The following is a 70,189-nucleotide window of genomic DNA, read 5'->3' as shown; positions in this document are numbered from 1 at the left end:
CTCCTTAGCCACCACCTTTGGTGAAATCATCATACAACCTTTTTTTGTGGACATGCATTTTAGAAGATCCCACATAGATGTGAAATCAGCCCACTTGTTCAGCTTTTATAACACCATGAACTGGTCCACCGTACCCACTGATAGCTTCTTGAATTTGTAATGTTTTGCTGAAAATGCTTTAAACCATGCCTCACCTCATCTTTAGCCTTCTTCCTCTCATCTTTAGCTAAACGCAGTCATTTAAGAAACCAAAGAAAAGAAAAGTGAAAAACACTGAAAGATCTTCGAAAGGAAGTCGTTTGAAAAACCAAAGAAAAACACTAAAAGATCTTCGAAAGAAATATAAAGTTCAGAAACAAGATAGGAAGAAGGATAAAGATGAGATGGAGCCATGGTTTAGAGCATTTTCAGCAAAACACAATAAATTCATGAAGCTCCCGATGGTTACAGTGGACCAGTTCATAGTTTTAAAAAAACTATTTTTGTTTTCTTTGCTCAGGGAGAAGAAGTAGCCGTTTCTTTTTTCCTTACTCAGGGAAAAGTAGAAGGAATGTTAGAGAGGAAATGATAAAAGAATTTTTGGTTTAGTGAATATGGGAGGTTTTCGCTTTCTCTTCCTCTTCTCTTTTCTCTCTATCACTCGACACTCCTTTAATTTAAAAGTAGTACTTTTGTCTTTTTCCCTTTATTTTTTAAGCAGATAGTATTAATTGTATTCACCAAAAAGGAAAAAGATGTGTGATAAAGAATCTTTCCCTTTTTGGCTTATGAAAAACATTTTCAAAGAATATATATATTTACATACATATAAATAAATAAATTATTTAATACATTTTAAGAATGCTATATTATTTTTTATTTATTTTTAAGAACATTTTTATTATAAAAGTGATTTCTTATGATACAACTAAGCACACTTTAAATAAAAAGTGGACCCATAAACTATTTGTAGGAATGCTTTTATCTTCTCTTTTTTTTTTTCTTTTTTTTTGGGGATAAAACATTGATATCTTATCAAGCAAACAAGAAACTTAAAAAATATATATATAAGATTTCTTAAACTAGTTTTAACAATGCTTTATCATCTTTAAAAATATTTCTATAATATAAACACAAACATCTTTAGGAAAAAGCGACATTTTTAAGATAAAAAATTGAAAAAGTGATGTTGTTTCTCCATTAAAAAGACCTTTAAAAAAAATTGTTATTGTTTATTGTTAACTAGAATGATTTTATAAAGTCATTGCATTTAACAATATAAATCATACAAATCATGATGAAAATCAACATGTCGTGGCTTCACTCAATATCTCATATATACTCATCAACAGATTAATAGCGGTGTGATTGCTAGAATCAAGCCATTAGCCCTCTTTTTTTATATATAACTTTTTTTTTTTTTAAAAGCCATTAGCCATCTACAGTAATCTCATTTTCATCGTTACGTACATGACCAAAATTTATATGTATAGTTTCCATATGTGTTCTTGAGCTGCAAATATTATAGTATAACCATTGTCATAATAAACGAAAATGCCAGGAATTTTCAAAATGAAATTCACCATGTGCCATTCACCCACAAAAACGAAAAAAAAAATGAAAAAAAAAAAAGCAGGTTCACCATTCTCATTCAACCAATCATTAAAAAAAATATTACAGCTTCCTTTTCCTTCTTTGAACAAACTAAGATAGGACAATTTTTTTATTCAAGGAAAAATCAACTATTATAAATCCATAATTTTAGGTGGAATAAGCTGGCATCACACAAGAAAATATACCCATCAACCAATATAAATCCATTGGATTAATAAGAACACATTTAAGGGGGGAAAAAAAAGAAAAAAACAACAACAACAACAAAACCGGACCACCTAAACAACTTTAGCAACAAGAAAACAATCTAAATTAACAAACAAAAACAACCACAATTCCATCCCAAAATCACTTTTGAAAACAAAACCACCTTTACCCGAGAAGAAGGAGAAGGATAAGACTTTGAGCTACAGCTAAGGATGCCGATGGCGATGCCAAACCCGATTCGGATCCAGCCTTTGATTGCAATGCTTTCACCATCACATCGGTCACCTTTGCTGCCTCCTTGGCCACCACCTTTGGTGAAGTCATCATACAACCTTTTTTTGTGGATATGCATTTCGGAAGATCCCGCATAGGTGTGAAATCAGTTCACTTTGTCAGCTTTTATAACACCATGAACTGGTCCACTATACACACCGAGAGCTTCCTGAATTTGTTGTGTTTACCCCAAAACGCTTTAAACCATGGCTCACCTCATCTTTAGCCTTTTTCCAGTCATTTTTAGCTAAACGCAGTCATTTAAGAAGCCAAAGAAAAGAAAAGAGAAAAGCATTGAATGATCTTCGAAAAGAATATCAAGTTCAGAAACAAGATAGGAAAAAGGCTAAAGATGAGATGGAGCCATGGTTTAGAGCATTTTCGATAAAACACAATGAATTCAGGAAGCTCCCGATGGTTACAGTGGACCAGTTCATGGCCTTAAAAAAGTTGTTTTTTTTTTCCTTGCTCAGGGAGAAGAAGTAGCCATTTCTTTTTTCTTTGCTCGGGGAGAAAAAGTAGGAGTGTTGGCCATTGAGAGAGGAAACTGAAAAAAGAATTTTTGGTATAGTGAATATGGGAGGTTTTCGCTTTGTCTCTCTCTTCTGTTTTCTCTCTATCACTCGGCCCTTCTTTAATTTAAAAGCAATATTTTTTTTCTTTTTAAGCAGATAGTATTAATTATATTCACCAAAAAGAAAAAAGATATGTGATAAAGAATCTTTCTCTTTTTGACTTATGAAGAACATTTTCAAAAAATATATATATTTGCATACAGACAAATAAATAAATTATTTAATACATTTTTTTCTCACTTGTCATTTTTAAAAAAAACCTCTCTTTCAATTTTTTTTTTTAAAAGTCATGATAAATTTTATTATAGTATCTATCTATCAGCTTAATTATTGATAATTTTAATCAATTGATTGAAAATAAACTTATGGTCAAATTGTACTTTCATTTTACTTTCACATATAAAATGGGCTTCTCTAGCTTGATGGTTAATTAAGAGATTAACTACTTAAACAATTATCAAGGAGGATGGAACACTAGATTTGACATTTTCAAGGTCATAATACAGATTTTGTTTTTAATCTGGATTATTCACCCAAAAAAAAAAAATGAGAAGTTTAACGGGATTGGGATGCATATGGGTTTATAAAAGCTCATAACAATTAATTTGAACAAAATATGAATGCACTACCTCAATCATGATTTATATAATTTTTCAAGAAATATAATACTTATTCTGTTAGTATTTTAATTTATATTTAAAATTTTAATTAGTTAATAACAAAATAGATACATAATTAACACAAAAACATTTTTACCATAATTCTTATTATCTGCTATATTGTTTTAGTAACATGGAAGCTGAGTTGCCAATTCTTTGAATTTAATACACACCTCTTCACTTTAATTAGTTTCTTTTTTAATAGAAAAAAATAATAGTTCACTTTAGTTGATAAGTTCCTGACATACGTATTTGCTTGAATCAAGTTCTTTGCTTTAAATTTGTATTTTGGAACCTAAGGAAACTGTAAGTGATTTCTTTGGCTTGGCTAAGGTATCAGTAGCAGTAGAAAAAGCAATCGTATAATACAATGATGCAGATAGGAAAGTAAAAATAAAAAATAAAAATAGAAACCCCAGACCAGCTGAAGTTATTCACATTAATGCCATTGGTGGGAAAAAAAAAAAAAACTTTTATACAAATTTATATTTCGTCGTTTTGAAAATAAGTTTCTATATATACAGTTTATATGTAATTTAAAAAAAAAAAAACCATTAGCCATCTACAGCAATCTCATTTTCATCGTTATGTATATGACCAAAATTTACATGTGTAGTTTCCACATGTGTGCTTGAGCTACAAATATTCTAGTAAACTATTGTGATAATAAACAAAAATGCTAGAAATTTTCAGAATGAAATTCACCATGTGCCATTCACCCACAAAAATGGAAAAAAAAAAAAAAAAACCAAGTTCACCATGTGTCTCTCATTCAACCAATCATTAAGAAAATATTACAGCTTCCTTTTCCTTCTTTGAACAAACTAAGATAGGACAATTGTTTTACTCAAGGAAAAATCAACTATTATAAATCCATCTTTTTAGGTGGAATAAGCTTGCATCACACGAGAAAATAAATTCATCAACCAATATAAATCCATCGGATTAATAAGAACACATTTAAGGGGGGAAAAAAAAGAAAAAAAAAAACAACAACAACAACAAAACCAGACCACCTAAACAACAAAAATAAACCACCTGAACAACAAAAACAACCATAATTCCACCCTAAACAACTTTAGCAACACGAAAAAGAACATAAATTAACAAACAAAAATAGCCACAATTCCATCCCAAAACCGCTTTTGAAAACAAAACCACCTTTACCAGAGAAGAAGGAGAAGGGTCAAACTTTGAGCTGCAGCTGAGGATGCCGATGACGATGCCGACCCTGATTCGGATCCAGCCTTTAATTGTAATGCTACTACCATCACATCGATCACCTTTGCCGCCTCCTTGGCCACCACTTTTGGTGAAGTCATCATACAACCTTTTTTTGTGGGTATGCATTTCATAAAATACTACATAGGTGTGAAATCAGCCCATTTGTTTAGCTTTTGTAACACCATGAACTGGTACACCGTACCCACCAATAGCTTCCTGAATTTGTAATGTTTTGCCCAAAATGCTTTAAACCATAGCTCATCTCATCTTTAGCCTTCTTCCTATCATCTTTAACTAAACGCAGTCATTAAAGAAACCAAAGAAAAGAAAAGAGAAAAACACTGAAAGATTTTGGAAAGGAAGTCGTTTAAGAAACCAACGAAAAGAAATGACAAAAACACTGAAAGATCTTTGAAAGAAATATAAAGTTCAGAAACAAGATAGGAAGAAGGCTAAAGATGAGGTGGAGCCATGGTTTAGAGCATTTTCGCAAAATACAATAAATTCAAGAAGCTCCCAATGGTTACAGTGGACCAATTCATAACCTTAAAAAAGTGGTTTTTGTTTTCTTTGCTCAGGAAGAAGAAGTAGCCATTTCTTTTTTCTTTACTCAGGGAGAAGTAGAAAGAGTGTTAGAGAAGAACCTGATAAAAGAATTTTTGGCTTAGTGAATATGGGAAGTTTTCGCTTTCTCTCTCTCTTCTCTTTTCTCTCTATCACTCGACACTCCTTTAATTTAAAAGCAGTACTTTTTTTCTTTTTCCCTTTGTTTTTTAAGGAGATAGTATTAATTGTATTCACCAAAAAGGAAAAAGATATGTGATAAAGAATCTTTCCCTTTTTGGCTTATGAAAAACATTTTCAAAAAATATATATATTTACATACATATAAATAAATAAATTATTTAATACATTTTAAGACTGCTATATTAATTTTTATTTATTTTTAAGAATATTTTTATTATAAAAGTGATTTCTTATGATACAACTAAGCACACTTTAAATAAAAAGTGGCCCCATAAACTATTTGTAGGAATGCTTTTATCTTCTCTTTTTTTTTTTTTTTTTTGGGATTAAAAATTGGTATCTTATCAAGCAAACAAGAAACTTAAAAATATATATATAAGATTTCTTAAACAAGTTTAAACAATGCTTTATCATCTTTAAAAATATTTCTATAATGTAAACACGAACATCTTAAGGAAAAAGTGACATTTTTAAGACAAAAATTTGAAAAAGTGATGTTGTTTATCTATTAACAAGACCTTTTAAAAAAAAAAAAGTGTTATTGTTTATTGTTAATTAGAATGCTTTCTAACAATATATATTCAAATATAAATTCATTTCATTTAACGGTATAAAAGAGAACAATTTTCAAGCGATTTTATAAAATCATTTCATTTAACAATATAAATCATGCAGATCATGATGAAAATCAACATGTTGTGGCTCACTCAACATCTCATATATACTCATCAATAGATTGATAGCGGTGTGATTGCTAGAATCAAGCCATTAGCCATCTTTTTTTATATGTAATTTTTTTTTTTAAAAAAGCCATTAGCCATCTACAGTAATCTCATTTTCATCGTTACGTATATGACCAAGATTTACATGTATAGTTTCCATATGTGTGCTTGAGCTGCAAATATTCTAGTATAACCATTGTGATAATAAAAGAAAATGCTAGAAATTTTCAGAATGAAATTCACCATGTGCTATTCTCCCACAAAAATGAAAAAAAAAAAAAAGTAGGTTCACCATGTGTCTCTCATTCAACCAATCATTAAGAAAATATTACAGCTTCCTTTTCCTTTTTTGAACAAACTAAGATAGGACAATTTTTTTACTCAAGTAAAAATCAACTATTATAAATCCATCTTTTTAGGTGGAATAAGCTTGCATCACATGAGAAAATAAATGCATCAGCCAATATAAATCCATCGGATTAATAAGAACACATTTAAGGGGGAAAAAAAAAAAAGAACAACAACAACAAAACCAAACCACCTAAACAACTTTAGCAACAAGAAAACAACCTAAATTAATAAACAAAAACAACCACAATTCCATCCCAAAATCGCTTTTGAAAACAAAACCACCTTTACCCAAGAAGAAGGAGAAGGGTTAGACTTTGAGCTGCAGCTGAGGATGCCAATGGAGATGTCGACCCTGTTTTGGATCCAGCCTTTGATTGCAATGCTTTCACCATCACATCGGTCACCTCCGCCGCCTCCTTGGCCACCACCTTTGGTGAAGTCATCATACACCCTTTTTTTGTGGATATGCATTTTAGAAGATCCCGCATAGGTGTGAAATCCGTCCACTTTGTCAGCTTTTATAACACCATGAACTGGTCCACTGTACACACCGAGAGCTTCCTGAATTTGTTGTGTTTTGCTCAAAACGCTTTAAACCATGGCTCACCTCATCTTTAGCCTTTTTCCTGTCATCTTTAGCTAAACACAGTCATTTAAGAAACCAAAGAAAAGAAAAGAGAAAAACATTGAATGATCTTCGAAAGTAATATAAAGTTCAAAAACAAGATGGGAAAAAGGCTAAAGATGAGATGGAGCCATGGTTTAGAGCATTTTCAGTAAAACACAATGAATTCAAGAAGCTCCCGATGGTTACAGTGGACCAGTTCATGGCCTTAAAAAAGCAGTTTGTTTTTTCATTGCTCAGGGAGAAGAAGTAGCCATTTCTTTTTTCTTTGCTCCGGGAGAAAAAGTAGAAGGAGTGTTGGCCATTGAAAGAGGAAACTGAAAAAAGAATTTTTGGTGTAGTGAATATGGGAGGTTTTCGCTTTCTCTCTCTCTCTTCTGTTTTCTCTTTATCACTCGGCCCTCCTCTAATTTAAAAACAATACTTTTTTTCTTTTTAAGCATATAGTATTAATTATATTTACCAAAAAGGAAAAAGATATGTAATAAAGAATCTTTCCCTTTTTGGCTTATGAAAAACATTTTCAAAAAATATATATATTTGCATACATATAAATAAATAAATTATTTAATACATTTTTTTCTCACTTGTCATTTTTGAAAAAAACCTCTCTTTCAATTTTTTTTTAAAGTCATGATAAATTTTATTATACTATCTATCTATGAGCTTAATTATTGATAATTTTAATCAATTGATTGAAAATAAACTTATGGTCAAATTGTATTTTCTTTTTACTTTCACATATAAAATGGGCTTCTCTAGCTTGATGGTTAATTAAGAGATTAACTACTCGAAACAATTATCAATGAGGATGGAACACCAGATTTGACATTTTCAAGGTCATAATACAGATTTTTTTTTTATCTGGATTATTCACCTAAAAAAAAAAAAAAAGTTTAACGGGATTGGGATGCATATGGGTCTCTAAAAGCTCATAACAATTAATTTAAACGAAATATGAATGTACTACCTCAATCATGAGTTATATAATTTTTCACGAGTTTATATTTAAAATTTTAATTAGTTAATAAAAAAATAGATACGTAATTAACATAAAAACATTTTTACCATAATACTTATTATCTACTATATTGTTTTAGTAACATAGAGGTTGAGTTGCCAATTCTTTGAATTTAATACACATCTCTTCTCTTTAATTAGTTTCTTTTTTAATAGGAAAAAAATAATAGTTCACTTTAGTTAATAAGTTCCTAACATACTTATTTGCTTGAATCAAGTTCTTTGCTTTAAATTTGTATTTTTGGAACCTAAGGAGACTGTAAGTGATTTCTTTGGCTGGGCTAAGATATCAGTAGCAGTAGAAAAAGTAATATATAATACAATGATACAGATAAAAAAGCAAAAATTAAAAATTAAAATTAAAATAGAAACCTCAGACCAGCTGAAGTTATTCACATTAATGCAATTAGTGGAAAAAAAAAATTTTATACAAATTTATATTTCGTCGTTTTGAAAATAAGTTTTTATTTATAATGATTATCAATACTGCTTATTGATTAAAAAAAAGGAAAAATTAACAGTATAAGTTTATTAATCGTAAAAAAAAAAAATGTGTTAGTGTTTCGGTTCAAGACACATAAAACCAATATCCAAACAAACACATAATAAAGGACAAACAAAGAAAAAGAAATTTAAATTATGCTTGCCAACTCCAATGGACTTCATAACCTACTTTCTAATCTTAAAAAAAAAAAAAAATCCAAACAATATATCATAATAAACAAAAAGAAACACAACAAAAAAAAAATATATTAATAATGGCAACAGCCAATAATAATAATACGAAAAACATATGTTGAATGGTTGAAATTTTTGATGGGTCAGTTAGTCGACAGCAAACTGATTTTGATCCTCTGAAAATCAAGCCAATGGTTTGCTTAACCATTGGTTTTCAAAACCAAAACTAATACTGTTTGACTACGCATTGATCAGTTTGATTAATTAACTGGTGATGGTCAATTTTTTAATTTTTCAGTCAGTTTTTTCAATTTTCTGATTATATTGAGCAGCCCAAATGTTGCTAAAGGCCTAAACCTAAGCGAGACATGGCAGAATTAATTTTTGGTGGTAGCGTTTGTTATGAAATGTACCACCTTTTCCATTGCTAACATATAGACTGAAGGCTAATAATAATAGACTAGTGGTGGAAAGAAGCATGTTTGTCCATGTTCAGGCATGTTACAGCATATCTGTCATATCTTCACGCATATCACAGCATGTCAGTCACATCTTTTACAGTGTTTTTGCAGTACATTAATTTGATTTTGAGTAAGAATCAGGACAAGGACAAGCCCTTCCTTACTCTTTCTTTCGTGGAGTCTGAATATTTTAAGATAAGGACAGAAATTTATGTAAATGCCAATTACATGTTTTTTTTTTTTTTTTGGCTGAATAAAGCTAATTGCACTTTTGTGTTCCATTCGTTCTGGGTTTTTGAAATTAATGTCTATAGGGAGACATTTAAGATTAAATGTTGTAGAATTCTTGAACTCACTTCAATAAAGAAAATACTAAACAAGAACACACAAAATTACCGAGGTTCGGTCAAAATTGACCTACGTCCTCGTTGCTCTCAAGTGTTGAGCTTCTGCACTATAGAAAAATGGTGTTTACAAGCTTAATAACAGACCATCAATGGTGGATTCACACAAGAATACCCAAACCAGTACCTAAGATCCCAATACACTCATTCACTCTTCAATCTCCACAAAGATCTCTCTCAAACCCACGTTAAGAACACAAAGAAAACAAGAAAAAATGGCTATCAAAACTCATGGGACTCTCTTCGCACAAAGCTACACATGGTCTGCAATTTTTTCCCTTTTTTTGCTCTCTGTTTTTTCCTATCTGCACCAGCAAGAAGAAGACCAAATATACATATATATCCAAAACAAGGATTGGTGCGTTCAACTAACTCCAGCAGCTCCAACGTGGCAAGTAACTTGTGAAATATCCTTTCTGCCCTTCATTATTGCTGCAGTAAAATGATGCCATTTTGGACCTGCAAAATTCCCTTCTTTCTTCTCTTTTTAACAGCTTATAAACACATATATATAGCTGACCAGATTTGAGGATTATTTTTTCTCACATATCTCCACCTAATCCTCAAATCATTCACCAAATGCAGAAACTAACAACACCATCCCAGCAATCATCAACTCTCACCAAATTCAGCCTGCTCCTACTCTGAGCAAGCTTTTGCAGGCATTGAACTTGCTCAAGGGCAGGACCTTAGTTCCCATATCAGAGGGATTAAATTCAGTTGGTATCTTCTCCAACTTAAAAACTTGTTGAGTTACCATATCACGAATGAAGTGATACTTGACTTGAATATGTTTAAACCTCTCATGGAAGACAGAATTCTTGCATAAGTGAATTTACTCTGGCTGTCAGAGTATAAAACAACCTCCCCATCAAGTACCTTCAACTCCATTAGCAATCCTTTAAGCCAAATTGCTTCCTTGGCAACTTCAGTAGCTGCTATATACTCAGCCTCTGTTGTGGACAAAGCCACAACTGGTTGTAATTGTGATTTCCAACTTATGCAATTTCCACACAAAGTAAATGCATAAGCTGAAATGGACCTTCTCTTGTCCCTATCTCCTGCATAATCTGAATCTAAATAACCATTGAGCTCAACACTCTCTTGATTACCTTTGTAAATCAATCCCTCATTCAAAGTTTGCTTCACATATCTAAGCAACCATTTCATAGCCTCTTAATGAGCTTTATCCGGATTTGTCATATATCGGCTAAGGACACTAATAGCATATGCTAGATCTGGTCTTGTACAAATCATTGTGTACATAACTGAACCAACAGCATTGGAGTATGGAATTCTTACCATATCTTCTTTCTCTTGCTCTGTAGTAGGACATTGATCAGCTGAAAGTTTGAAGTGTCCTCCAAGTGGAACATTTACCACCTTGGCATTATCCATAGCAAATCTTGAAACCACTTTCTGCAAGTAAGAAGTTTGCAGCAGCTTCATCTCTGATTTTCTCCTATCTCTTGCAATCGAAATTCCCAAAATCTTCCTTGCTTCTCCTAGATCCTTCATATCAAATTCAGATTTAAGCAACTCCTTGACTGATTATATCACCTTCAAATTTGGACCAGCCACCAACATATCATCCATATAAAGGAGAAGATAGACAGCTCTATCACTCATAGTATCTTTAAAATATAGGCAACTATCAAAACCACTTCTTCTAAATCCAGCTTCTACCACAAAAGAATCAAATCTCTTGTAGAACTGCCTTGGTGATTGTTTGAGACCATATAATGACTTCTTAAGTAAGCACACAAGCTCTCCACCTTTTTTCTTAACTTTGAAGCCTTCAAGTTGTCTCATATAGATAGTTTCTTCCAAACTTCCATGTAAAAAGGTTGTCTTTACATCAAGCTGCTCCAATTCCCAATTGAATTGAGTTACCAGAGCCAAAATGGTTCTTATTGTGGTATACTTCACAACTGGAGAAAAAATTCCATTATAATCTATCCCCTCCACTTGTGTAAAACCCTTAGCCACAAGTCTGGCTTTAAACCTCACTGGTTCAGCACTTGTAATCCCTTCTTTAACCTTATAAATCCACTATTTTCTGATCTCTAGGAGCTGGTACTAAGTCCCATGTTTTATTCTCATGAAGTGACTTCATTTCTTCTTTCATAGCTTCAATCCACTGAGTTGCTTGCTTGGACCTCACAGCCTCCAAATAAGACCTTGGTTCATTGTCTACCAAATCTTGATATGCAACCAAAGCATAGGCTATATAATCTGCATAGTTGTACCTCCTGTTGGGTTTAATTTGCCTCTTTGCTCTATCTCTTGTTAACCAATAACCAGGTGATGCTCCTAATCTTTGATTCGACTTTGGAGACTGCTATACCATTTGCTCTTCAATTGTGTCTTCATCAGAAAGTGATGTGGTTGGTGTCTTTGATCCAATTAATTCACTTTCTTCATCAGCTGGCTGCCTCTCTAATTCATCAGCACCTTGATCATTATCATCACCACCTTGGTTCTCCACCTCATTGGATAATTCAAGCTGTTTCTTATCCAATTCATTCTCAGATTGTGTACCTGCAGGGTTAGTAACTTTGCAAGCATAGTATTTTCATCAAATATCACATCCCTACTTATTATGACTTTAAAACCTGAATTTTCTCTAACCCACAGCCTAAATCCCTTGACACCTTGAGCATAACCTAGGAAAACACACTTCACACTTCTAGGTTCAAGCTTTCCTTCAGATTGGTGTGCATAAGCAGCACATCCAAACACTCTAATATTATTATAATCTGGTTGCTTTCCAGACCAAACATGTTCAGGTGATTTAAACTTTAAAACAGTAGATGGAGACAAATTAATCAAATGCATGGCAGTCATAACAGCTTCACCCCAAAATAAATTTGGCAATCCAGAAGACACAAGCATACATCTCACTTTATTAAGCAGTGTCCTATTCATCCTTTTAGCTACACCATTTTATTGTGGTGTGTGCTTTACTGTCCTATGCCTTAAAATACCATGGTTTTTACAAAAAATATCAAACTCATTATTACAAAACTCCAAACCATTATCAGTCCTTAAAGCTTTTACAAGTTTATTAGTTTGATTTTCAATAAATAACTTCCATTCCTTAAACTTTGTAAAAGCTTCATCCTTAGATTTCAACAAATAAATCCATACTTTCCTAGAATGATCATCAATAATGGATAAAAAATATCTATTTCCACTTTGAGTTTGTACTTTGGCAGGGCCCTATAAATCAGCATGCACATAATCTAACACAGATTTAGTTTTACTTATGCTTAAGTTAAAGCTCAACCTGTGTTGTTTTCCTAAAACACAATTTTCACAAAAATCAAGCTTGCTGATCATATCCTTGCCAAATACACCCTGCTTATTCAAATAATACAAACCCTTTTCACTAATATGACCCAACCTATTATGCCATAGGTTTGTTTTATCCACAAAAGACCCAACAGATGCATTACTAGAATTATTAACAGTTTTACCAAGTAAAATATACAAACCGTTTTTCTTAACACCTTTCATGGCAACATATGCACCTTTAGTAATGTTCATTACACAATTTTCAGTTTTGAATGAATAACCAAAATCATCAAGCATTCCAAGAGAAATCAGATTTCTTTTTAAACTAGGAACGTGTCTCACAGAAGAAAGTGTTTTCACAGTGCCATCATACATTTGTAACTGAATATCACCAATACCAATAACTTGGCATGACAGATTATTACCTAGAAGCACCTGACCACCATCACACTTAGTGTAGGATTGAAAACAACCTAAACTTGGGCACATATGGAATGAGCAACCAGAGTCTAGCACCCATTCAGAGCCATTTTGTTCAGAGGTGGCAGTAAGAACCTCTGCTGGGTCTGATTCAGTGGAGGCCATGGCCAAGTCTCCACTTTCTTGGCTCTTTTGTTTTTCATCTCTCTTTTTCTTAAAGCAACTCTTAATGAAGTGGCCTTCTTTCTTACAATAGAAACACCTTTTACCTCTAGGCCTAGACTTAGACCTGTAACTGTCTCTAGATTTGCTTCTATGGTCATTTTGACCCCAACTTCTATTGACAGTTCTGCCTCTTACACTGAGACCTTCACCTTTGTTTTCATATTTTAACTCTAGGTCTCTAGATTTCAGGGCACTCACCACTATGTCTAAAGACAACTCATCCCTACCATACTTGATAGCATTCTTGACCTCTCTATATGTTTCTGGCAATGAATTAAGCAATATCACAACATTATGTTCATCACTAAAGACAACCTTACAATTGGCAAGATCTAATATCACTCTGTTAAAAGCATCAAGATTGGTATCCAAGTCTTTAGCTACATCCATTTTGAAACCAAAAAATTATTCCAGTAATAAGATTCGGTTAGGGAGAGATTTTACCAAACAGAGTTGTTCCAACGTGGTCCACATTTCAGCAGTGGTTTTGACGTCATCCACCTTCCTCAAGACGTTGTCTGAAAGATGCAAAATGATGGTGCTCATCGCAATTTCATCCATCGCCATCTTCTTTTCTTCAGTAACAGACTCAAAGAAGGAATTGTCAATTACTTTGGCCACCTTCATCTGTACCAAGATTGCTCTCATTTTCTTACGTCATAAGAGGAAGTCACCCTTCCCATTGAAGACCTCCAATTCCAGCTTGGCTGACATTGTTGAAGATTGAAGAAGAAAACCCCAATTTAAGAATTAATTTGACCAAGAATTGACGTTGAACCCAAAGTGCAGAAAGGCACAAATTAGAGAAATTTTCTTCAAGATTAGAATATGAAGGCTCTGATACCACTGTTGTAGAATTCTTGAACTCACTTCAATAAAGAAAATACTAAACAAGAACACACAAAATTACCTAGGTTCGGTCAAAATCGACCTACGTCCTCGTTGCTCAAGTGTTGAGCTTCTGCACTATAGAAAAATGGTGTTTACAAGCTTAATAACAGACCATCAATGGTGGATTCACACAAGAATACCCAAACCAATACCCAAGATCCCAATACACCCATTCACTCTTCAATCTCCACAGAGATCTCTCTCAAACCCACGTTAAGAACACAAAGAAAACAAGAAAGAATGGCTCTCAAAACTCATGGGACTCTCTTAGCACAAAGCTACACACGGTCTGCAATTTTTTCCCTTTTTTTGCTCTCTGTTTTTTCCTATCTGCACCAGCAAGAAGAAGACCAAATATACATATATATCCAAAACAAGAAACGGTGCGTTCAACTAACTCCAGCAACTCCAACGTGGTAAGTAACTTATGAAATATCCTTTTTGCCCTTCATTATTACTGCAGTAAAATGATGCCGTTTTGGACCTGCAAAATTCCCTTCTTTCTTCTCTTTTTAACAACTTATAAACACATATATATAGCTGATCAAATTTGAGGATTATTTTTTCTCACATTAAAAATTAATGAGATTTAGGTTAATTATATAGGTTCACCATTACAAAACAATATTATATATAAAATATCCAAATAAGGATTAATTTTGTTGGGTCCCTAAACGAACAATCTTTTCAGTAAAACAAAGTAAGAAGTAAGATTTAATAATGAATAATACAACAGTAATAAATTTTGTTAACTGCTGAAAGATATCCGACTACTATTGCTCTCTCCTTCTTTGTTTGATGAATATTCTTTGTTAGATTCTTTCTACGCCCAACCCCATCTATTACATATTTACCCAAAATATTAAAAAAAAAATAAAAAATCATCTATTAGTTTTACGAAAAATTAAAGTCTCATTTATTATGAGGAAAAAAAAAAGAAAAGAAAAAACTCTCACCAATGCACAGAAATACTGTTAAAACCCATTTTTTACAAGCTGACAAATTTAATTATAAGTTAGTTTTATAAATTTGGAACTTCTGACAATTTTATTTTATTTTATATATATATATATATATATATATATATATATATATCTATAGGTATGGAAGAAAGCTTGCGATGGTATATCTCTCTCTCTCTCTCCCTCTCTCTCTATATATATATATATATATTTCATAAAACAATCTGCATATCGTCCTTGCAATCTCTAGCGGGAATAAATAATTAACCAAACCAACATACCATTGAGCAAAAACAGGATCAGCAAGATCACTCACCTTGTCAAAGGGATTATTTCTATAATCTAGCAAATCACCAAAAATGAGTTCCACCTACGTTACCAACATGCCATTGAGCCAACAATTTAATTACCTCCTGACCACACATTAGACTCCTCCAAATCCAAGATTGCTTGGAAGAACGCTTAGCTTCCAAAAAATCCAAGTTTGGAAAACATGTACCTATTTTTTTTCACAATACATTATATTGGATTGTCTCAATAAACATTTTTTTTTGTGAAAGGATTGCCTCAATAAACTTGCTTTTAACTTTGTTTTTCTCTGATATATATATATATATATATATAACCATATGAAACTTGTTAATCTTGATGGAGTATTTTGGTACAATACAACGTTACAAGAGGCAGCTAACATTTAAACATAAGACAACGTTACAATTACAACTAATCATTGAGTACACGTTAAAACAAGACAACAAAATGAAAAGATTACAAGGGAATACAGGGATGCCACATCCCTGAATGCTATTCTGGAATGCTCCTCTCTACAGATGGGAGAGAAGAAAAAAGTTATCTTTGTGATACCAGACAGCTAGCAAAGGACAGCTGTAACTGTGCTTTGTAAATTACATTAGGGCTACGTCTCTAGCTTCCTATAAGCATATTACTTGTTGTACTTTATCTATTTAAAATAGGTAATGATAGAGCTCGTAGCTTTCAAGCTAGGGATGTCAACGGGGCGGAGCGGGATCGGTTTTTAAAATCCCGTCCCCATCCCCATGGGAGATTTTTCATCCCATCCCCGCAGTTTTCTCCGTTTCTTTAGAAGCGGGGCGAGGACAGGGATTCCCCAGTCGGTGGCAGTGCGGGGACGATTTCCCCATTTTTTTTTTTTCATACAATTGAATTAATGTAATAGGATATTACACAAACAAGATTACTAATCCAAGTTTCTGGATATTACAATAGATACAGAACCATCCAAAAACCAAATAATATATAAAAAAAAAAAAAAAAGGAAAGTTTAAATCCCTCTACGTTTCCAGTGTTCTTCATTGCAATCCATGCCAGGGAGACTTATTCAGATGACTCAATCATTTCATTAAAAAAAAAAAAAAAAAAAAGGAAATCAAGACTAACCTGAGGGAGGAGGTGATGCTCGCTGGTGGTGGCCGCGGCTGTGAAGAAGAATCGGCTGAGAGAGCTAAGGGAGACCGGAGATGGTGGTGGCGGCACTGCCGGAGCTGACTGCTAAGGGAGATCGGAGATGGTGTTGGCAGCACTACTGGAGTTGGACTAAGCAGAGATGAGAGAGCTGAGGGAGATGGTGGTGGAGCTAAGGGAAGGGAGTTGAGTGGAGACTGGAGTGTGACTGCTGACTGGTGTCTGGTGAGTTTGTGTGAGAGGAATGTGTCTGTGTTTAAGGCCGGCTAGGAGAAAAGGAAGGAATAAGTTTAAAGTTTCAATTTTCAAAATATTAAAAAAAAATAATAAGGTAAATATATACGGGCCGGGTTCGGGCCGGAGTCTTTAATCCCCAGTCCCGGCCCAGCCCCGCTTCGGGTCTAAGAAAGTTATCCCAAGCCCGTCCCGTCATCCCGTTTTTACGGGGAAAAACCGCCCCGTTAGGGGCGGTGCACCACGGTTTTCGGGATGGGCGGGGCAAATTGACATCCCTATTTCAAGCCAAGCGACCTTTGTTCAAATTGCTTTCACAGATTTACAGTCCATAGGCAAAAATATATGACCGGCCATCACAAGTAATTCACATTGCAAATTGGATTTCTACAATAAATAATAAACATGTTTTTATATTAAGTTTTTTTTTTTCTTCATGATGTTTTAAATGAATAATAAATTTAAAGTTTTTATATATTGCCTATTTCAAATATAAACCCTCTTTTGTTTTTAATAATTTCAAACATAACCTTAGGAAAAAAAAAGAAAAGAAAAGAAAAGAAAGAAAGACCTAATTAGGTCTTTTTCTCTAAACAACAGTTAAATATTTAGGAGAATCCTCTCTTACTCAACCCATGATGTTTGAGGTTTGGCTAGAACTTAGGCATTGTTTAATTCTTTTCTAGCTTTTTAAAAACCCATATGCTTTTCCCTATATCTTTATCCCACTTAAATTAAATATTGAAACTTGGATTTCTATTTTTTCACGTTTATAAGATGATTGTAATGTGGATTGAGATAATATTATAAAAGTGGAGTGGAAAGATAAAACTGTAGGCATTATTTAGTAGACTTATCAAATTTTCTAAAATAAAATTGTTAAAGTTACAAAAGCTCTTGCTTTTGATTGAGGGAAGCTAAAAAATCTAGTATTATTATTAGGTCAGGTAGCAGCAGCGGTGGTAAATATTCATAGGAAATGCATATGCCTCCGGGGTGCAGTTCTAGCCGGTTTGGGCAAGTCCATGCATCTGCCCCCTCCCTTCTGCCCCAGTTCGAGTGGCAGTGCAGCCAATGCTGCAAAGACTACCAAAAAAATTCATATGCCTCTTTATTCTAGGGTAAACCATTAGAAATACTTTATAAACGTTAGCTTAGCGACGATATATACATGTCTAAATTACTTTTAAAATGATTTTTTTTTTTTAATAAAACAATCATTTTGAATAAACATAATTATTTTTTTTTAAATTTCAATAAACTGAATTTTGTCCTTTTTAAATTTTTCTATAGAATGGAAGCGGTGGGGGTTATTCAATTTATTTCTTTAAATAACATTTTAAGCCTTTTCCCAGTGATATACAATTAACCTACGATCATTTTTGTTTTTGGTAAAAACCTATGATCATTTATATATATATATAATTATCAGAAAGAATGATAATATATGACATAGATTTGTAATTGTCTAGGACATTCAAATAAAAATAAAAGCCCTTGTCTCTTTTTTGGTGCATCTCTCCTCCAAATTATTATTATCTTTTTTATTTTATTTTTAAGGAGAAAGGATTATATATTTAATGGGAAGGTAATTACCAGCAAAACCGCATTTTAATGGCCATTTTAAAAAATGTGATATTTGTAGATATACACACACTGATATCTTTTTCTTTTATTAATACTATCTGCTGCAAAAAAAAAAAAAAAAAAACAAAAAAGTCCCATCTGCTTTTGCTTTTAAATTAGAGCAGTGCCTAGCACAGTGCTAGGGATAGAAACAGAAGAGAGGGAGAGGGAGAGAGCAAAGAAAGCAGAGGTTTTGTTCTCATCAAAGCAAGCCTCCCTCAGATTCATTAAACCAAAAAGAAAGTTTCAATTTCCCGTCTCAATGGCAAAAAGAAGGTCACATGCAGCTGCGCCTTCTCCGGCTACGAAAGCCGCAGCCACCGGAAAAAACCGGCTGAGGCTGCAGGAAGACTCCTCGTCGGCAGAGATGGAACAGGTTGAAATGAAGCATTCAGAGCGCCATCCGTGAAATACGACGCTCTGTTCTTGAAAGAAACCAGAGCGGGAAAGAAGCTGCGTTTATATAAAAGACGACAGATGAACTTTCAGGACCGGATTGAGAGTTTGACTGAAAGCAAAAAAGCCGATGACATCTCAAGTGAAAGGAAGATCAGAAAATAAGAACAAAAGTTGGAAGAAAATGCTGCTGAGCTTGCCGTCGTGAAAGATAAATATGACAATATCAAAAGGAAGAAGCGGAAAATTAGAAAAGATTTGGTTCTTCTTCTGAAAGCTTACAAGAAAAAAATTCAGGGAGAGCGTGGATATAAAAGTAACATCGGTGAACATGCTAATGGTCCTCCGAAAGCTCATGGAGTGGGTGAACTTCAAACCCAAATGGCCCATTTCGGAAGTTCGGAGGCCCAATGATACAATGCCAGGCCCCATCCAAGTGATGCAGCAGTTGCTCCAGCTTCCAAATTGCATTTCAACCCTAGAAGGCTGCACAACTGCAACTCCAGCCTTCTCCACCAGCAGGATGTCCACATCGGCATCAGCATCAGCATCGGCGTCGGCAGCAACAGATGCGGCAAACGGGAATGCTTCGGCAAGCACCTCCAACACCCCTCCGAAGCCATAGCAGGTTTGTTTTTGCTCTCCTCTTGAAATTTTTGATAGTTTTTGGTTGTTGCTGCAGTGGTTTTTGAGATACATTTTATCCCCTGTTTTTTGTTCCCCTGCAATGGTAGAGGCAGAGATATCAGTTGGGTTTTATTTTATTTTATTTTCTTTGTTTAGTTTTGGGAGCACAGTTTGAAACTTTAAGAATATGGTACTCTAATTTAATTATCTTCTTTTTATTATATGTTTAATGGTTGTGTTTGTTTTAATTTTTAATTATATTTTGGCTAAATAGATCTTTAATTTGGAAATGCCACTGTTTGTGATAAATATCTATTTCTTTATCGCTATTATTCTTTTAATAGCATAGAAGTTTTTTAGAACTGACCAAACCAAAAATGATAAAGGTTAAAGGTCACATAAAAAAATGTTGAGACGGAGATCTCTTATGTCCCTTATTTTTCTTGTTCTTCCTCTTCTTCTTCTTCTTCTTATTATTATTATTTTTGTTTTGGCGAATATGTGCATTATTTTTCTTTTTCTTTTTTTCTTTTTTGGTAATAATATTCATTGTTCTTCTGCTGCTGATAAAAAAGGAAAAATATGATGTTATGGGAATGAAGAGGCAGCAGCTTATGGTCCATTTAATGGAGATGGGTTGGTTGTCCTTTCTCTTTGTTTTTTTTTTTTCTTTTTTTTTTTTTCAATTTTTAATTTTTATTTTGTTTTTCTAACCAACAATGAATTATCACCCCAGATTATCAAGGAAAAATGGAAATTTTCAAAATATTCCCTTGAATTTTCAACACTGTTTAAGTATTTGTTTTCCCAGTGCTTAGGATGATTGATTATAAATTGTCTTAACAAATGGATGACCAGCTTGAAAATCTAGGAATTTGACAAAGGGGTCATGTACCATTCTCCCTGTTGTACGAAATATTCTGGTGCTCGAGGATATTTTGCCTTTTCTTTACAACCAGATAAGAGGTACAGAGGACATGTACCTCCTCCCTCACACCCTACCTCCCAAACTTCTGTGAGGAGCAGATTTAAGCCCATATTCTAATGGGAGAACACTAATGAGTCAGAAAAAATAATAATCGTTGATATTCACTTGAGAGAATTGAAGTTTTTGTTTGTAGTGTGTAACCATCTAAGCAATTTCTAGCATATCCCATTACATTTCTATCTTTTAAAGATTATATATCTTAGGCTTCAGGAGTATTGATTTCTTTATGTGTTTTAAAATCTTCAATTCTAAGCGTAAAAACAGCAATTTTACATAGAATTTATCATAAGAGAAAGCCACTCAAGGGATAGCTACCAGACAGCTATAATGGCATGCATTTCTTTGCTAGAAAGAAGCTCCCTCAACCAGCATACCATTAGTTTGTGACTGAATAGCTCCATTTAGGAGAGAGCCACTTTGGTGTTCCACTAAAGATGATTTTGAGGTGCTTTCACCCATGGATACATCACTCCCCACCGTCCGTCACCAAGGTTTGGGAAAACGCAGTTGATTGCAACACATTCTGCGTACCCTGCTTTACCTGCTCATTGTCATTTCTAGGTTTTGATGGCATCATTCACGACTTTCTGTTAAGCCATATACATGAAGGAAGATGTATAATAAATATAAGTCATACCAATATAGCCATACTGCAAGAAACCAAAGATTAAGAAGATAGAAAACAAAAGCAGGGATTGGGAGTTCAGTCACCAAGACAATCATACTGATTCTTATTCAAACTGATAAATTTACTAATGCTAGCTCAGAAGGAAAAAAAAATAATAATAAAAAAATAAAAAATTTAAAAGTTAAAATTGCATTTCCAATTTTGGCTACCAAGATGGCTTTGAAAATATAGTCAAACTGCTAACTTTTGCTATGTACTAATTTTTGAATGAATTTTTTGCATTCAAAAATGAACATCTACACATATAATCCGATTAATTAAACATACTTCTATATTAATTAATCAAACTTCTATATATATATATATATATATATCAAATTATAACTACAAGTACATGAGAGGGTATTTGGGTTTTCAGCAGTTGGGCAGAGTATTACAAACTTTTGAATATTGGTTAACTTGTTCAAGGCTCAAATGTGGCCAACACTCTGATGGAAGAAACTGAATGATTATTTTCTTAAGTGATGCAGCAATCTCAACTAAATTCAGAACAAGCTCAACTTCTTTTTTACACCCACTAAAACCAGCCAACTTTACCACCTCAAGATTTTGATATGAACCCCAATACTTCGTATTTGCCTTTGCTTTCATAGGGGTATCGTTGTCAACCCACTGCAACACCAAAATGATAGCCAAAGGAATAATCATAAGTCAACTATATAATAAAAGAAATTATGCGTAAAAATATGCCTTAAAGTCCATGTCGCTAAAGGAAATCTTATAATATCCATGACGTGGGTGTAGCTGCAACTACCATAAAATTAAGAAAGTCATATTACGAATAGTTCTCTTAATATAAGAAAGTCATATTACAAATAGTTCTCTTAATATAAGGTCACTTGAACCAGGGAATTACTCTTAAAATTTACAATATATTTGCAAGGCAAAAAAAAAAAATTATACATACTCAGCATCATTTTATTAAGCTAGTGACAAATTCAAATGCAAAATATGTCTATATACATATTTATAATGGTATAATTATATGAATAGCTGCGTATACCTGAATTGACAAATTATGCACGACAGGAGCTGCTTGTAGGAGATCCCAGCTAGAGGGAAGTGGACCATTCTTAGATAGTAACAGTTCCACTTCCAGATGCTCAACCTCAGTCAATTCATGAAAATATTCTCGGAAAAAAAAAAACGATTTGCGCCAAAATACCTGATTATTGTTAGCTTCAAAGAATTATTACCCCAAAAAAAAAAAAAAAAAAAACCAACTTAATTAATGAACGAGTAGTAATTGACCTCGCGTGATATTTTGAAGCAAAGTCTCTTGAGTTGGCCAAATAGCTCCCTATAAGGATCAAACTGAGGGAAGCCTTCGTTGAAGCAAAGAAATGGATTTGGCTGAATTAGCTCCAGAGTATTATTATAACTGAAGAAGGAATGGTTGAAGCAAAATGTTGGATTTAGTTGGGAGAGATTCGGGGAAGATAGCTTCACCTTCTCGCTAACAATATTCTCCACATGATATCATTATATTATGATTGGGATTAGAGAAGTGGAGGTGCTCAAGATTTTCGCAAAAGGATATGGTCAAGTATTTCAAATTTGGAGTAGACGCAACTTCAAATTTCTCAAGGATGTCTGAATTCTCCACACTTAAACGTTCAAGATTAGGAGAGTTGGTGAAGATGCATTCAGTATCGTTGTCTCCCACATCTAAGGATTTCATAGACAACTCTTTGAGCCAAAAGATGGGTGAATTAGCAAGAAAAGTAGCAGGGTAACCGTAGAAGTCAGTGTAAGAAAAATCCAGTTTGAGCTTTTTCACCCCTTCTTTTGACACCAAATTCAACCCATCTGTTTACATCATCGGAAAAGAATTTATCTAAAGGAACTTCAATTATCAATTCTTCTAAATCAATTTGTGAAGTCTTTGTATTCAATTTCATAGCTTCATCCACACCCTTTAGTACTCAAGTGAATTTGTTTTCCAAATTTTCAATGTCTTTCTGCGAGCAAATTTCAACCTAGGCGTAAATCCTATCATAGTCTCCCAAAGTTCATTCCATTGCCGACAAACAACTATCAGTCTGGCTGCTTTTTCCACTGATAAGAAACTCATAATTGTCACCACTATTTCTTCCGGTAATTTACCCTTGCCGATCTCCTCCTTCCCCTGATTATTATTATTATTATTATTATTTTTAACCAAATTAGGTTTTTAGTTACTTTTTTCAATCTCAATAATCAAAACAGATATAAACAAACAAATATTGAAATTTTAACACCAAATTAATAAATTAAGTACTAATAAGAAGGGTTATTATCATTGTTATAACATAACTCCGACTTAAAAAATAATCTAACATTAGAGCTGCATAATTTAGTCATTAATTAACTTGTGGACTTTTGCCTTCTTTTTCGGTGAAAAACAATAATCGTCATCGTTAACAACAGAACGCTTCATTGTCATTAATCAGAGAATACTGAATTTGAGCAGAGAATTGAAGGGAAGAATTTTGAGCAAGAAAGCAGACAGATTAAGGAAAATATTAATTAATAAGAAAAATATATTCTCAGAGACAGAATATACTTATTGCAGAATCCCTACCTTGATCGGGTACTATGTATTCCATACCTAATTAACTAGGCAAACTAGGATTCTAATTTTAAAGGATAAGTAAAAAGGACATAGTGATAAAAATAAATAAAAACAAAAACACGTCTACTACTGTGGCAAATATTTAACATAAAAAATTTAAATATTTGTTTATTTTTCTCCAAAACTTTATTTAATTAGGAAAAAACAATATATTTATTCTCAATGCTTTCTCCAAATCTGACTTGACATCCACACACAAGTCACTTTTTAACCCATCTATTTATTTCTCATCAGGGATTATATTTATTTTGTCTTATGAATTTGTAAAGTGAATTGTGTGTGGATGTCAACACAAATTTCGAAAATGCATATTGAGAGAAAATATTTTTTCTAAATAAAGTTTTTGAGAAAAATAAACAAATATTTAAATTTTTTTTATGTTAAATATTTGCCAGCGGTAGACGTGTTTTTGTTTTTATTTCTTTTTATCACAATGTCCTTTTTAATTATCCTTTAAACCTAAAATGCTAGTTTGACTAGCTAATTAGGTGTGTAATAGTACCAGATAGAGGTTTGCATTCCGTTTATATATATATATATATATATATTTTTATTTTCCTTATTCAGTTTAGTTTTTTTATTAATTAATACTTTCCTTCTTATATGTATTAGAGTCAATCAATTTCCTAGCAGAGTTTTCTTGCTCAAGATTTTTTCCTTCAATTCTCTGTTCAAATTCAGTATTTTCTAATTAATAAAAATGGAGCATCCTGTTCTTAACAATGGTGATTATTGTTTTTTTATCAAAAAAGAAGGTAAAAGTCCACAAGATAATTATTAAACCATCTCTAATTATTTCAATGAATATATGCGATAAAAATTAAAAAAATAAATGATAAATAAAATATACTATCCTAATTAAAATTTGACACTAATAGTCATCTTATCAATATTTCTAGACTGAATGTGATTTTTTTGTTCTTTTTTGGGAAAAAATGACTGACTTTTCTTAGATACAACAATATATATATATATATAAAATAACAAATATATATTTTCATTTATATTTTGTAACAATTTATATAATATCCTTGTTAAATTGTTCTCCTTTTTGGTCTTCCTCTGTTTGAATCATAATTTAATATTCTTTGGAACAGTTACAGCTTTAGGTCATGGAATAAAGTGGCATAAAATTTACAAACCTTTCATGCATAAAAAATTCATGTAAACTTTTTGGGATTTGGGCAGAGTGCAGTAGAGGCTACAGCTAACAAGAGCATGTTTTCCCAGAACCGTCTGTTTACATGTCAGCACCGACTATCCTCGATCCTTCCCGAGTTCCTTAATTCAATAGGACAAGGGCTTTTATTTTTGTTTTTACTTTATATTTTTGGGTAAAAGATAAGGTCTTTTTCACATATGACAGATAAAAAAAAAAAATTGGTGAAACTTCAGACTGAGATAGTGTAAGAATAGACCAGCTGTGGATGGCTTTTTGAATGAGAGTAAATGCGGGGTTTGTTTAATTTTGCCTTTTGGATGATTTTTTTTTTTTTTTTTTTTTTTTTTTTTTTTTTGGGGTAAGCTTTTGGATGAAGTGGGTTGTTTTGTTTGAAAGTGGGGTTGGCAATATTTTCAAAGTAATATTTAGCAGTCAAAATAGGAAAATTAGACTTGTTGGAATTTGTGATCTACAAACATCAATATTGTAATAATCTTTGAATGCCCCAAACAATAACAAAACTATATCATATCATTCTCCCTGATAATTTTATATATATATATATATATATAATCATAGGTTTTTACCAAAAACAAGAATGATCATAGCTTACTTATATATCACTGGGAAAAGGCTAGCTTAACATGTCATATAAAGAAATAAATTGAATATCCCCCACCACTTCCATTCTATGGAAAAATTTAAAAAGGACAATTTATTGAAAATTTTGAAAAAAACAAAAATCATGCTCATTCTAAATGATTGTTTCATTAAAAAAATGTCATTTTAAAATTAATTTAAATAGATAAATAACGTGGCTAAGTTAATGTTTATCCCGTAATCAATAAAGTATTTCTCATTATTTATCCTAGAATTAAAAGGCATTTGAATTTCCGATTAATATTTACTACTATTACTGCTACCTGACCTAATAATAATATTAGCTTTTTTAGCTTCCCTTAATCAAAAGCAAGAGGTTTTGTAAACTTTCACAATTTTTTTTAGTAACTTTGTAACTCTTACAATTGGTACTGAGGAAGATGATTGCTTTTATTACTGTCACATGACAAGAAAAAACAAAAGCGAAAAAAGTATCAACTTTTCAGTTAAATATATATATATATATATATATATATGCAGTCTACAAAATAATGCCCACAATTTTTACCTTTCCACTCCACTTTTATAATTCTAGCTCGCTCAACTTAACTTCCTCTTTTTTTTTTCTTTTTTTTTTTTTTTTCCTATTTAGCTTTACAATCAACTCATAAATGTAAAAGAATAGAAATATAAGTTTCAATATTTAGTTTACGGTCAACCCATAATATTAAGTGGGATAAAAATGTAGAGAGGAGCATATGGGTTTCTAAAAAGCTAGAAAAAAATTAAACAAAAGATTAATGCACCACATTAAGCAAGATTCATAGTGCATGTTCTGTGTTGGAATACAACAATTATTCCAAAACAAATTATATTTTATAATTGAGTGTGAAGTAAAAATAATGTCTAATTAAGAATCCTATCATATACATATACATATACATATACATGATGTAGATATAATGTATAGTATAAAAATGATAAATTTGTAACATATATATATATATTTATACGTTCACTAAATTTTTCCGTATTTATTTTGGTTTCTTTCAGATTGAGAGGCTGTATTCCATTGCAAGAGGGGTCAACTGTTCTAGCTTTTTGATTTTGGTGATTAGACAAGAGACTAGTCGTAATAGGTTTAGTGGTAGGAACAAGCATATTTGGCCTAATTCAGAAACATCGCAGAATGTTCGTCATATCTTTTACAGTGTCCCTGCAATACCTTAATTTGATTTTGAGGATCAGGAACAGTTTGAATATTTTAAGATAAGTATTTCAAATTGGATTTTTTCTTACACTCTGCTATTTTCCCTTGCTAATTTATCCATGTTTTGGATCAAAGATTTGTCTATGAAATCCTTAGATGTGGGAGACAAGGACATTGAATGCATATATATATATATATATATATATTCACCAACTCTCCCAATCTTGAACGTATTAGGTGTGGAACATTCGGACATCCTTAAGAAATTCAAAGTTGCTTTTGCTCCAAATTTGAAATACTTTGGCCATATCTTCTTGAGAAAATCTTGAGCGCCTCCACATCTCCAATCCCAATCTTAATATGATGATATCATTTTGCTTCTACCATTCCTTCTTGGATTATCATAATCCTCTGGAGCTAATCTAACCAAGCCCATTTCATTGCTTCAACAAAGGCTTCCCTAATTTGAATCCTTATAGGAAGCTATCTGGCAAACTCAGGAGACTTTGCTTCAAGAAATACCACGCGAGAGGTTAATTACTATTCTCTACGTCTACTTGTACATTAATTTTCTTTTTATTATTATTATTATTATTTATTTATTTTTGTAATAATTCTTTGAATTTGGTTAATCATGATCAAGTATTTTTTGCTCAATTCGTATTTTTTCAGGGAATATTTTCCTGAATTAAGTGAGGTTGAGCATTTGGAAGTGGTACTATTACCATCCTTGAATGTTCCACTTCCTTCTGGCCAGGATCTTCTAAAAGCAGCTCACTTCTGCAAGCCATTTAATATGGCTGTTACAAATATTAAATTTGGTTTTAATCCAAATTTTTCCAACACCTTATTCAGTTTGAATTAAGGAACAATATTAGTTAACTTGTAAATTATAATTTATTTTGCAACCTTCATATGAGAAATTATAGGCTTAATATGACATATCATATATATATATATATATATATTATCATTCATCAACTGTCAAGACTGATTGAAAAAAAAAAAAAAACAAAAAAAAAACGAGTGTCTAGTTTGTAAGGATTAACATCAAATTGTAAAACGTCTCAAAGCCTTGCAAATTACTATAGATCTGCCAAACTATAGATGGCCTTTGACAGTCTACAAATTTATCCTATTCTTACAAAATATAGTAATATCTTCCCGGTTTTTCTCTAGTAATTGCAGAAGATTTACTCGACGTCGGCCAAGTAATCATCAATTTCCACAGGTGAAAGAACTCCGCATCAAAATAAACACAGACAATAAACATGAATCGTTACATGGGATTCGAATAAACAAAACTTTTGCCTATTATAACTACATTGGACAACATCAATAAATGCACTTTGCTTTAAAAAGCCAACTCGTCTATCGCATAAATTCTATAGCTTTATATTTGTTGTTTCCTACACTAATTTACTAGAAAACCTACTGAGGAAATGGAGAAGCATAGTCAAACATCAACTATAAGATGCATCCACACCAAGAGTTTATAGTTGATGGTTCAGAGGGGCAATTTGAACTAATAATTATAATAAGTTTACTTGCAAATATGGATTTTTTTTTATTTATTTATTTTTTTTTTTTTTGAACTAGTAGTTTATAATAGTTGATGGTTCAGAGGGGCAATTTGGAAACTTAATAAAAATTGTGAAGGATAAAATAGAAAAGAAAGAAAGTGAGCTTTGAGGCCCTGGTCAAGTTCGTTAAGCTCCAACCCAACTAACCAAAACAAAGCCCAAACTTAAAGTCCATGAGTTAGCTTGCCCAAACAGGACATGGGAATGCAAGAATTTGAAAATAAATTATAGAAAAAGGAAATATATTTAGAAATTAAGAGGTTTATCTATATAAAATTTTCATTGATTTTCACCATTCATCTTAAAAAATGAAGGAAAAAAAAAAAAAAAAAAGAAACTTAAGAATTTTTTTCCGCATCATTGATTTGATGATGCTCTTTGACTTCCAAAATTTCAACCAAAACAAGGAAACTTATTCAATTGAGCTATAAATTTTCTTTTGAGAATATTCAGGATTTTAGTAGAATTTGTTCCAATGCATGCTGTTTATTTACATTTTAATTTTTTTGCTCAAAGTATCAATGTATGTTATAATTATATATTAATTAACCCCGAATATAAATATATATATACATGATAAATACATGTACACTCAGGACGGACTCGTACTAAATTCCCACATATCTTCCATCATTTTGCTTCCATTACAAAATGGAAAAAAGCCATGAAAATCACCTAGAAAGAGAAGATATGCTTCACCTAATGAGGCAATAGGTTGGAAAGATAAAAAGGAGATGCCCAATGTTATTTCGTTTGAGATGAAATTTCATAGTTTCACAGTTCTGGAGAATATGCTTTATGCATAGATTTATTATTTTTTATTTTTCCTAAGGCAGAGCATTATTTATTTGCTTATTTATTGATGAAATTTTCGTAAGAGGACTCTAATACTGCATGCTGTGCAATATAATATTACATATTTTTTAAGCTTCTTGCCCTTAAATAAGCATATATATATATATATATATATATAAAAATAAAGTGGCTGGATCCAACCCAACAAGTTAAGATCAAAACAAAAATAAAACTAAAATTGTCCGTACACATATAACTGGGGAAGATCATAACAAAGGAAACATACAACACGCTATATATAAGGAGAAGAAACCCAACAATACAGAACATAAAACCACGACATAACATTTAAGCTACTCGCTTGGTACGGGAAGACAAACCACGTGAATGTACGTTTCTTGGAACGGGAGTGCCATCTCCACGTTGGGTCTGGCAGAGAAAGGACTTCTTTGAATTTTTTATTTTTATTTTTATTTTTTTCTCTTTCGAAACTTAAGTTCAGCATTAATGTAATTGATCATTATACATGTGATATACATTATAAGATAATAAAAATGCTTTACGATTCTTTTTTATTTTTTATTTTTTATTTTTTACCAAAATTATGCCTTATGATATAGCTTTAATTTACATCGTATTTTTATAATATATATATAATTGGATTTTTTGGTTGGTTGCAATTCCACATGTATTATGCAAAGCTTATGCGCATTTGCCAATCTTTAATCAGCCAATACAAGTCATACAGATTGAAAATTAATCCTTATATTAATGGACCACCAAGCTACCACTTTCACCACCTTTTGCCAATGTGTACATAATTGTGGATGATGGTTATTAATAATAATAATATCTTCAACAATTGCTGCTTTCCCTTTTTAGTCTTGATTTGAAAATGAATAGTATTCTTACCACCTATTTACACGAAATTCAATGTGCTTTTGTATGGGGTGGTTTGAATAGTTTATGGGTTGGTTTCAAACTCCCCTGTTTTTTTCTTTGTTTTTGGTATAAATTTTGGACCAATTAGAATTTTGACAAACTGTGAGGCTACACTAGCCCCAAAAAACATAAAAATAAAAAAACAGAAAAATCGTTACTGTTGGAAAATTAATTTTGAGCCAATCAAACTGCAGCCACCAAATGTGTGGGCGACGTGGACGACACACGTACATCAGTTGTACCGTAATGGAGAGGATATTTCATGAAAAACGAACAGCATCAAAAATTTAATTTAATCTTAATTTTTCAATTCAGCAGCAAACACGTGGCGGTTGGGCTGGCCATTCATGGCCACGGAAGCGACAATTCAAGAGCCCAGATAAATCCGCAACGTACAAAATATCGGAAAAAAAGCCACCCACTGCTGCAACTTCTTCCACAGTAGAAAGAGAGAGAGAGAGAGAGAGAGAGAGAGCTTGAGGGATTAACAATGGCAGCGGTGGGGGTGGAGGAGAAGAAGCACGAAAATGGAGGAGGAATAGTGGTGCTGAATCCGAAGCCGAATAAGGGAGTGACATCGAAGGTGGTAGATTGGGTAGAGAAGCTGATAGTGAAGTTCATGTATGATCCATCTCAGCCTCTTCATTATCTCTCCGGTAACTTTGCTCCGGTTCCTAACGAAACTCCTCCTACCAAGGACCTTCCCGTCATCGGTTACCTTCCCGTCTGTATTTTCTCAATTTTCTCCTAATTCGAAAATTTCAATTTCATTTCCTGTAAACGAGTTTTGGCTGATTGATTCTTTTTTTTTTTTTTTTTTGGTGCATGGAATCTTCTGTGCTACAGGATTGCTTAAATGGAGAATTTGTCCGTGTGGGTCCTAACCCAAAATTTTCACCTGTTGCTGGATATCACTGGTTTGTATTTCTTCTTTTAATTCTGTTTTATCTGCTTTGTACAGATATTAGCTCTGTTTAATTATTTTGGTGTCCCTTTATCTTTAATTATTTTGATATGCAATGCTATTAAGTATTAGCCCATCTAACTTGATTCTTGTAGTGAAAGAATTTAGCTATTAAGGTTCAGATGCCGTTTGTGCCTTATATTTCATTTTTCTTGCTCTCTTCGCAGGTTTGATGGAGATGGGTGCGTGATTCTCTGCTTCCTTATTCAAATTTTTCACACAACATGATTTTTTTATTCAAGATTATGTGTGAAGAAAGAAACAATTCCTATTGTAACCATTTTGGGTACCCATTTGTGCTCTGTGTAGAGAAGTATGATTGTGTGTGGTGGACCTAACTACTGCAATAACTATCTTGCAGCATGGTTCATGGTCTGCGCATTAAAAATGGGAAAGCAACATATGTCTCACGTTATGTACGAACATCGCGTATTAAACAAGAAGAATATTTTGGAGGTGCTAAATTTATGAAGGTAACCAAGGCTCCCATGTCCTTTTGGTCTTTGTGTCTCTATTTCCTTCTTATTCATTCATGAATGTCTCTCTCTCTCCAGATTTGTCCATATATGTATGGAGTTGCTGATAAACAAAAGTTACTGCCAGCCATCTTATATAGTCCTTAACAAGATTGAAAATCTTGAATGCTTGTATAATAGATATTGTTCGGTTTGGAGATGCTAATCTAATGTTTCTTCATATTCATTTTCAGATTGGAGACCTTAAGGGGTTTTTCGGTTTACTTATGGTTAACATGCAAATGCTGAGAGCAAAATTGAAAGTATTGGATGTTTCTTATGGAACTGGAACTGGTAAACTTGTCTAGCACCCAATTTATTCAAAATGCAAAGATGTCGTTGATGTGCACACAACGTCACATTCCTTTCTCAATAAGTCTGTAAACCCATCATTCAATTTACTTTCTGTTTTAAATTATGGATGAAGCCGCTGATGTTTGTGGAATCTTGAAGTGGCAAAACCATTTTTTTTTTTTTCTTTTTCTCCACTAAATGGCTTAAAATTTTATCCGGTTATGATAAGGGGTTTTCCTTTGTTATTACTTTTGTTGTGAAAGTAATGATGTTTGATGCTTCTTAAGAATATACGTTTTGAAAATTAAAGAAGTATCCATATTTTGCCTTATTTGACAAGCCTTTTGTTATTTATCTTTCGGTAAGCATTACTCTGATCACATCTTGTTTCAAAACCTTTGTGTTGTAATGTCTCTTATTGGTATAATCACGCTTATTTTCATATCCATGAGAAGTTCCAGAAACTAACCCCGTCACTGTTTTCCAGCTAATACAGCTCTAGTATATCATCATGGGAAACTGTTGGCACTTTCAGAGGCAGACAAACCGTGTATGTATATATCTGCTCTGTTTGCTATAATAAATCGTTGTTTCATCCTTAACGTAATGATCATATGATCTAGTCCATCTTGTTTGCTTCTAGAATGACACTGAAATTATTACTGTTTTATTGAGCAGATGTTCTTAAAGTCTTAGAAGATGGAGATTTACAAACAATTGGCTTGTTAGATTATGACAAGAGATTAGCTCATTCTTTCACTGCTCATCCAAAGGTTGACCCATTTACTGGTAGGCACATCATCATATAAGACAGATAATTAGCCAGTGGAATAAAATGTTCTTTTATGCCTTACCCTACGGATTCCTTAATGCAGGTGAAATGTTTACATTTGGTTATTCGCATACTCCTCCATATATCACTTACAGAGTTATTTCCAAGGATGGTTTTATGCATGATCCAGTACCTATAACAGTATCACAACCCATCATGATGCATGACTTTGCTATTACTGAAAACTATGCAATTTTCATGGATCTTCCGCTGTATTTCAGACCAAAGGTATTGCAGCTCTTAAATTGCTAGGTAGTTGTATGTGATGGATGAAATAAGGAATGTATTCTGGTGTTCTTTTTTTAGCATAAACTGATAATCTCATGAAACTTGTAAATATAATTTAATCTTCAGGAAATGGTGAAGGAAAATACGCTGATATTCACATTTGATTCAACCAAAAAGGCTCGCTTTGGTGTACTTCCACGATATGCAAAAGATGAGCTGTTAATCAAATGGTTTGAGCTTCCAAATTGCTTCATATTCCACAATGGTGCGGATTCACTTTTTCGTCTTAACATTCATGCAATAAATAATGTCTTCTAAATATGCTTGGCTATGGGGTTAATTTTTCCAGCTGGTTAGGCATGTCCATGACTCCGTAGTACTAGATTAATCACTGAAATTCTATAATTCTGAAGTTATTTTTATCTGATTAGAAGGTAGCTGATTATATTCATCGTTGTATCCTGATCACCTTATCTTTTAACATGTTATTAGCCAATGCATGGGAGGAGGAAGATGAAGTAGTTTTGATCACTTGCCGCCTTGAGAATCCAAATTTGGACATGGTCAGCGGAACTGTCAAAGAAAAGCTTGAAAATTTCTCAAATCAGCTGTAAGAGGAATTTTCTAATGTATCCAGTAATGTACAAGGTTCTTTCTAGTGCTTAGGTGTTTCTGATATTTATTATAACCTCAGGTATGAGATGAGATTCAATTTGAAAAATGGTCTTGCGTCTCAGAAGAAACTATCAGCACCGGCTGTAGATTTTCCAAGGGTCAATGAGAGCTACACTGGCAGGTATGTGTCTCATACAAATTATATTCATCATTTCGCTAGAATTAATTCAATATCCCTGATAAACTTAACATTTCACAAATTATCTTTGCAAAATCAGGAAACAACGTTTTGTATATGGAACCATACTGGACAGCATTGCAAAAGTTACAGGGATTGTGAAGTTTGACCTGCATGCTGAACCAGAGATTGGAAAGACAAGTCTTGAGGTTGGAGAAAATGTTCAAGGCATCTATGACCTGGGACCTGGACGATTTGGTTCAGAGGCTGTATATGTTCCTCGTGTGCCAGGAGTTACTTCTGAAGAAGATGATGGCTACTTAATACTCTTTGTACATGATGAGAAATCTGGGTACTAATTACTTTAGTCTTTCGCACTATTACTTACCATTCTTTATACATGAGACAGAATGCAATCTGCTTTTTATTTTTCGCTATGCAGAAAATCAGCAGTTCATGTGATCAATGCAAAAACAATGTCGGCTGATCCTGTTGCAGTTGTTGATTTGCCCCATAGAGTTCCATATGGATTTCATGCTTTCTTTGTGACAGAGGTCAGTTATACTTAAATTGCTTCTGGTCTAAGCTCCTTTTTTTTTTTTTTTCTCCCCCCTTTTTTTCTTGTCCTATAACCTTTGATAGGTAATTTGACTGGTTCAGATGTTCAAGATTTTAGCGTATATACTATGTTGGTGCCCAACAGAGGCACCAACAGAAGGCATTTTGGAATGAATTTTACAGTTAGATATTATCTTTCATTAGGTCATTAGTTGATATAATATTTTTACTTGTATTCTGGTGATTCTTATACAAGTATATGGTTTCTTGAACAGGAGCAACTGATAGAGCAATCGAAACTCTAATTGCGCTGTCGTTGATCGAGAATTTGCCATAATGGGTGAAGACGTGTAAAATTGCCTCGTTCTCTCTATTATTGTATTTCATATATTTCCTGATAAAAAAGAGAATTTTACTATTTGTAATAATACCGTTGACAATTTAAGAGATGCCTATCAATGAGTTATTACAAAGTTAATACGTTTCCAATGAGCACCATCTATTAAATGGTCTCTTTTCCCCTTTCTTTTTTCTCTCTCTTTTATGATGCTTTTCTCGGTATCGATCTTAGCAAATTTTTGCGAGTATACTTCTAAAACGGTTTAACTTTGATATCCAATATATCAACCTTGCAAAACTTTAATGTCAAAAAATGTTCATTTTTTGTTTGTTTTGCCAATGTTTAGGATGATTGATTATAAATTGTCTTAACAAATGGATGACTATTTTCCACCATTCTTGTGAAGCTTGAAAAATCTAGGAATTTCTTTACAGCCAGATCACCCAAATTAAGAGAATCATCGTGGAGCTTGAAAAATCTAGAGAATCCCAAAGTCAGGATTTACCTAAAAAGCAGGCCAATCAGATACAACAAAAGATCACCCAAATTAACCAATACCAACAATTATCAAAAAAAATCCTTTAAAACTCAGCTCTTTGATATATTATCTTACCAAGTTGCCCTCAACCACTCAATTGAACTAGGACAGTTTTGGAACCATTGTGGTTCCACAGTCAAGGCAAATATATCAGAATCAAAGACCCATTTCACAGTTAAGGCCATTTTTAGGTTCACAAGCCCCGCCCCCCCCCCCCCCCCCCCCCAAAAAAAAAAAAAAAAAGACACACACAAAAAAGGTTCAGCCTTTCCCATTAACCAATACACCACAAAAATTCCCAAATCCCACCAGCAAAATTTCTTCAGATAGAAAATCAGGAAATTTATAATAACAGACAATGAGTGAGAATAAACTAACAGGAAAAGAAAAAGAAAGAAACTTTTCTTCCAAAATTGAGATGAAAAAATATCCCTCAGGATGCCTAGTATCAACCTGGCTATGGATTGGCATGGAAACCATTGGTTCCTCTACCTCCTCCTGCAGTGAAAACAAAGCTTTGCAAAAAGAGGGAGCACCATTCCTTCTTTTGATGTATAGATTCCATGACCCATTTCTCTGATTACTAAAATTTTCATCACTGGGATATCAAACTCCGTGAGAGACCAAAAACAGACAAGACAGAAAAAAAAAGAAAAAAAAAAAGAATTCTGCTGAAATGGCGTAGTGTTGTCAAACTGGGTTTGATGTGGAAGCCGATGAGAGAAACTTGGATTTTATAGGAAGTACGAAATGAGTAGGGTTTTCTTTTGTCGAGACCGTTTACGGTTATTTTTTCTTTGGGCTGGGCCGCTAGGCGTCCTAATACTAGTCAAAACTCTACTTTTATTATTATTATTTTTTTTTATGTTCTTTTCGATATTTCTAATATAAGTACTACCTTTTTTTCTTTTTTCTTTTTTTTATTTTTTTTTATTTTTCCCCCTTTTTATGGAGGGTCCTTTTAGGAAATAAAAACAATTTGATTATATTTCTAGAAATACTTGATAATTATGACTTAAAACCAACCGCATAAAATGGTTTTCTGATAAATGTTCAAATCTGACAGGGATATAATATGGTTCATTAGTTGTTTTCTCAGCAATTGCTTTTTATGTTGTCCATAGGGAAACAGCACCAAGCACACGTTATTTTCCGTTCATTTCCAAAACTTCCCAAAATCCAGGATGAAAGACATTTAATAACGAAAAAGATTGGTTCTTTGGAATCCAAGAAACTACCATATTTGGCTGCCAATGAATGGATAAAAAAAATATGCGTTTATTATGCTATTTCCATCAACAATGAAGCAGCTGCTTGGTTTCAAGACCTCCTTCTCTGCAGCAATATTTTATCACAGAACTACCACATCCAGAACGACATGGGTTTGTCACGGCAAGCCAAAACTATTTCTTACATATATATATATATATATATATATAGAGAGAGAGAGAGAGAGAAAGAGAGAGAGAGAGAGCGAGAGTCAACTTTGAACTCATGTTAAAATTAAAGACAGAAAATAGAGGCAGCAAACTCTCATGTCAGAGATCAAGTTTACACACTTTCATATTCGAAACAATAAAATCTAAATGGGTTCTTTGTCTGCTCATTCACAACAGTTTTCCTGCTAATGTTACTCTAGTATTTATACAGAAAGGGTGAATGTTCTAGTGGGAGACTGAAGGACTGCATTGGGGTCAAGTGCCTATCCCACCCTTCATTTCACCCTGATAAAACAGTAAGTATCCAAAGCCAAGAATGAATTGCCTGGTATAGACATATTCCCACAAGGAAGGCTTCCCCACAAGCTGAATTCAGTTGGCTTATACCTTAGCTTCACCTGAAAAACATAAGCATCTTGTAAGACGGAGGATATGGAATATAAGGAATTACTACATACTGAAGAGGTAAGGCTTGCAGTACTGAACTGCTAAACCGATGCTGGGGGACCCATATCCTCGTTGAAGAACCTCACTTAATTGGGATGGCCCCATGTGGGGAGCTGTTCAGCCGCATGCTCTCCCTCTGCCGACCCAGGCAGTCACCCTCCTTGCCGTCGCTAAACTGTGTCTGGTATGTTGATGACAGGCCATTGCCATTGCCGTTACCATAGGAGAAAGCTTGTGCTTTTTGCATTTCTTGAACCCTGGACCTTATCCCTTGCTGCTGATCACTAGAGGAATCCAAATTCCCATCACTGGTGCATGAAAAACGCTTAGAGCCAGATCCATTGACACATTGTGCTGAAAGGCTTGCATCCGAATTTGTTCCCTTTTCTGATGTGGAATTGGCCACATCATTTTCCAACTTCTTTGTATTCAGAAAACGGCCTCCACAGCCTCTTGCCCTTCTCATAGCATGCTGGTGACGAGACTCATGGAGATACGGCTGTAACAAATGCGAATAATACTCTCAAACAATGCATTATCCCACATGCTATCCAGGAAAAGATTAATTCAGTTACCTGTTAAATTGGCTATAATCATTTCAAAAGCTCTATATCCATTTTTCTTTAAGAATAGTTCATCATAGAACATGAAATAGACAGTCTGATTTACATCACTTTATTAATTACTACTACTGCAAACATAGCTCTCAAAATTATGCAATAGCCTTTGCACACAAAAGAATTGTCAGACTGGCGCACACACAGCAGACACTCAATTCTACCTTTCTAACTTTTATCACTTTCTTTTCCAGCTCAGCCTTGGCACGAGACTGCCTTCGTCTCAGAATACCATGATACTGCTTGGCATTCACGTAAACAGGCTCCTCCTCCATTTCAAGTGGTAAAGGCATTCTGCCAGGATGCATGCCAAATAATTGAGGATGTACCTGGCATCACATCAGGAACTATCAAACAATTGACAAGAACAGGAAATTTGAGTCCATGACATGCTCATGCAAAATTGGCATAGTGCTAAACAAAAGGAAACATTTGAAATCCAAATACAGTTTTGCTATCAAGAAAAGAATCTATGATGCAGGAAAGTATACATGCACACGGGTGTCACCCAAACATAAAAAGGGCAGTCAGAGACTCCCTTCTTTGGGATAGTTTTTGTTCCATTGAAAAACACAATATGTTAGCTTAATCAGTTCGTTCCATGGAAGGCTTTCCATTCACTTAGATACCATAGACACGAAACTATGGAGAGCATTACCATAGGTTGTGGCCCATACGGAGTCAACATTGTACCATATTGTGGCTCCCCGTAAGGATATGATGTCAGAACCTGCAAAAGTTTGGAGGAACTTGTTATTTTTTTCTTGCCTAACTAAAGACAAGGAAGGTTAAGTCCAGAATGCTGAATAGAGAACATTATACCTTCCAGGGAGAAAATTATGCACAGTGTTCTCAACTACAAGTTCTTGCTAATCACATGTTTCAAGCATATGAGAGAGAGAGACAGACAGACAGAGACAGAGACAGAGATAGAGACAAAGACAGAGAGAGAGAGAGAGAGAGAGAGAGAGAAACTCTTACAATTGAGTGACCAACAAGTTCCATTTGGGAATTTGGATCAAGGTGTTCGTTCACTGTTTGAGGTGTTGATGATGGAACACCTTTGACATGGTGCTCCAGTCCACTATTACCATCTAACACCAAAAATTAAATGTGCATTAGTACAGATTTACAAATGCAGAACCGATCATTAGCAAAGATAACATGCTTAATATCATAGAGAACATGTACCTCCTCCCTCCCACCCTACCCCCCAAACTTTGGTGAGGAGCAGATTTAAGTCCATATTCTAATGGAGGAAAACACTAATGAGTCAGAAAAAATAATAATCCTTGATATTCACTTGAGAGAATTGAAGTTTTTGTTTGTAGTGTGTGTAACCATTTAAGCAATTTCTGGCATATCCCATTACATTCTCTCTTTTAAAGATTATATATCTTAGACTGCAGGAGTATTAATTTCTTGATGAGTTTTAAAATCTTCAATTCTAAGCGTAAAAGCAGCAATTTTACATGGAATTTATCATAAGAGAAGCCACTCAAGGGATAGCTACCAGACAGCTATAATGGCATGCATTTCTTTGCTAAAAAGTAGCTCCCTCAACCAGCATACCATTAGTTTGTGACTGCATAGCTCCATTTAGGAGAGAACCATTTTGGTGTTCCACCAAAGATGATTTTGGAGTGCTTTCACTCATGGGTACATCACTCCCCACCGTCCGCCACCAAGGTTGAGAAAACGCAGTTGATTGCAACACATTCTGCGCACCCTGCTCTAACTGCTGATTGTCATTTTTAGGTTTTGATGGCATCATTCACAACTTTCTGTTGAACCATACACATGAAAGATGTATAATAAATATAAGTCATACCAATATAGCCATACCGCAAGAAACCAAAGATTAAGAAGATAGAAATCAAAAGCAGGGCATGGGAGTTCAGTCACCAAGACAATCACACTGATTCTTATTCAAACTGGTAAATTTACTAATGCTAGCTCAGAAGAAAAAAATTAAAAATAAAAATTGTATTTTGACCTGAACATTGAATCTGAAGCAGCAAAAGAAATCAAGACCAATACAATTTACTGACCCAAACTCAAACCATACCACTACAAAATTTGTTCTGACTAACTACCGACTCTTAAGTGGTGTGCATATTCAGATGAGAAACCAATAAACGTCCACATTTTGAAACCATCACAAATCCAACTGGACCAACTAAAGCTCCATTTGGACAAATCTTGAAACCAACCACCGAAAACACAAAAGTTCAGATCACCCAACTAATTTACAAACATCACTTGTTACTGTTCCTCCAGAACCAAAGTCAAAATCTCCCACTACATACAATACCGAACCAGCAGAAAAAAAATCAAATGAATACCTCCATTTGGTTGCTGAGATAACGCAGGAAAATATATAGAACAAAGAAGGTGTTTAGAATTCAATGTTCCCTCAACTCAAACATGCATACATAGAACCATTTAGCTAAATTAGGCTCGAACATGCTATTTGGGTACCTCTAATTCCATCCTAATATTCTTAGATATCCACCCCATTTTTCCTTGTCTCCTAATATGAAGCCAATACGTAATTTAACCAAATCTCAAGGGAGAAAAAAAGAAAAATTCAAGTAAAATATATATATATAGAAATATATATATATATATATATATAAAGGGTGGAAATTTTGATCAAACTTTCTCGTTTCCAAACCAAAAAACTCGAAAATTTCCTTCCTTGGTATTTTTTTCCTCCGTTTTCTCAATAACCAAACAAAACTCAGAATGAGGATTCTCCATCAAAAACCAAAAGAAGGCAAAGGTCCATAAGAGAATTCGAACAGATACGAGAAAGAAAGCTTACTGTGGGTTGCGATGCAGTCTACTGAACCCTAAGAAGCTTTGGTTTCAGGGCTCGCAGGTCGTCGAGGTGAGTCCCACACTCTCTCTACCCCCTCTATCTTCTCTCCCTCTCTCTCTCTCTCTCTCTGCAACCTTAAGAGAGACAGTGGACGATGACGGAGAAAGAGAATTTAAAATTTTAAGAAAAACAAAAATAATTTCTTTTAATAAAGTCGCGCTGAGGTCGCTCTCTATAAGTTTGTGTTTAAGTAAAAAAACAAAATTAGAAAAAATAAATAAATAAATAAATAAAAGTAACATTCAAGAAATAATAAATCAAAGAGAACGTGGAGTGTATATATTGCATGATTTGACGAAATTACCCTTGATTTGTTCTCATTTTTTTTTTATTATTATTTTTCTTTTTGTCTTTTTCACTTTCCAAGTTTTGTTAATGCTCTGAATTATTGGTCCCATTAAAAAAAAGTTATCAAATTTGACAATAAAATTAAAAAGCATGTCTTGGAGATTTTTTTTTTTTTTTTTTTAAAGAAAGAAATAGTAACATCCACTACTTTGGAAAAAAAAAAAAAAAGAAGAAGAAACTTATCCATATAGCATAACAAATGGAAAAAGAAAAAGCAACTTAATATGTCATTGCTACAATATATTTAAGTGTAACACAAATGATTGGTCCCCAAATAACATAAAGAATAAATCACTTTTTTGGATATAAAACTTCACATATAATTTTTTCTTTTCCTTTTGTCTTATAAAATTTGCACAATGTTTTACATGGGCTGAAAACATTAATTTAATCTTCCATCCTTATCCAAAAGTTTAGCTAATCACGTTAGCTAAGAAACTTGTAAATTGTCAAATTAGAGGTCGGTAAAATTTTCAAACACATGGTTTTATGTTAATTCTTTTGTGCAAAGCATGTGATATGACTTTTATAACTTGTAAAGTTGAAAATAGGAGAAATATGTAGAAGCTAAAAAGCAAAAGGGGAAAAGTTAAAAGCAGTTGTGAAGTCTCTTTTGTGCAATCTTTAAGGAATGCTTGGGGCATTCATTTTCCTTCCACTATTATCAAACAAAGCATGGTTGAAGAGTTATTATCAACCTTCATTAAATTTCTTTCTACCCTTTCTTTTTCTAAACAAGTTAAAAATTTATAAGGGAAAAAAAAAAAAAAAGAGGAAACTGTTAAAATTGCATAAGCCAATGAAAAATATTTGTATAAAAAAATTGATCGTATTTATTTTATTTATTAATTAAGCTTGAATATAATAATTCTGACCAAATCTAGAAAACTTCTTTTAATACAGTATATATTACCAAAGAAAAAGCCAACTTAAGACTTATCTTCTAAGTTGTGATCATGTCAAACTTTCTTTATTATTTTTTATTTTTTTACTTACATATGCACATTTGAAGTATTTGATTAATTTATATTACAGATTTAATTTGATCCACATAATCTACTATTCTTACCTTTATTGAATTCTAAATTAATGGAAGATACATCTAACTAAATCAAAATTATATGGAAGTCCAAATTGAAAGCATATAATATTTATGTCATATAAGCAATCATCTCAAGTAGATGATATTTTGGAAATCTGTTTATATTGTTGATTATATTAATGTATTAAATTATGTAATTTAATTGTTGACCAAAAGTGAAGAAATAAAACGATGACATATAACTCTAATCATCATCATTAGTCTGCCAATTCCTGCAAATTAGCATCCTAATCATCAAAGTCATTGCAAAGAGCAAATCATATGGGCTCTACCACTTTCAAATCTAAGCGGTAGGAGAAAAGAAAGACAGATTGTCCAAAAAGTTAGAAGCAAGGGCAATTTGGGCAAATCGCATTACAACCCTCAAACCAGTTAACCCAGCTAAACAATAGGTTAAAACATAACCAAACCAAGGTTGAGCGTTTAATATTCAAACTTTCAGTTCCAAAAAACATAAAGTAAAATTAAATATTAAATATAATGAATTTAAAAATAATAATAAAAAAAGACTGAGAGCTTTGCCAGGCTGACACTTGTATGGATGCCACAACGTGTCAGAAAAATAGTGAAAGTGGAGGTGGGGCCCACAAGCCACGTTGAGGCCTTTTCTTTTTATTAATTGAATTTCGTCATCAACAAGCCCAAAGCCCACCTGTACCGAAACACACACATTAATGGCGTTATGAGTTCCTCAGTCCCTTTTGTCTTTTTCCTCTTAGGGTAGCAGCCAAACTCCGTGCTACCTAGCGTGATAGTGCCACGCAACCCACTTATGATTTCAGGTTTACAGACACGTGCATATGGCACGTGTAGATGACTTGCACAGTTCGACCACCTGGGCCGTCGCCACGTGGACAAATAGATCCAAAAGTTCATCAGAGAAGGGGATCTAAACACAAGAGAACAGACTGAAAGTTGCATTGGGGCTTTCAAGCAGGCAAGGGCTTGGTTTACTTTGGTTAATTTTATTTGTTTTCACTAAGAAGAAGAAGAAAAACGATGATCATTAAAATAATAATAATAATAAATAAATAAAATAATGATGTATATATATATATATATATAAAAGATATTCCCAAAAAAAGTTGATGCATGTATAAAGAATTTTTTGTAGATTTGGACGTACAAAATTTTGGGTAAAAGAGGTACAAATTATTGGTGGGTTTGAATTTGATAACTTGATTTTACTCCCAACCAATAGAATTTAATAGAGTACAATTTGGTGGTACACAAAGGAACTATAAAACAAAAGTTATCTTCCTTATCTTATCACATATTTATTATATTCTTAATCGAGTAATAAAATATTTACCATAAAAAAAAATTGAGTAACAAAATGATATATAATAATAAAATTTTATAATTTAATGGTTATTTGTTTTTATATTGGAGTTTGGGGGGTTATGTTTGTGAACAAGTTTGACAATTTTGAATTTTGATGGAGTAGTCATGCTCCTAATTCCTAAAGTTATTTTGCTGCTGTTGTTACTTACAGCCTCTAAAAAAATAAAATAATACAAACAAAATGGAAGTTCTGCGACCTTATCCAAATTATCAGTGAAATAAAAAAGGATTTTTCTGGTTAAGATCTTCCATATTCCCCATTAGAAAATAAGAAAGAGAAGGGAAAAATAATTGTACGAAAAGTGAAAGGGGTAGAGAAAGTTTGTCTTTTGGCAGACGCAGAAGATCTTCTAGCAGAGACTGATAAACATTGCAACTTACAAGGAGCTATGGAATTTAAGATCCCAACACAAACGAAAAAATATAAATATAAATATATATTCACCCAAAAAAAAAAAAAAATCACCAAGATATATATATATATATATATATATACTATTAATTCAAAGGTGGGGTTTGAGTCTCAGACCATTATTCGTTCAGTTGGTGAGAATATGTTTTCAGAGAGTCGGATAGGACAAGGTCGAACCGCATAGAACCATGAAATAGAATAGAAGAATGTGCAACATTATTAATTTATGAAACACAATAAAGTTGGAAATATTTTATAATATGATATCTATGAACCCAACTTTTTTTAATTTACACCAAACTTTGCAGTTTCATTGAACCAAGACACTTCCCTCATTGACTAACCATAAACAAAAGAAAAAAAAACAAACAAAAAGACAGATCTGCTCATCATGAAGAGTAATATGAGCTGTGGAATTATTTTTTAACGAATTTTTGGCAGTGAAACATCATGAAGAGCTAGACCTCTAGGGCCCAAAAAACTATTTAGGAGTTAAGAACCCACCTCATTGATAAAGGTTAGGTGAACAAAATGTGTAAAACCTGTGTCATTTCGTTGCCACTTCATTTATAATGGAGATGATGATGATGATAGAAGACTGGATCTTTACTTGCGACATAGACAATAAGAATATAAATCAGATGTTTTTATTTGGGTTTAATACAAAATCTATATACAACACAGCTTGAAATCCAACTAAGATGTCAAAATTACAAACCTAACCAGGATAGTTTCACAATTTGGTGAATTCAGTAATTTCATTATCACATAGTCAATCTTGTTTCCTTCATGTTGGATTTTGAGTTGGTGGAAGGGGGTATGTTGAGCATGTTATACGACTGTCGAAATCAGCTAAACGTTAAGGAAACATTCCCTTAAGAAACTCATCAAAGTGATCATCCTCATCATCAACTTCATGTTCAGAAGCCTCAGAGCTCTTCTTTCCTGCATCGTACAATTGATTAGGGTGTAAAGGCTGTAAGGTCACTTGATTACGGAAAACACAAATTGCCAGTACAAATATAACGTCATGTTAGCATGTAACAATCAAATAGACAACCTATAGTTAATGAAGTATAAATGAAATTTGTGTGTGACAATAAGCAGCTACAAACCTTTTCTCCTTCTTTCTTTGCTTCCCTCATCATCTGTATCATCATCACTCCTCGACCGAGCCCTGGAAATAGAAAAAGAGTCAGCTTCTACACAGTCAAAAACCACAATTTAGGTTACTAAGAGATCTTCCAAGTATAAGGTTTCTAGGGTTGAGTTGAAACCTCTTTCTTCTATGCGCTTCTTTCTCCCTTTTTTCTAATAGCTCCTTTTCTTTCCGCTTTTTGTAATTAAGCTTCTCCGCACACCTATCTTAGGAGTTATAGCCCAAAAAGCCAATTAAAAAATAAGAAAAGGGAATTAAGGTGTCAATGAGTTCACCCTCCATCAAAAATGTTGATATAATCACAAATTGATTCACAATGAAAGAATGTTGATCGAGTGACATCACACATTAGTACAGAGAAACCAACCTCTCACAGGCTACCAACTTCACAAGGGCTTGCTTGTTTTCTCCAGCTTCAAAATAAGAGAAGTTTACCTGCAATATATATCAGCAAAGTAAGATGAGCAGCAAACCTTTTACATGTAAACAGAACCAACCCAAAAGGTATATCTCTAACTTCTAAGCACAATGAGAGATCCATGAGAATGATCGGTAACGTTTACTTTTGAGACTTGGGTAATCAGAACAACTTTCATGTGTACACAACATTTTACCTAAACATATGAGACTACTCACACTTGTACCGAAATGGAATGTAACAGTCAAACTGTAAAAAAATCAAACCACCGAATTACTGGCAACAAGCACATAACATCACTCGACAATATAAAAACATTATAAAGCTATGTAGTTTCCTCCCTGGATCATCTTATACAGGGAGAAGTACATTAGTGCTATTCTGAGGAGGTAGTTTCTGTGTCAATACATAAACAAGGGAACTACAGCAGTAACCAAGAAACTACATAACAACAATATAATCACGATAAACTCATAAACTGAAAACATAACAAATATTGAATGAAGTAATTGCAGACCTAGTCTAACATTGACAACCAATTATTTTCACATCACAAAATACTAAAGATGCAAGGTTAATAAACATATAGATTTGTGATCACTGCAAATACTTGCCTCATAGCTTGCTAAGCCATCTTTTTCATTGCAATGTTTGTTACCACATATGAACTGCCCTGCATTAAAGGGTAAAAAGTCAATTCAAAATTCCACTGTGATTCCCAGTTAAGGGAATTTGTAAAATGTAGAAACAGCAATATATATGGCGAATACAGGCATACATAAAAAGCAAATCAAGAGTGGATCATTAAGTGGAAAAGCCAACAAAAAAATAAACATCAAGAAGCAGTTGTGGTATGAAAACACACAAGAATTACACCTCTTCCAAAAGACGAGGAAAACAAAATACTTGTCATTATCTCACTTCAGATAAAAGTATTACATCAAAGAATAGAGGAAAACAAAACACTTGTCATTATGTCACTTCAGATAAAAGTATTACATTAAAGAATGGAGTTAAAAAGAGTGTGGGCATGGGAGGAGGGCTGGGGAGATAGAGAAAGATGATAGAAGTTCAAAACTAACAGGAGTTACACAATTGGTTTCTTTGTAGTCTAAGTGAGTATATTATTACCTTTACCAGATATGACTTCCTTCTCTGTCCTCCATCGTAGGCCAATCTGTAAAGAGAAATTTCAAAAATCATAAAAAAAATTTCTTCCATTGCAAATACTACAAGGATAAGTGTGATCTACTTCTCAAATTCTATCGGTTACTGTAGTCCATTCCTCATAAGAAAACAGTCATAATTCATAAAATTGAAATGCCAAACCTGAAAAGCAGTTTTAATAATAATCTATAGTAGAAATATAACAGAATGGTGTGTAATCTGCATAATGGGTACTGGGCACTGTTAACAACAATATGCCTCCAAGTATGGACAAGGAGGCTAAAGTTCAACAACTTAATTACAACAGGACCTCTCAACATAGAGGTCAAAGGAAATTCGTCAAGGAGGCTAACATGCTACAAGCACCAATTTGCTGGGTCACAACAAATAACTTAAAGTTGCTCTAGTAAAATTTATATTTAAAACTTAATAACATACCTTTCCACTCTTGTAATGTGACATGTCAGCTATGCAGTATCTTCAATGTGTTAAGGCAATGGACAGGGTAGACCTTATTTCTATCGATAATTTGATAACAGCAAAAACTTTATTCTCAAAGCCACTGAAAACCCATTCAAAAATGAAGTTTAAGTGCTTGCCTTTTTCATAAAAAGAACATCATACCATGGGGCTCCAAAGAAGCTAGAGCCTCTATTTTGATATCACTGACAGCTCTACATGCACATGGTATTCTCCTGTCTGCTTTTTTAGGATTTTCTGGATTCTCAAAAAAAGTTTTATAACTTTTAAGGTGCTCATTAAACTACGCTAATGACATCATTTGGCTTCCTGAAAAAATTAAGGAGCTTTAACATAACATCATACAAAGGATACTCCTTAAAAAGCTTATCATAGTATCGCTTCACCAGCCTCTGCTCCCAAGATGGATCCATATCATCTTCTTCAGAACGAATGAACCTTGATAAGTCAAAGAAAATAAAACAAATATATTACTTATAAAAACCATAATTCCTATGATAAGGAACAGCAGAACTACGATGCATTAAAGTATTTCCTGTAATTTTGGGCATTCCCAACTGCATGCAACACGCAAGATGATTTTCCTTCCTATGAATAATGCAAGATCAACTTTTTTCAATAAGGTTTTAGTGCTCTAATACAACAATAGCAGAATAGTGAAAGTTTGTAATCATGCAAAACAACAAGGGGTACAAACAACAAGTGAAAAAACCTTCTTATCACAGAATGATAGCAACATGCAATTGATTTTTAGCTCCATATCGTTCAAAAACCACTTTCTGAATGTTATTTTTTTCACAAGCAATCTTTCTTCAGATAAGCGATATCAAGTGTTAAGGAAACAATGAGACAAATAAACACAACTACCTGTATCCTTCTCTTAGGGTGTCTTGATCAGTTTTGATAGGCAACTTGACTTGTGCAGATATCTCCTTCCCATAGAAGTCAACTGCATCGCAAACAATAATCATCAAAGAAAATTCTATAACTGCGAAACAAAAGAAAAGCAGTGATCTTATTAACTACAACACATTGATAAATTCAAACCATGAAAAGAACCGGCCTGTTCATATTAATACAACCAAAATGGAAATGAGATTACCAACTTTAAGATGAAAAGCAACATACTTTGCCACTTATTAGTCTAAATAATATTTGAACAATTACCACGTAGTGAAATCCAGCTAACAGTAATAAGTTTAACTAGCTAAATTGAAAACCCATTTGAAAAATAGGAGTAGCTTCAGCAAAAACATGACGTATATAAGGATGATTGTAGCCTCCTTCCTTCTTGGTGGAGAAGATTGTTCATCATCCATGTTTGCTTTAGGACACAAGGAGGACCCAGCAAATAGAAAGCTCAGTATTTGCATTTACGTCCTTCAATGTCCACTTCTTACTTCTTATATACCACATAAAGATAATATTTTTCCCACTAGTTTGCAAATTACATAGTCAAAAAGTCCCAACAAAAATAAATAAATAAATAAAAGATAAGGTCGAAAAACCAAACCATAGTCTTTAATAAATTTCTTATGTCGATCATAGGCGTTGAGCCCCCGAATGTGAGCTTGATACTGCCTGAATCCAAAAAATAAAAAATAAATAATCCCACAATTCAAAAACAAAATAGGTAACGAATTATTCATTGTTACGCTAATGGAAAAGAATTCACCCAAAAAAAAAAAAAAAAAAAAGCTAATAGGAAAGAAATTTTACTGTTTTTTCTCTTCTCTATCAAAGATTGCAGCTTTCAGAGATCCAAACGACGTCATTCTCTCTCTCTCTGTCTGTCTGTCTGTCTGTGGGAAAAGCCCTTGCAAAGCAATGGAACACCATGCGGCTCCACCGCCGGGGAATGACGAGCTACTAAAGGGGGAGACTTTTCCAAACCCCAAACCGAGCTTTCACCGCGCCCACCCCCCACCAAAAAACCCGTCAAAACTACGTCGTTTTCGTGGACAAAAAGCGAAATGAATATTTTTTTTTTACTTTTTAGTTTTTATTTATATAGTACGTGAATAAAAATGAAAAGAATATAAGGAATGGTTCGTTGGAAATATGCATATAATTGAAGTGGCCCCTCTATACTATTAAATTTGTTTTTGCTGTCGGCTGCTTAATATTATTTCGTATGACTCAGTACCAGAAAAGATATACCAAATTTTGAAATTTAATAAACTAGATATAAATTAATCAATGGTTATATAACCATGTGAATGTCTGAATGTGACATTCAATCTAATTCCTAACGCTGATCCCAATTGTTCTTTCTTTTTTCCTCAAAATATCCTCTTCTTTTTCTTTTTTCTTTTTTGTGTTTTAACCACTTTTTGCATAATTAGATATGAAAAATATATAAATACGATTATCAATACGAACCATCTTACCCCACAATATATGTAACTGATAATCATTTATTGATTAGTTTGATAAAATACTAATTAAGTTTGTTGGTATTGCTGGTGTTCATTCTAAGAGTGTTTCTTTTATTAAAAATATTTTTTTTTCTTATTTAAATTTTGTCTCTATTTATATATATCATCATGGTTAAAAGGGAAAAAAATTATTATCTTATAAAAACAGAAAAAATAAATGTTAATTTTTTAGTACCAAAATTTGGAAAAGATTAATAAAGAGGAAGAAGAACACCATGATCTGTTTTACCAACGTCAATTACCATTTACCAACAAGTCTTCAAAGTCATCGTTTTAGTCCAGCTGTTTTTCATTTAGCCCAAATTCTCCAATTGCACTCTAGATGGCAGATTAAATTTTTATTTATTTATTTATTTTTCAAAAAATCGTTTTGGTGGTACTTAGAGAAAGAAATAATAAAAAAAAATATTGTAAAAATGGTGTAAATGGTCTGTTTTCTTCTACATTTTCATTTTAAACTTTCTTCTATTTTCTCTCTCTAATGCTCAGACTGTCGGTGGAGTGGTAGTCTATGCTGGTTGGTTACTCTGTCCCTTTCGTATTCTTTAAGCCATTTCCTTCCGTAAGGGAATACTGTCTATTATATATTTACAGCTATACAAAGAGAGAGACACTTTTGGAGAGAGAGAGATAGAACTGGGCTTAGCATTGCTGTTTGCTTACATGGGTTTGTGAGATCGGTCGCAGTCCATCTCTCTCTGTCCGGTTCTTCTGCATCTGTGACTCTCCCAGTGGATTTGGGATTTGGTTGACTGTCTGCCTGTTCGTGACTTTTGAGATTTTGGGTGTGAGATCTGGTGGAAAACTCAATCAATTTGGCTTTTTTTGTTGAGGGATTCAAGTGGGTACCTTCGAAATCGTGGAATTGACTTTAAAGATCGAGTCTTTGAGGTAGGTTACTCTTATCTTTCATTGGATTTTTAGCATTGTGGTGTCTGTTTACAATGAAAATTTTTGAAAATTTGATTTTGCGTCTTATGCTTTATGGCATTCCAAAAGTAAAGATAAGATTTTTAAGTGCTGACAGTATTGTCCTGTGTTGGAATTTCGCTGATAGTAGCCCTTTTGTAGCTGGGACTTACGAGGAAGAGAACTGATTTGTTTTATTTATTCAATTTTGTTGCTTGGTTTCTAAATGGCGAAAACTCCAAAGCTTTCAAGTTTTTTGTTTTGTTTCTTTATCTCATATTTTATCAGCCAAGAAAAAGAAAATAAAGATTATGAATTTTCACTATCCTGAAGTTACCAATGAGTGTGGAGCATGCTTGCTGAATAGTAAAATCTAATTCTGAGTCTCTTTTTTAGGTGCTTCTGGCCAGATCTGGGCCCTAAAGCAGAAGTAATTTAATTCACTACAGCAGATTCTTTGGAAACTTGGAGCTTTGAGGAATGCTTAGATCTTATTGAGAGCCAACAACCATTTTCATTTATTGTTCACATTTGAGCAAAGAAGCAAGTGCCAATGGAACCAGGAGGAGAAACTGGGGTAAGCATCATAGAATGCTCTCCATTTGTTGCTTGATGAGAAAATTGGAGAAAAGTAAAGGAACTTGTAATATGCTGAGTAACTTGTCTTATGTTGACCTGCTTAGTGAACTAGTTAATTAGATTCTGTCGAGTGCAAACTCTAGATCCTTTGAATTCGAGTTAGCTTTTCTTGTTTACCGTTGTCATCTGGACTGATCCCTTTTTTGGCAATTCTAATTACCTAGGCAAAGTCCGTGAAGAGCCTGGGTGGTCAGGTCTGCCAAATCTGTGGTGATAATGTTGGGACTACTGTAAATGGTGAAGCATTCATTGCCTGCGATGTCTGTGCTTTTCCTGTCTGCAGACCATGCTATGAATATGAAAGAAAGGATGGGAATCAGTCTTGTCCGCAATGCAAAACCAGATACAAAAGGCACAAAGGTTTGTTGATCAATAATTGAAAGTTTTATCATATGTCAGAAAGCGTAAAGAATTTAAAAGAATTTCAAGTGGTATTTTTCATAATGTCGTAATGAATTGATTTGATTCTGTTAGACATCGTATCTTTTGGAGTTCTCACAAGTTTTGGAATTGTTCTTGAGTTATGGAACTACAAATATGAAGATGTACAGTCTAAATGCATACTTTCTCATGTCAATCCAAATGCCTCATTTATTTGTCCATGCCAAAATTTAGCTAGCTGAACATTTTACTTGTGACTGCTATGAACATGCTTATGTTATTGGTATATTCATAAAAAAAATCCTTATTTTTCAGGGGGTGAATCTATTGTCTATTAATAACGATTTGGTGGCTATATTTTGTCTCATTTTACTTCATTGTTGATTTAGGGAGTCCTGCTATTCTTGGCGATAGAGAAGAGGATACAGATGCAGAAGATGGTACTGGTGATTTCAATTACACTTCAGAAAATCAAAATGAGAAGCAGAAGATTGCAGAACGCATGTTGAGCTGGCATATGACTTATGGACGTGGAGAGGATGTTGGGCCCCCAAATTATGATAAAGAGGTTTCTCACAATCACATTCCTTTACTCACCAGTGGTCAAGAGGTTGGTTTATATGCTGCTGGTATGTTATTTTCCTTGTGTGCAATTTGAGCTGGATAAGTAATCTTTCTTCCATTGCTTATGTTCAGGTTTCTGGAGAATTGTCTGCTGCATCGCCAGAGCGCCTTTCTATGGCATCTCCGGGAGTTGCTGGTGGAAAGCGTATGCATCCTCTTCCTTATGCTTCTGATGTTAACCAATCACGTAATCACTCTCTCTCATGTCTCCTGTACTATGTTACTATTTATATGTTAATATATTTCTGCCTACAATGATTCCAAATTCTTTGTTTTAATGTTTTTCCAGCTAATATTAGGGTTGTTGATCCTGTGAGGGAGTTTGGTTCACCTGGGTTGGGCAATGTAGCTTGGAAAGAGAGAGTGGATGGGTGGAAGATGAAGCAGGAGAAGAATGTTGTTCCAATGAGCACTGGCCAAGCTACTTCTGAGAGGGGGGGTGGAGATATTGATGCCAGTACTGATGTGCTTGTGGATGACTCCTTACTGTAAGATTCCTCTTGATTGATATTAACTGTTTTGTTTTTTCAATTTCTAATGGATCCTTTGGTCTTGCTGATAGCTTAAGCCAAATGTGAAATCCTATGAATCTTGCCTGATTACCCCCATAGAGCAAATTAAGCACCATGCAATGTATACATTCTTGTCCATATTACGAACCCTTGTCATTACCATCAACAGTGATCCTGAATTTAGTATAATGTTTCTATATTGTTTAACTACTGAATTTCTCTTTCTTATGTTTATTTGCCACATTATCCTTGGTATGGTTCCTTATCCCTATTCTTCTTATTTTGCAGGAATGATGAAGCTAGGCAGCCTCTTTCAAGGAAGGTCTCTGTACCTTCATCCAGGATAAACCCCTATAGAATGGTTATTGTTCTGCGGCTTGTTATACTCTGTATTTTCTTGCATTACCGAATTACAAATCCTGTGACAAATGCTTTTCCTCTGTGGTTACTATCGGTGATATGTGAGATTTGGTTTGCAATATCCTGGATTCTCGATCAGTTCCCTAAGTGGCTCCCTGTAAACCGTGAAACATATCTTGACAGGCTTGCTCTAAGGTAGGAAAGTTTTTCTTTTTCCAGTATATAACTTTTTTATGTTTTCATTTTTCCAGTGTAGAATTTTTTTATTTCTAGTAAGTAAATCTCATGTCTCAAGCATCTGTTAGCTATAAATCTGTCTAAACTATTTGGTAGCTATGAATCTTTCTTTGTATTTTGGAGTTTAAGTGATCCATTTGTCTGATTCTCAGATATGACCGAGAAGGAGAACCATCACAATTAGCTGCTGTTGACATTTTTGTCAGTACTGTTGACCCGTTGAAGGAGCCTCCTCTTGTTACAGCTAATACTGTGCTATCCATTCTGGCTGTTGACTATCCTGTCGACAAGGTTTCATGCTATGTGTCTGATGATGGAGCGGCCATGTTGACATTTGAAGCTCTCTCTGAAACTTCAGAATTTGCAAGGAAATGGGTTCCTTTCTGCAAGAAATACAGCATTGAGCCAAGGGCTCCTGAATGGTATTTTGCACAGAAGATTGACTACTTGAAAGATAAGGTTCAGCCATCATTTGTCAAAGACCGTAGAGCAATGAAGGTAAAATTTAACATACTGATTTAACTTATCGAAGAGGGGGGAGGAAAAAAAAAAAAAAAAAGGAGAAGAAGAAGAAGAAGAAAAGACTCTTAGAAATGTATGCAACTCCTCAATGGTCACACCTTCTGCAAAAATCGTCCATCTTATATTTTCTTTTGGTTTTCAGAGAGAATATGAAGAGTTCAAAATTCGTGTCAATCAACTTGTTGCAAAGGCTCAGAAAATTCCTGAAGAAGGATGGATTATGCAAGATGGTACCCCATGGCCTGGAAATAACACCAGAGACCATCCGGGAATGATTCAGGTAGGTTTATCTTCAAATTGGCTGTTTTTGCTGAGTTGGGACTGGTTAACATTGGTAGATTGGAATTCATTGAGGTTGCTGAAAACTAGTAGTAAAACGTATTATTGATCCCTTGTATTTGTATTGTCTGTGTGGATGATTTTAATTGTGTCGTTTCTTGCAGGTTTTCTTGGGTCAAAGTGGAGGACTTGATGCGGAGGGGAATGAACTGCCGCGTTTAGTCTATGTATCTCGTGAGAAGCGTCCGGGCTTCCAACATCACAAGAAAGCTGGTGCTATGAATGCACTTGTAAGTATCATATGTTAAAAATGTTATGTGCAGTGTCTGTCTAGGTTTTTCTTAATGGATCTTCCTTGCAGGTTCGAGTGTCAGCTGTCCTCACCAATGGACCTTTCTTGTTGAATCTTGATTGTGATCACTACATTAACAACAGCAAAGCCATAAGAGAAGCCATGTGCTTCATGATGGATCCCAACCTTGGGAAGCATGTTTGCTATGTACAGTTTCCTCAGAGATTCGATGGTATTGATAGAAACGATCGATATGCCAACCGTAATACTGTCTTCTTTGATGTAAGTTTGACATTTTCTTATTTAAGCATTGTGTGTGAAAACGTAGAAATATATGCATGGTTAATCTCTTTTCTATATCTCACTTGCCTGCTGGATTCTAGATTAACTTGAGAGGTTTGGATGGAATTCAAGGCCCTGTCTATGTGGGTACTGGTTGTGTCTTCAATAGAACAGCTTTATATGGTTATGAACCTCCTGTTAAGCCTAAGCATAAGAAAGCTGGATTTTTATCTTCCTTATGTGGTGGATCACGAAAGAAGGGTTCAAAATCAAGTAAAAAGGGCTCTGACAAGAAGAAATCTAGCAAGCATGTGGATCCCACTGTGCCAATTTTCAGTCTTGAAGATATAGAAGAGGGAGTGGAAGGTACATCCTCCGAATATTTGTTCCGTATCTCATTGGTAGATGCTGTCACATGCATTTGACTTTGTGAAATTAAAAACTATCTGCTCCGAGGTCTATATTTTCACTTGAATATTGAATGGGAAATGGCTTTCGTCTATCTTTCTTCTTGACTTATCTTTTAACCTTAATGTCTATAATATAGAGTCAATTGAATCATTGTGAAAATGTATGATATAGTCTTACTTAGCATGCAATACTTGTTCTGTTGAAGGCTTTATTTTGCTCCAGCTTTTTAATTCTTTTCTTTTGCACATTCTGTATTTGTCATTTGCTCCTAAATTGTCAAGGCCTTTCTGTATTTGATTCTGCATAATTTTTCTGTGTGCATTATATTTAGCTAAGGTTGTCAATAGGATCAATCTATCATGTCTATTTCCATAAAAAGTGAGAATTGATGAGGAAACTGCTCTTTTTTCTCTTTTTTTTTTTTTTTTTTTTTTTTACACTTATGAAAACAGGCGCTGGATTTGATGATGAGAAGTCGCTGCTCATGTCACAAATGAGCCTGGAGAAAAGGTTTGGTCAGTCTGCAGTTTTTGTTGCCTCTACACTTATGGAAAATGGCGGCGTTCCTCAATCTGCCACACCTGAAACTCTTCTGAAGGAGGCCATTCATGTTATCAGCTGTGGATACGAGGACAAAACTGACTGGGGGTCTGAGGTATATATAGCGTTTCCTGATGTGCAATGCTTTTACTACCTGTATCTTTACTTATTCCTTCATTTTCTTGAACTCTTCTGAGACTAATGATATTTGTTTTTCTCTCTGCAGATTGGATGGATTTATGGTTCCGTCACTGAAGATATTCTTACAGGATTCAAGATGCATGCCCGTGGCTGGAGATCAGTTTACTGTAATCCTAAGCGCCCAGCCTTTAAAGGATCTGCTCCTATCAATCTTTCAGATCGTCTGAACCAAGTGCTTCGGTGGGCGCTAGGTTCTGTGGAAATTCTACTTAGTCGGCATTGCCCTATCTGGTATGGTTATGGTGGCAGGCTAAAATGGCTCGAGAGATTCGCGTATGTAAACACAACCATTTATCCAATCACCGCCATTCCCCTTCTCATATATTGCACACTGCCGGCTGTCTGTCTTCTCACTAATAAGTTCATCATTCCACAGGTTTGCCATATCACCATAATCATACTCATTTTTGACATTTTGGGAAATGGATATGGTCCATAGCAAGAACATCTTAAAAATTGCATCACGTTAGAAACTGTACTGAATTTATTGACTTTGTATTGTTTGCAGATTAGCAACCTTGCCAGTATATGGTTTATCTCTCTCTTTCTTTCCATCTTCGCAACTGGTATTCTAGAGATGAGATGGAGTGGTGTTGGAATCGACGAGTGGTGGAGAAACGAACAGTTTTGGGTTATTGGTGGTGTTTCATCTCATCTCTTTGCCGTTTTCCAAGGTCTGCTCAAAGTACTTGCTGGTATTGATACCAACTTCACTGTCACCTCCAAGGCGTCAGATGAAGATGGAGACTATGCAGAACTCTACATGTTCAAATGGACAACCCTGCTCATCCCACCAACGACTCTCCTCATCATCAACTTGGTAGGGGTGGTTGCCGGGATATCATATGCCATTAACAGTGGTTACCAATCATGGGGTCCCCTATTTGGAAAGCTCTTCTTTGCCTTCTGGGTGATCATTCATCTTTATCCTTTCCTCAAAGGTCTTATGGGACGCCAGAACCGCACCCCAACCATTGTTGTCGTGTGGTCGATTCTTCTTGCTTCAATCTTCTCTTTGTTATGGGTGAGGATCGATCCTTTCACGACTAGAGTCACCGGCCCAGATGTGGAGCAATGTGGAATCAACTGCTAGAGGGAAGATGACCCGAAAGACTGAAATATTTATTTATTTGTTGTCTGATATATATATACACTAAGCCCAAAGCAAAGGCTGAAGATGTGGAAGCTATGGAAATTTGTCTTATATTTTGTTGATTTTACCCTTCTTCTTTTCTTTCTTCTTTTTCTTTTGTTCGGTTTTTGAAATGGGTTGCCCATGTGAATCTAAGTTATGTGCAGGTCAATAGGGGGTGAAAGCAAAGAATTTATTTTGTTGTTTTTTTAGAGAGTGAAACTTCATGTAATACATTTGAACTTCTTATTTTTCTGAAACATAATTCATAGTTTAAATTACCCATGTGATTACTCTTATCTTTGTACTTGAAAAACAATGATTCTCTCCTGAACCATCTTTTTCAAAGAATTTCCCTTTTCAGATACAAAAATACTGAAGGGGCGTATTTCATCTTTGCTTGTGGGTGGTAGAGAGTTATATTTTGGGTTGTGTTTGGAATACAACAATGGAAGCAAACAAGCGCATCCCAATAGCGGGTACATTGTGTTTCCACGTGGATGACAGCGGCCAAGAGAGAAGCACACGAGCGCTGGACGTGAAAACACGTAATCGCACGAGCGTGTTTTCTAGAGAACGGAAAGTAGATGCAGATGTATCTGTAGCTCTATCCAAAATCCTGACACTAGTCCCAGCTGGGTGGGGATGATCACGTGACGGCCACACGTGGTCACTTCTCATCCTTCGCATGCAACCAATTCTGGCGTGTCCATCTCTGAATCATTTTCGCATTATAGAAGCCCCCACATGGGCCTTACACGTGTCCCCACATTCCCCAAAACCCTCATACCAAGATTTTAACACGTGGCCTTGCTCTCCTTGATGTTAGAAACTCCTGTCCTTTTTTAAAGAATCTCATGGACAAGCGAACTCAGTATTTCCTTACCACTTTTTTTTTTGAGCGTATAAAAAAGCAAAAAATACAAAAAGAAAAAAAATAAAAAAATCTGTTTGTTTCGCGGGAAAGTAAAATGGCAATGACTATTCGCATCACTGAGGAACCGATTCTTCCTAGGCTTGATCGTTTGGACAACATGGTAAGTCTGTGATTGCAATAAGGTTTCTTGTGGGACAAGAATGTTTTTTTTTTTTTTTAATTTCTTTATTGTTCCAAAAGGTGAAAGATTAAAGTCGTGAGAGAATATATAATGATTCTGAATAAATATTGTTAATGCCAAGTGACATAGAATGAAAACGACATAGCGTATTTGACGTTCACTTTCTTTTTTTGTCCCAGTATTTTCTGCTTTCCCTATGCGGTTATTTATTTATTTTTTGGTCGTTGGAAACATTTATAATTCATGTCGTATACTGTATATGCATATGGGCATTAAATATCAGTTGAGGCAGTTGGAGGAAATTAGAGGGTGCAACAGATCATCATCGTCACCAAAGAGTTCTTATGCGTCCACACCATCAAGTGGGACTCTCACTAGCACCGATGGACACTTGTCGTCTCTTGATTTCTCTCCCAAGAGTATAGAGAAGCATTGCCGTCCGATTGACCATGTGATCATGGAGACAGGAGTTAAAGGAACACTTATTGAGAGGCTTGATCATGTGGAGGATCGAGTTCTAAAGGTACCTCTAATTAAAGAGAATATAATAATATTAAGTTTTATGATTGATGAGTTTTGGACCGTTCGATTTGAAGAAGTAGAATTTAATCTGTACTTAATCAGCTTTGCTTACAGATGGAGGAGGAATTGGAGGCAGAGAAAAAGAGGGAAGAGACTGAGAAGAAGGAACGTAACAAGAAAGGACTGAAACAGCTTGTTAAGCAATGTCTGAAGGGAAAAAGAAAGCATAAAACTACAGAGTGATTTGTAATTTTATTTTATTTTTTGTGAGGAAAAAAAAAAGTTTTGTAATGTAAATGTGTGAAAGGAAAAAGAAAGCATAAAACTAAGAGTGATTTGTAATTTTATTTTATTTTTTGTGAGGAAAAAAAGCATAAAACTAAGAGTGATTTGTAATTTTATTTTATTTTTTGTGAGGAAAAAAAAAATATTGTAATGTAAATTTTCAACAAAAAGGAGCTTCACAAGAGAATAAGGTCGGCTTGTGAAAATGTCTTTGCCTTCTGCTGCTTGGTATTGGTTTGCTTTCACTTTTCGTAATTTTTTCACTATACTTTCTAGTAGATTTTCATCAACAATGTTAACTTAAACAAAGAGAAAAATAAAATAAATAAAGGGATGGATGGTATCTTATGCTCTCTTTAGGTCTATGAAAAAAGAAAAGAAAAGTATTTGAATTGTTTTATTATAGAGGTATGGATAATATATATGGTATTTTTGGGTCTTCACAAAAAATTTAAAAAAGAAAAAAGAAAAGAGAATTAATATGGAAAGTGTTTCGATTGTTTAATTTTGTTTCATTACTTTTTCTTAAAATTACTTCTAGATTTTATCTAATAATATAATGAGAGAAAATGCAAGACTAGTAAAGTTGGATCGAACATAAAATATTTTATATGTAATCAAAATTATAACTTCAAACGAGTTCTCTTTTGGTTGAATCTAAATAGTTATTGGTTTTTATCCAAAAAAGAAAAAAAAAGTAATTAGTTGAAAATTTTGCAATTATTTCATTTTATGTCGATATACGCTGATATCCTTAGAAATTAATACATCAAATGCTCCGAAATATTGGTTTTTAGGATAAATTTAATCGGAGTTTCATTTCTATCATATGGAGCTCATTGATTTTTCTCTAAAGTAATTCTCTGCTAGCCACTGATGACCGTGTGATTGACAAGATGGGCACACTGTCCATCTGATTTGGTCAATAATAGTCTAATTATATTAGGAGTGAGGGGCCCCAACAGTGAAAACATTCAGCCCAGACCTATGTCCTTCATTAAAGTTTAAACTAGGCCCATCTTGGACGGCTCTCTGGGTTAGACCTCCTTTGATGGTACAATGACTCACTAATACTTTTTGATCAATCGGACGGTCTAGATTGTCCTACCTGGTCAGCATCTTACCCATGTCTTTTTCCTTTTGAGTGGAAGACCCTCATGTCCATCATCTATACACCACCGATTTTTGATCTTCTTTAAGAAGAGGGACAAAAAAATTGTCCAAAGAGGTGTCATTTTCCATTGGCCGAAAGATCAACAGTGACAGAGCTAGAAAATAAACCCCACATAAAAACAGAAATTCAACATGATATTGCCAAGTGTAGGGTGATTAAGGTAGCACCACAAAAAAGTCTGATCACAAAAAGTCATAAAAAGTGGGGGCCATTTTTTTAACCTAGTGGTATCCATTAGAGGGAGCTAAGCGAATTGTCCAAAATTTTGAGTCATAGTCACAAAGAAGGTGGTATGTTTTGGATACGAATCACAATTTCTTCTCTACTGGTATCCATTAGAGGGAGCTAAGATAATTGTCCAAAATTTTGAGTCACAGTCACAAACAAGGTGGTATGTTTTGGATATGAATCACATAGCCTACAGATATGACTTTGTAGCACCAAGAAGCAGTTTTCAAAAGGGGGACCCAATTGGGTTTTTTTGGTTCGTTAATCTCCATTCCAAGGTAGTTGAGGCAGAGTTATTGAAAATTTGAAATCCCCTTCTTTACTTCTTCTTTAGATGTGCAAATATGACCTTGCGTTTTGGACTACTATATTAATTTTTTGGTATATGGTCCATTTTTACACAAATTGTGACTGCCTTCCCTCCCCTTCATTTATTTATTTATTTCCTCATAGTAAGTAGGTAAAAAGTGAAAGTGAAAGTTTTTTTTTTTTTTTTGTTTTATTCATAGAAAAGTCTTAGTTGGGTTTACTTTTTCTGCATGAAGATTATGCATTACAGAAAGTGGAAAACAATTATAAAGATGATGATAATAATAATAATAATAATAAAAATTGCATATGCATTAGCTAACCATTTGGTACTACCTTTAGCAAATAAAAACTTTGGTACTAGTGGAAAGCACTGAATCTCTCATGAGGCATTAACAAGTGATGTGGCAAGGTATGATTGGTCGTATTTTTTTTCATGAATCAATCATAGCTTGCCACGCTTAGCATGGATAGTGAAAACCTCGGGAGTTTTTGATAGGAAGCATTTTTCTTGCAGAAGCATTAAAATTTCCTGCGGATGCGATAGCTAATTAAGTTGACGAGGAAAGCAGCAAAATAAAGACATTGGGGATTATTTATATATATATATATATATATACATATTTTAAAAAGAGTTTCAGGAAAAATTGGATCTCCCTCTTTCGTTTGCTGATACTTTTTATACAGCCAAATGGAAGGGCTATTGTTTGTGTCCGTTATTTTTGCTACTGAGGGAGCCATGAAGATCCCCCACCTTTGATATCAGTATCTCTCATCGTTTTTCGTCTGAGTTCTGCACCACTTGGGCAAAAGCTGAATGTGATTTAAAAGTGAAATATTGAATATCTATATCTATATCTATATCTATATATATATATATATATATGTATATATATGTATCGCTAATAGCTTAAAAAATAATAGCTAGCCTAGCTAGGAAAGATTGCATACTAATTTCCTCTTAAATAATATTCAAAATTTTTTTAAACGATGACTTTGATATTATTGACTAGCTAGTTCAAATTCATATCAAATATAGCGAAAGGGAAACATGATACAAGAGACTATCTATATATATTTGTAATTTTTCTATATTCCTTTTTTCAGTTGTTACATGAGGTTAGTGCTTTATTTCTATTGGTGTATAGTGGTAGATTTTCTATACCAATTGATAAGTTGCTTTCGAATTGCCATAAGCTATTAACAAAACAAAGAGCTTGTCAAAGGAGTGCCAAAAGTATGTATCATATATTCTTGCATTTACATATTGCAAGAAGAGGAATCTAATAATTTATAATTGTGAATGTAGGGCATGAAAGAAAGAATAATATTGTGAAGCATATTATCTGCAAAAAAAAAACAATATTGTCAACAATGCCAAAGATACCTACTTATCCAGTTTTGATAATGTGACAAAATGGTTACGCTAATAAGTATATGGATTAAGTGGACAGGAGTTTTATATTATAGGATATCATTTTAAAAACTCCATTTGAAATTGCTTCTTTGCAATTTTCCCACTGCTTTGGCATCTGTTGGTACATGAAGACAAACACCCTCCAAAAAAAGAAAATCAGGAACATATATATATATATATATATTATATCTCAAACCACCTCTGAATTATAAATATTGAATAAAAAATGGAAACCAAGTCTTAGAAATACAAATTAATTTGCTATTGGAATAGAAAGTGTGTTTTAGGTGTAACATTGGGTTGATCCACTCCAATATGTAATAAATTATAAACATTTCAACATCAATAGGTTTATACCTGCACCAAATGCCTTTTTGTTGTGTGTGTGTTTTTATATTTATTTATTTGTTTATTTTTTTATAGTGGTTTTCTTGAGTAATCAAACACTTGTAAATCATATTTATTATTATACTTTAAAATTGTTTATCTTTCGATAATGCGATATTTTTTTTTTTGGGTAAAATTCGATAATGCGATACTTGCATTAATTATATATTTTATTATTGTATATGTTTAGGCACATTGCAATTGCTGAATGGCCTCATGTAAGCATTACCTGCACTAAGTGGAAAAATAATAATAATTAAATTAAATGTATTTCCTATCTTATCATTACTATTTATTCAACAGTTAGCATGCGTACTCTTAAGCTATTATAACAATATTAAAAATATTATGCAAGGAAAATGAAGCTCATCAAGTCTTATAGTATGAAAGGGATTAATCCAATTGAGATTCCATTTTCTTCTCCTTTGTCTTCGTAAGAAATTAAAAAATTGGTAACATAATTTAAGATATTTAGTTTTCAGGTCTAAGAAGTGTTTAGAAGAATGAGAAGAAGATTGAATAATATAAATTATAGTTTTTTATACATCTAAAACTTTTTATAGTGTAATTTTAGGATATATATTATCAATTAATCCATCTGGAATCCATTATTTGATGGAGCATGAGACGTACAATAATGAAAAGTTATTGTAACTAATACACAGTACTAAATATTGTTTAAATAATGATACTGAGTCTGAAAGGTTTAAGAAGGGAGGGAAATGGAGGAAAATTTATATAAGACAAAGAAAGTTCTTTTTTGGTTCGTTCACATTAGTGGACGGGAATCTTATTTTCACTTGAAATAAAAACAATAATTACTTTGGAAATTTGTGGATTTTTATTTGATTATTTTCTTTCTTCTCAACTATCAAAAAAGTTGTTCATATTATTAATGTATAATTTTGATTAAGACATTATTAATAAGAAGGTTGATCCATGCAGGAAGAAATGGATCCATAACTAAAATTGATTGTGAAGGTTTTTGTAATAATGAATTCCAACTGCTTAAAGGTATTAAGACAAAACATCTAACTGATGATCTATTAACTAGTACCATGTCTATTCTCATATATATGTATATATATATATATATATATATATATAAAACCACTGCCATGTCATCTCCCTCATGTTGAACAAGTTTATAATTATATGTAGTTCTTTTTTTTTTTTTTTTTAGGTTAAGTAATTATATCTAATTCTTAGGACTGACTTCTTTTTCTGGCTGAGGAAGGATAAGAAATTAGACACAAAAAATTTCATTGATAGTCCTGAAACTTTATTTTAGATTGATAATTCTTGAAAAAAGGAATTTGGTTTTAAATCACTTTTTCCCAAATTTTTCTGAAAGATTGATTTAGTTATAAGGAAGCAAATGTATATACTTTTGGCCCAAGAAATCAAAGAAACCTTAGAGTACATGGAAACTTATTACATCATAGATCGAGATTTGCACTAATTAATGTGATTAATCTTAAGTTTTAATTAAGAGTGTCGAATTATTGATACCACAAGTTTTCTATAGCGCAAAAAAAGAGAGCCATATTTAAGTTAGCACCATAATAAATACATTTAAAAATAAAATAAAATAAAATAATGTTCTCATTCACAATAAATTGATGGTTGTTGTTATATTCAGAATCTCACAATTAAGTATAGCTTAAACATCAATAGTTCTGGGGGAGTTGGTGGGTGTTATTTCATTTGCAAGAAAAATACTAATTTTGTCAAATATTGAGCCAATAATTAGACATTACATATAGCGGAAAAGGGAAAGTTATTAAATGGGGCTGAAGTATGTCAATAAGAACTATGCTCCATACAAATTTATTTTGAGTCCCATGAAAATGACTAATCCCATATTCAAGTTTTGTGTCTATGATTAATTGAAAACCTCGATACCCAACATTAAGTAATGGTATATATTATTCTAACAATTCCTATCACATATTTTACAATGAACATAAATATAAAAGCATAAACAAATAAGTAATTAATTTTGTCTTTTTTTTTTCTTCACCCAAAAAGGGTGGGTTAATTTTACAATTTTAAATAAGTGAGAGGATATAATGACAATAAGCAAGTTTGAAATTTATTATCATTTGAGGATTAATTAATTAATTAATTTATTTATTTTTGGGTGCTCCATTCTTTTTCCTTAGATTTGACTCCACAATTGACCACTGCTCTCTCACACTGTTAACTTATGAAGTCCGTTGGTTTGTTTCATATCATCAGGAGTTTGCTAATTGGTGGAACTCAAACACCCTCAAATTCCAATCCATTTAAATCCCAACTTTCACGTCCACTACGAATTAAAAAAAAAAAAAAGAGAAAAAAACCGTCAACCTGCTCAACCGGTCAACCAAACCCCCCACAACTTTCCGACCCAAAAATCTGAGTTAAATTTGAGCTTCATTTAGTGCTCATTTGGTGTGAATTTCAAAGCAAGCTCTCTCTCTCTCTCTCTCTCTCTCTCCCTCTACAACTCCGGGGGATTACATTTCGGGTCTTTTTAAATTCGCACTCTAAATTTTCGTTCTTCAAGCTAAAAGAAAAAATTTCATTTCCATTTCAATTTCAATTTTCTAGACGTTACTTTCTCTCTCTAGAATATAAAAACTGCTTTTAAAGCTCTCTCTCTCTCTCTCTCTCTGTGTTTCTGTCTGTCTTTGTGTGATTTCTTTTTCCTCGATCTCATCGATGAAAATGGAAGAAGCTTTATTAGGTATTGGCTCTCTAAGATCTTGTTCGTCTTCTTGCTGTGCGTTTGCTGGTTTGGCGGTGGTGGAGGCTGCTGCTTCGGCTTTCGTTCTTTTTGCTTTGTATTGATGACTCACTGACTCACTCTTATGCATTTGCTAATTACTTTACTCCGTTTTAGATCTCGAGCTGATCTTCGCCTCAGATACTGAATATCGGTGAGTTCTGTTTATTTCCCTTTTTTTTTGTTTTTTATTATTTTAAAGTTTTATCTGTTTTGGTATGAAAATTTTGGAGGAAATTTCCTTTTTATTTTTTTGTTTTGTTGTCTAATTATAGTTTGTAGAGAGCGTTTCTTTCTGTGATTATTATTTATTTATTTATTTTTGTCTTTGTTTTTGAATGTGTTATTACTTTGATTTGCATTAGTTGTCTTGTTTGGTTGCCTAGAAAACCGAGAAAGAAAAAAGGAATCTCATTTTCACCTTTTGCTTTTATTTTCATGGACCACTCTACTATGCTTTTTGATTTTTTCCTTCTTTTAATTTTTAGTCTAATAGCTGGAAGATATAGGTTTCATTTGTTTATTTTTTCTTCCGATACTTGTAAATGAGTAGTTTGTCGATTTTATCTATAATTTCTAACGTATTTGTGGACAACAAAAAATTTTGATTGTTTTGTTGACTGCTAATCAAGCAAAATTTTAATGTATGGTAGAATAATGCAGTTGATGATTGATTTTTACCGAAAGAAAAAGATTGATCTTTTTGGTTTTTTTCCTTGAAATTTGATATTATTTTGACAGTACTACCATTTGGTTTATATAATATTATCTTTTCAATGGATTCGTCATCTCAAGGAAGATTTTGCCTTTTCTTGGATTGCTAAGAATAAGAATAATTCCTGTTTGGAAACTTTAATTTCAAGTTTTAGATGATTCTAGATTACCTTCAGATTTGTTTTTGAGTCTCTGATAAGATTCTCTGCCTTGTTCATTTTTTTGATGTTGCACGCTTTCGGTGCGTGTTTCGTAGCAAGTTTTGCCAATCGATTTATTTTTAGCTTTAGTGAGTTTTGGAATTTACAGCAGTATGTTGAAAATAGTAGATTTTATTTTACTTTATTTCTTTTTTTTCGTACACCCTGATTTGTTTGTTCATTCTTTCATCCTGTTAATTGACCTTTATCAATTGGTTTTCAGTTTTAGATTATTTGTGGAGGAAAATACGAAATTCCTATTATAAGATATTTTCGTTGAGTTTGCTTTCTGTATATTTTCTTTCTTCTGTCTTGTACAAAACTCAGAAGGCTTTTTGGTCATCTAGTTTTCATTCAACCTTGCCATGACTTTTTGCCATGGCTTAGGTTTGGTGCTGGTTATTTTGATAAAATTCTCCATATATTCTTCTCGAGCTGGACTGTTAGTTTTGCTTTCTGGTATCTTGTGCAATTGCAAACTTAATCTTCATGTAGTCTTCAACTGATCACTACTGTGATTTATGGTAGGTCTTCATTTGGTATTATTGTCTTTTGCTTCACCAAGATTGATGTTATGTTGGTATCTCCATGTATTTGATAAAGTGTGTTGGTGTTTTTATGAATTTCAGCTAATCCTTTATTTAACTGACTTTCCTTTTGTGTTCTGGGATTTTCAGCTAATTGAAGCATGTGCGGTGGTCCAGAGCGTTCAAAAACTACTACAACATCATCTACCGTAGAAACTGTTTCTAACACCAAAGACATGAGTAGCCTAGCTGTCAAAACTGAAGATTCGTTTTCCAGCATACTTGAACTTGCTTCTAACAATGATGCTGAAGGCTTTAAGCGCTTGATTGATCAAAATTCTTCTTCGATCAATGAGATTGGACTTTGGTATAGCAGGCCGAAAGGCTCAAAGCATATTGTTCCCGAGCATAGAACTCCTTTGATGGTTGCTGCTACCTATGGTAATATGGATGTGCTAAAGCTTATACTCTCCTGTCCTGAGGCCGACGTAAATTTCTCTTGTGGTCTTGATAAAAGTACTGCTCTTCACTGTGCTGCCTCTGGTGGATCTGTTAATGCAGTTGATGTTGTTAAGCTGCTTTTATCTGCTGGTGCTGACCAAAATTTCATGGATGCTAATGGTGATCGCCCTGTCGATGTCATTGTTGTTCATCCTAAGCTGCTGAACATGAGGGCTATACTTGAGGAACTTCTGTCAAATGATGCTTCTGATGGCTATGTTGGTGAGCATAGTACGCATATGTCCATTAATTCTTCAAATTCTGACTCATCAAATTTATCCTCTTCACCAGACAATGATTTCCAGTCTCCTGAGTTATCTTCTTCTCCAGTGGCATCAAATATTACTGGTCTTCCTGTTATTTCTACATCGGAGAAGAAAGAATACCCATTTGATCCATCTCTCCCTGACATTAAGAATAGCATATATGCTACAGATGAGTTTCGCATGTTCTCGTTCAAGGTTAGACCATGTTCACGAGCCTATTCCCATGATTGGACTGAGTGCCCTTTTGTTCACCCTGGGGAGAATGCTCGAAGAAGAGACCCACGGAAGTTCCATTACAGCTGTGTGCCCTGCCCTGATTTTCGCAAGGGGGCTTGTAGGCGTGGTGATTTGTGCGAATATGCTCATGGGGTGTTTGAGTGCTGGCTCCATCCAGCCCAATACCGGACTCGTCTTTGTAAAGATGGTACTAGCTGTAATAGACGCGTGTGTTTTTTCGCCCATACCACTGAGGAGCTCCGACCGCTGTATGTCTCCACTGGATCAGCTGTCCCTTCACCACGTGCAGCTGCATCTGGTCCAAATGTCATGGACATGGCTGCTGCTTTGAGCCTTTTGCCTGGTTCCCCTTCATCTGCCTCTGCAATGTCTCCTTCACCTTTCACTCAGCCTATGTCTCCATCTGTAAATGGCATGTCTAACTCATCAGTGGCTTGGCCCCAGCCTAATGTGCCAACACTTCATCTCCCTGGAAGCAGCCTCCAATCAAGTCGCTTGAGAACTTCACTTAGTGCACGGGACATTCCACCTGAGGATTTAAATATGTTGCTTGATCTTGATGCCCAGCACCAGCTCTTAAATGATATGAACTCTTTTGCACAGTCCCGTCAAAGTTCTGCATCAGTGAGTCGCTCTGGGCGGACTAAAACACTAACTCCCTCAAACCTTGAGGAATTATTTTCTGCTGAGGTCTCTCTGTCTCCTCGATATTCTGACCCTGCTGGAGCTTCTGTTTTTTCTCCTCGGCAAAAGTCAGCTGTGCTCAATCAATTCCAACAGCAGCAGAGCATGCTATCACCTATCAATACGACTGTTATGTCGCCAAAGAGTGTTGACCATCATCTTTTACAGGCTTCATTTGGTGTTCAATCTCCTGGAAGGATGTCTCCAAGAAGTGTGGAGCCCATCTCCCCGATGAGCTCTCGGCTTTCAGCATTTGCCCAGCGTGAGAGGCAGCAGCAGCAACTACGAAGCCTCAGCTCGAGGGATGTTGGATCTAACATCCCTTCCTCTGTTGTTGGCTCTCCTGTAAAGTCTTGGTCCAAATGGGGATCTCCAAATGGAAAATTGGATTGGTCTGTTAATGGGGAAGATATGAATCATTCGCGAAAATCATCTCCATGTGAGCTTGAAAACAATGGGGAAGAACCTGACTTGTCATGGGTCCAATCTCTAGTAAAGGAATCTCCACCAGAGATGATGAAAGATAAGTTGGCATTTCCGGTTTCTGGTGGTGCAGCATCCGGTGAGGTTCCAAATTCCAATTCCCAAATTGAATCGGTTGATCATTCAGTTTTTGGTGCATGGATTGAGCAGATGCAGCTTGATCAACTCGTAGTATAGTAAAAATGAATTCATTTCTCTTGGAGATAGGTATTTAAGTTCAGAAGGTGCATATATATTCTTTTTGTTTGCGGGCTTCATTGCAGGACAGCAAAGGTGACAAAATGGAAGAGGTAACAGTAGGTAAAATTGGAAGGAGCTGATTAAGGATGGCTCAAATCTTTCAGAAGATAATTCAAAATTTTTTGTTTTTACGATTTATTCTTTTCAGCGGAAATCTGAAAAAGGAGGAAGAAGCTTTATCTGGGCTAGTATTAAGAGAATCCAGTCTGGACGGGTTTTTTTCTTCTAAATTTCTGTTTTCTAGCAATTTTTTTTTTTTTTAAATTTCTATTATCTTAATATTTCATCTTCAAAGAAACTACCAAGTTTGTCTACCAATAGCTTTGTATCGTCATGTCCCCGTTTTCTTCAATGTTTTTCAATATTTTTTTCTGTAATTCTGAATAGACAAGAAAGAATATTGGTTAAGGAGGAGATTATTTCTTTTTGAAGGAGTTATTCTTCTGGAAATGTGACACATTGTTGAGGAGCTGAAGTGTTCCTTTGTGTAAAACTGAATTAAAGTTATTTTATTGATATCGATACCTTTATTTTTTTGTTAATTTTCCTTGTCTCCAATGTAATGTTTTCTGTACTCCTTGACCTTTTTAACTTCTTTTCACCTCGCATTCGCTTTGTTTTCTTCGCACTTGATGGATGATTTTGATTTTAGGGATCCATATAAAAGGAATGGGAAACCACTTGTTGTGGGCGGGTCCCATTGTTCGATGGAGATGGGTTGGAATGATAATTTTCTATTTTGCATTTATTTTTTTTTTGGGATTCGTGCAATCTTTTCAAGAGAAGATAATCTATTATTACATCCAATCCTGATATAGGAATTGGGATTTTATTTTTTTGGTTGGGTCAAAAATGTTAAAAAATATTAAAAGAGGAGGGAAGGTGGGGTTTTTTTGGTTGGGTCTAAAAAGTTGAAAAAATTAAAAGAGGGGATGGGGGGAAGGGGGTTTTTCTTGGGGGTGACAATTGCAAACTTATTTGTTTGATGCCAACCACTCATCCAATAAAGTTGGGGGTGTGGGTTGGTATGACTTTTGATGGATTAAGTTGTGAAATTTGAAGCAAAACTGAAAAGGAAAAAGAAAGAAAGAAAAAAAAAAAAAGAGGTTGTGAAATGTGAGTGGTATGTGGGGGAAGATGACTTTTTCCAAAGGCTTTTGCTTTCAATGGTCGGTTATGACTTGTGACCTGGTTGCTTCATTTCCAAGTGTGCTATTTCTTTTGTTTTCTTTAATTTCTACTTTCAAAGCATCATTAATGCCACCATCATTCCCCACTTGAAGCCCAAATTAAGAATTTTATTTATT

General features: G+C 33.9%; 7 protein-coding genes across 12 annotated transcripts; 4 read left to right on the top strand and 3 right to left on the bottom strand.

The window, feature by feature from the left end:
- Positions 1–10,111: 10,111 nt before the first annotated feature.
- On the bottom strand, positions 10,112–10,709 carry LOC132800526 (secreted RxLR effector protein 161-like). The gene is made up of 2 exons (XM_060814449.1): positions 10,340–10,709; positions 10,112–10,227 (listed from the first exon to the last, which is right to left on the bottom strand). The coding sequence occupies exons 1-2, from the start codon at positions 10,707–10,709 to the stop codon at positions 10,112–10,114; spliced, it is 486 nt and encodes a 161-aa protein (XP_060670432.1).
- Positions 10,710–30,646: 19,937 nt separating this feature from the next.
- LOC107417670 (carotenoid 9,10(9',10')-cleavage dioxygenase 1) lies at positions 30,647–34,952 on the top strand. Of its 2 annotated transcripts, XM_016026301.4 has the most exons (14): positions 30,648–30,966; positions 31,089–31,159; positions 31,374–31,388; positions 31,568–31,679; positions 31,916–32,015; positions 32,503–32,565; positions 32,694–32,804; positions 32,891–33,075; positions 33,202–33,340; positions 33,568–33,685; positions 33,770–33,871; positions 33,969–34,220; positions 34,311–34,422; positions 34,702–34,952. In XM_016026301.4, exons 1-14 carry the CDS (start codon positions 30,733–30,735, stop codon positions 34,729–34,731), a joined length of 1,644 nt encoding a protein of 547 aa, XP_015881787.3. In that variant the 5' UTR covers positions 30,648–30,732; the 3' UTR covers positions 34,732–34,952. The 2 variants fall into 2 exon arrangements, with proteins under 2 accessions (XP_024929404.3, XP_015881787.3); XM_025073636.3 differs by lacking the exon at positions 31,374–31,388 and having other exon boundaries at positions 30,647–30,966.
- A 1,828-nt stretch (positions 34,953–36,780) lies between these two features.
- On the bottom strand, positions 36,781–40,835 carry LOC107417612 (nuclear transcription factor Y subunit A-1). Of its 2 annotated transcripts, none has more exons than XM_016026223.4 (7): positions 40,635–40,835; positions 39,380–39,591; positions 38,789–38,901; positions 38,466–38,537; positions 37,972–38,136; positions 37,277–37,689; positions 36,781–37,141 (listed from the first exon to the last, which is right to left on the bottom strand). In XM_016026223.4, the coding sequence occupies exons 2-7, from the start codon at positions 39,579–39,581 to the stop codon at positions 37,138–37,140; spliced, it is 969 nt and encodes a 322-aa protein (XP_015881709.3). In that variant the 5' UTR covers positions 39,582–39,591; positions 40,635–40,835; the 3' UTR covers positions 36,781–37,137. The 2 variants fall into 2 exon arrangements, with proteins under 2 accessions (XP_015881709.3, XP_015881708.3); XM_016026222.4 differs by having other exon boundaries at positions 37,230–37,689; positions 40,635–40,831.
- Positions 40,836–44,522: 3,687 nt separating this feature from the next.
- On the bottom strand, positions 44,523–49,094 carry LOC107417609 (uncharacterized). Its single transcript, XM_016026217.4, has 11 exons — positions 48,841–49,094; positions 48,635–48,702; positions 47,989–48,070; positions 47,476–47,559; positions 47,080–47,119; positions 46,606–46,651; positions 46,089–46,147; positions 45,424–45,491; positions 45,175–45,258; positions 45,013–45,074; positions 44,523–44,842 (listed from the first exon to the last, which is right to left on the bottom strand). The coding sequence occupies exons 1-11, from the start codon at positions 48,894–48,896 to the stop codon at positions 44,757–44,759; spliced, it is 735 nt and encodes a 244-aa protein (XP_015881703.2). The 5' UTR covers positions 48,897–49,094; the 3' UTR covers positions 44,523–44,756.
- Positions 49,095–50,021: 927 nt separating this feature from the next.
- Positions 50,022–57,165, top strand: LOC107417605 (cellulose synthase A catalytic subunit 3 [UDP-forming]). 2 transcript variants are annotated; one of them, XM_025073614.3, is made up of 15 exons: positions 50,022–50,450; positions 50,865–51,045; positions 51,272–51,467; positions 51,878–52,098; positions 52,185–52,257; positions 52,402–52,600; positions 52,913–53,179; positions 53,374–53,719; positions 53,886–54,023; positions 54,187–54,312; positions 54,384–54,596; positions 54,698–54,962; positions 55,460–55,662; positions 55,774–56,124; positions 56,257–57,165. In XM_025073614.3, the coding sequence occupies exons 2-15, from the start codon at positions 51,022–51,024 to the stop codon at positions 56,839–56,841; spliced, it is 3,207 nt and encodes a 1,068-aa protein (XP_024929382.2). In that variant the 5' UTR covers positions 50,022–50,450; positions 50,865–51,021; the 3' UTR covers positions 56,842–57,165. The 2 variants fall into 2 exon arrangements, with proteins under 2 accessions (XP_024929382.2, XP_015881699.2); XM_016026213.4 differs by having other exon boundaries at positions 50,023–50,450; positions 52,185–52,299.
- Positions 57,166–57,756: 591 nt separating this feature from the next.
- Positions 57,757–58,964, top strand: LOC107417610 (uncharacterized). Of its 2 annotated transcripts, none has more exons than XM_048474366.2 (3): positions 57,757–57,917; positions 58,222–58,461; positions 58,575–58,964. In XM_048474366.2, exons 1-3 carry the CDS (start codon positions 57,852–57,854, stop codon positions 58,701–58,703), a joined length of 435 nt encoding a protein of 144 aa, XP_048330323.2. In that variant the 5' UTR covers positions 57,757–57,851; the 3' UTR covers positions 58,704–58,964. The 2 variants fall into 2 exon arrangements, with proteins under 2 accessions (XP_048330323.2, XP_015881704.3); XM_016026218.4 differs by having other exon boundaries at positions 58,563–58,964.
- A 5,752-nt stretch (positions 58,965–64,716) lies between these two features.
- On the top strand, positions 64,717–69,424 carry LOC107417606 (zinc finger CCCH domain-containing protein 30). 2 transcript variants are annotated; one of them, XM_060814281.1, is made up of 3 exons: positions 64,717–65,185; positions 65,980–66,033; positions 66,622–69,424. In XM_060814281.1, exon 3 carries the CDS (start codon positions 66,633–66,635, stop codon positions 68,817–68,819), a length of 2,187 nt encoding a protein of 728 aa, XP_060670264.1. In that variant the 5' UTR covers positions 64,717–65,185; positions 65,980–66,033; positions 66,622–66,632; the 3' UTR covers positions 68,820–69,424. The 2 variants fall into 2 exon arrangements, with proteins under 2 accessions (XP_060670264.1, XP_015881700.2); XM_016026214.4 differs by lacking the exon at positions 65,980–66,033 and having other exon boundaries at positions 64,717–65,184.
- Positions 69,425–70,189: the final 765 nt, after the last annotated feature.

Source organism: Ziziphus jujuba, chromosome 2 (assembly GCF_031755915.1).
Source record: "Ziziphus jujuba cultivar Dongzao chromosome 2, ASM3175591v1".
Taxonomy (NCBI): Eukaryota; Viridiplantae; Streptophyta; class Magnoliopsida; order Rosales; family Rhamnaceae; genus Ziziphus; species Ziziphus jujuba.
Note: the sequence above shows the minus strand (reverse complement) of the source record. Positions and strands in the feature narration are given on the sequence as shown.

Coding starts and splice junctions, on each gene's coding strand:
- LOC107417670 (XM_016026301.4), top strand. CDS start 30,733: ATGGCAGCGGTGGGGGTGGAGGAGAAGAAGCACGAAAATGGAGGAGGA. Junction 32,805..32,890: donor AAAGGTTGACCCATTTACTG/GTAGGCACATCA, acceptor TCCTTAATGCAG/GTGAAATGTTTACATTTGGT. Junction 33,872..33,968: donor AATGAGAGCTACACTGGCAG/GTATGTGTCTCA, acceptor TTGCAAAATCAG/GAAACAACGTTTTGTATATG.
- LOC107417612 (XM_016026223.4), bottom strand. CDS start 39,581: ATGATGCCATCAAAACCTAAAAATGACAATCAGCAGTTAGAGCAGGGT. Junction 38,902..39,379: donor TATGCAGTCACAAACTAATG/GTATGCTGGTTG, acceptor TTTTGGTGTTAG/ATGGTAATAGTGGACTGGAG. Junction 38,137..38,465: donor CGTATGGGCCACAACCTATG/GTAATGCTCTCC, acceptor ATGTGATGCCAG/GTACATCCTCAATTATTTGG.
- LOC132800526 (XM_060814449.1), bottom strand. CDS start 10,709: ATGAAATGGTTGCTTAGATATGTGAAGCAAACTTTGAATGAGGGATTG. Junction 10,228..10,339: donor AATTCTGTCTTCCATGAGAG/GTTTAAACATAT, acceptor ATGGGAACTAAG/GTCCTGCCCTTGAGCAAGTT.
- LOC107417605 (XM_016026213.4), top strand. CDS start 51,022: ATGGAACCAGGAGGAGAAACTGGG. Junction 54,963..55,459: donor TATAGAAGAGGGAGTGGAAG/GTACATCCTCCG, acceptor TTATGAAAACAG/GCGCTGGATTTGATGATGAG. Junction 55,663..55,773: donor AAACTGACTGGGGGTCTGAG/GTATATATAGCG, acceptor TTCTCTCTGCAG/ATTGGATGGATTTATGGTTC.
- LOC107417606 (XM_016026214.4), top strand. CDS start 66,633: ATGTGCGGTGGTCCAGAGCGTTCAAAAACTACTACAACATCATCTACC.
- LOC107417610 (XM_016026218.4), top strand. CDS start 57,852: ATGGCAATGACTATTCGCATCACTGAGGAACCGATTCTTCCTAGGCTT. Junction 57,918..58,221: donor TTGATCGTTTGGACAACATG/GTAAGTCTGTGA, acceptor ATTAAATATCAG/TTGAGGCAGTTGGAGGAAAT. Junction 58,462..58,562: donor TGGAGGATCGAGTTCTAAAG/GTACCTCTAATT, acceptor GTACTTAATCAG/CTTTGCTTACAGATGGAGGA.
- LOC107417609 (XM_016026217.4), bottom strand. CDS start 48,896: ATGACGTCGTTTGGATCTCTGAAAGCTGCAATCTTTGATAGAGAAGAG. Junction 48,071..48,634: donor GAAATTTATTAAAGACTATG/GTTTGGTTTTTC, acceptor TTTGCGATGCAG/TTGACTTCTATGGGAAGGAG. Junction 44,843..45,012: donor CAAAGAAAGAAGGAGAAAAG/GTTTGTAGCTGC, acceptor TGTACGATGCAG/GAAAGAAGAGCTCTGAGGCT.